Here is a 72,089-nt window from a genome sequence, read left to right on the forward strand (position 1 = left end):
GACCCAGATTCATCAGCCATTTTTCTCATGGAAAATCACTCATTCAATGAGACTATTATTAATCCCTTCTGAGGGCAATCACCCTTTTACCTAATTACCTTCCTTTGGGTTATATGTTAAAGGTTCTGTCACCTCAGTGCCACTAAATTTGAGATCAGATTTCTGGAGATGTCAAACTTTGAGGGAAACACTCCAACAATACCCAAATATTACTGTATATATGTGTATACATATAAGTTTATATACGCATGTAACTGTATATGTGCACAATGTACATATACATACTTAAATGTATTGTATATGCATATAAACAGACTTCATATGTGTTTAAGTGTTTCCCTCAAAGATAGATATACATATGCACACAGAGACACACACACATACACATGCATATATGGAAGGAGAGGGCGGGAGAGAGGGCGAGGGAGAAAGGAGAGATTGGCTCAGATGATCCTAGAAGAGCTAGGCACTGTAATACATCCCTACAATCCTTGTACTTACAAATATTGTGAGTTCCAAATCATTCTGAGCTACACCGAGTGACCTCATTTCAAGCAGACAGATTATGGAGGATGGCAAGTCCCAAATCTTCAGTGTTACCTCCCTGTCACACATGTCCACATAGATACATATGGCTAGTCATGTTCATGCATCTATGATATTAGTTAGCTAAATGTTTTACCATTTAAGGTTTAGTACCCTCTATGTTTGTTAACAGGAAAATTTGGACATAAGCATTCTTGACACTGCCCGGAAGTTCTGTGGCCACTGAAATGACAACCTTCCTCCAATAATATTTGTGTTTATTGAAGTTTTTCCTGAAATAAATGCTGAAGGCATAATATAGTGAAGTGGGGAAAATGGACATGAACTAGATTGGGCTAAAGGAACAGAGAGGAAACTTAATTGAAATGAAAGTTGTCAGAGGAGTCCCGTGTGAGAGGAACAGGGGTTCTGACAGTAACCCAGGCTTTGATGTCACGATGTGGAAGGATCTGGGTGCCTGGTGGTAATATTTTCCAGAAAGAAGGTTTAAATTCATGCTGATGAATAATGCAGGTGAAACTATCAGCATGCTGGAAGCTTATAATTATTCAAATTACACAATGCCATTAAATCTGTGGAAATCAAAACAGAAAGAGCCACTAATTCTGATTCTGTCTTTCAGCCTTCTACGGTTTTACTTCGTTGGGGATGAGGTGACACTTCAACCTTGAAATCAAACAGAGAATATGCCATGGCAGATTAGTCATGCATTGACCATGTAATTGTTTTAAAGGTGATCTAGGCAGACACACAATGCTGATGTGTGCCCATTTTTAACATATGGTACAATTCTATTTGTGTCTTGCATGAGAGATTTAGTATTTCAGATAATTGGACTTAATAGAAAATATCTTAAGATCAGTTCTGTAATTGTGGTTTTGAAGGACTAAATGTATTTCATCAGGGAGACGGCTCAGTGAGCAAAACGCTTGCCACACAAGCATACGGACCTAAGTTTGAATTGTAATATCTCATGTAAATGATACACACATGGGAGTGTATGTTTTTAACCCTAGTGTTCCACAGTGAGAGAGAAGGCAGAGACAGGAAACTCACCGGAAGTTACTGAGCTAGCTAGCGTGCCATACTTAGCAGTGAAGAGCAGAATCTCTTTTGAAAAAAAAAGGTGAGGCAAAAAAAAAAATAAGGCTTTTCTAACCTAAAGCATTCATTTTGCTATGGCTATATTGAAAATGATGCCCCAATACCTCCTTACCACACACACACACACACACACACACACACACACACACACACACATGCACACATGCACGCACACATGCACGCACGCAGTTTAAGCAACACATTTCTATTCTGAAAAGTTAGGGTGACTAAAATGTCACTCTGTTGGTTATGAAACATTTCCTTAACAAATTAACCTTCATGGTCTAAATTTATGCATTTCCTAAATTTGATTCTATTTTCACTTTCATCAAAGAGCTGTCCTAATTCTTTGCTACCTTACTTCTACCTTGCCTACACCCAAGACAACAACAATTTAAGACAGAGGTTGCAGAATCCTGTAGCATCATTAGAGAGGGCCCTGCACTCAAACTCTTCTCAACTGAGAAAGGGAGGTGCTCACAGAAGAAAGGTTTATTATTCTTTCTCCTGAGTTGATTCTTATAAATAATATGGCTACTCCAACTACTTTCTTTGTCTTAATTTTGTTTCCTTTAAAGATTCAAGGACAACGAACCAATGGCAAATTTGTCACAAGAGAGACACTAAGCTAAGGAGGGATATTTGCCAGGGAAGTTCATTGTTATATGCAGGATGCCTGGTCTTCTGAAATCAGTTGTAGATCTTTTTGTGCCCACATTTCTTCATATGTATGCTTCGAGGTTATATTATGTGTCTTCTTAATAATTTACCCCATTAAGTTTCAATACTCTAAGTAGGAATAATTACATACCTATTATTTCCTGTGAGAGCACAAAACTGATACTTGAATATCATTTGCCCAATGTTACACAAGGCTCAAGGGCAGGATTTGAAAGAAAATTCTATAGCAGCTGGCCTCAATGACCACACTTACTATAATTAGTATCCACCTTGTAATATTGCTTCTGAAGTGGATTTATGTAGTGCTTATAAACATGTGGCAATAACACTTGAAAATATTCTAGATTAGCAATTGAATACAGCAACAATAATAGCAAAGGCTTTTAAAGTATTTTTTTTAATGAAATCTTTCCCAAATTTCCCTCACCTTCATTTAGTGATAATGAATCAGGAGTTAGTATAATCTAACAAATACCTTTTCATGAGATCGACACATTCTAATTATCTCCTAATTATTTCCTGGATGAATATGTTGGCTCTGTAGTTTTGATTGGATTAGGTGGTCTGAGTCAATGAGAAGTATGGTCTTGGCTAGAAAGCCAATGTGGATTCTTAGCTTTTTCATTGCACTTTGAGGCAAAAAATCAGATGTTCAGCTTTCTGAAGGAGAAAATAACATGAATTATTCTTTACCATTTTTGACACCAGAAGAAAACTCAAATACAAACAAGAATATAAAAGGTTCTGTAAATATCAAGGTGACCCAGAAAGCGTAAATGTGGTGTTACCCAGGGTGATGCTATCATCCTGTTTCCCTCCTCCTCCTCCTCCTCCTCCTCCTCCTCCTCCTCCTCCTCCTCCTCCTCCTCCTCCTCTTCTTCTTCTTCTTCTTCTTCTTCTTCTTCTTCTTCTTCTTCTTTCTATCAACACAGGACCCAATTAGTTCTTACTTGTGAAATTTATTTTCTAGCCTCTACTGCTGAATGATATATTGAAAGGACAAGGTAGTCATGTATTATTTTTGTGCGAATACTGGTTTTGCAGAAATAACATCTATATGCTTTTCCTTGGTGTTTTGAAGGAAACACTTACTTTTTGTCATCTGAAATACAATGACTGCATATTATGTTACTTGGGAGTGTCTTGACAAGTGGAGGGAGCACTGGATGCTGTAATGTGTGATTAAGCCTAGTTAGCCTGCTTTGGCATTAGGGGAATGTGGTGGTTTGAATATGCTTGACACTCTCCCACCTCTCTTCTTCCCACACCTAATATTCATCCCCGTTCCCTTCCTCATCCCCCTCTAGTTCCTCTCTCTATCCACCTCCCATGTCTATTTTATTTCTCATTCTGAGTGAGATTCAAGCCTCCTCCATCAATAGGACAAAACTGTAGCCTACAAAATGCAACAAACAAATAAACAAAACCCCCCAAAATGAACAAACAAAAAACCAAAACCCCAAACCTTTACCAACCCTACATTCAACAGAGGACTAATATCCAAAATATATAAGGAACTCAAGAAACTATAAACCAATAAACCCAATAGTCCAATTTTAAAAAAAATGGGGCACAGACCTAAACAGAGAATTCTCAGCAAAGGAATTTCTAATGGTCAAAAAACACTTAAAGAAATGTTCAATGTCATTAGTCATGGACACACATAGTATGTACTCACTTATAAGTGGAAATTAGCCACAAAGTACAGGATAACCCATGCCACAATCCACAGACCCAAAGAAACTAAGTAATAAGATGACTGTTTTAAACTCATTTTCCTGCTATAGCCTTGAATTGTGAGACAAAATAGATGTTGTCTTTTCTGAGATGCTTTCTGTCAGGGTAGTTTATGGTCATCATCATAACAGAAGTGAAGGTAGCACATTATTTTCCCCAAATCACCCAGAAGCTTCCTATAGTATGGATATATTTAACTTTATACATATTTAACTGAATACTGCCTCTGCTTTCTCCATGTGATTTCACTAATGTTGGACACTTAATTTGACCTTGTTCCATTAGGGGATCACTTCCTGGCTGGTCTTCTGTACCTGATTAATTTTCTTTTCTTGAGGAATTTTGTTTCTGTACCATCTCCTCCAGGATTGTCATCCCAATAGTGTGCTATTAGGGTTTTATTTTCTTCCATTCATCTTCGCAATAAACAATTCCAGCAGACATTTTTGTTAGTCTCTGATTTGGAAGGAGAAGGAGGTTATGATAATATTTCAGAACAATATGCAAAATCTATTAAACAGGTTGTACCCCCCTGGAAATCTGCCTCAAATTCGAAAGAGGAATATCATTTTTGATAGCGACTTAACTGTCATAGTTCATTCCACATTCAAATTGTGAAGCAAAGCGTCAGATAGTTCCTTTCATAATTAATAATTCTGTAAACTTAAAACTTCTAAGTAAGGCAGATGGACATTTGGCATAAACATCGGTAGAAGTAACATGTAAAGACATAAAAAAAGATAAAATTTGGCAAGAGTTAATATGTTACAATAAGATAAGTACAGGATTGGTTAATTTACTTGGGTCCCAAATAAATATACCATCCTAAATAAATATACTATCCACATCAATCTATTATTTATTTACCCTTTTATCATTGCTCAGCTACTTATCTATCTGTGATGTAACCCCAGAATTAATTTCCACATCTAGATGTCTACTATTTTAGCTCATAAACTGTTCTCAAATGGTCTCAAGAGCTAATGCTGCTTAAAGTCATTGGTGAGTTTTATATACAGATACTCAGCTCTTATTTGAGTAAAGCGTACTTAGCGTTTTAGGATTTCAGTTCCTAAGTCCTTATCCAACTATCAAAGCCTCTGTGCTTTCACTTGACAAGTGAAGTGGAAACCTGAGGGTTCTTTGGAAAGTCAGTCAGATGGTGTTTTGCTGAGACAAACACCCAGGTGAAAGACTAAGACTCATGAAGGAACATTTAGCTGAAGCAGACACTGGAGAGAGGATGTTCTGCTAAACCAAGCATGTGAAAAGTCACATGATGTAGAATTCTTTGCTAATGATGTGCAGTATTGGTCTACAGTCCATAGTTGAGTTAGGACGCCATAGAGAGAAATGCACCAAAAAACTTCTGGTGGTGTTCTGCAGTTTGCTGCTGCTTATAAGAACTTGGGCTGATTGGATGCCCAAGACTTACTGAGCTGGACTGCCAGTGTATCCATAAAGTGTGAGTTGATCAAACTGTCACTGCCTGCTAACCTGTGAACTGAACTGCTGACTTCCAGACAGGAGTTGCTCGAAAGAACCTTTCTAAATAGGTCCACTTGCCCTGTTTCCTTTCTTTTCCATTAGCTCTGGGTGGTGGGTTACAAGGAAGGTTAAAGGATTTAAAAACCATCGTTAAAAATAGGATTTGAAAAGATTAAAGTTACTGACAAGGACAAAAATAACAGTCTTTGCAGAATTTTCTTGTAGGTGTATTGATAAAAGAATATTAATATTTAACAGTGTTTCCTTTTAAAGAACTAGACTCATTTTTATTTATGCTTTCAGTCTCAATTTCTTCAAAAACTATTTTCACTTTTTTTATACATACAATGAAATCATACAATCATATAAATACAAGACACATTTTGGAGACTTGAGAAAAATGTATTTATGTATTTATGAATACACACACACACACACACACACACACACGAACATTAAAGAAAAAACAAAAGGTCACAAAGTATGAGAATAAGAGGCAAGGGGAGTTGTACTTAGAAGGAACTGGAGGAAAGAAAGGAAAAAAGAAAATGATGTAATTATATTTTAATTTCGAAAAATATATTAATTTCAAAGTTGCCATGTATCAGATGCTAAACTCTAAGCTCAGACAGTTAGGACATTCCAAGTGCATCATAAATACTAGTTAAGTGAAGCCCGAACTTCCCACCCTCCAGCAGAATCTGGATTTCACAGCCCAGAGCAATCCAGAGTGAAGTCAAGAGCAACATTTCTGCTCACTGGAAGAAACACACTCTATTTGCCCTAGATCTTGGTGAGTATAGGAGAAAGAAGGAAAAGTGGAGGAGAATTAAATGTTATGTGAGAAACCATAAAATTCCACTCTAAGACATCACCGATGCTGAGAGGGAGAGAATTTCCACTACTACGGAATATATAGAACTTAAAAAAAAATGCTTTTTTGAACAGTCACGAAAACAGCCAAACATCAGTTGTCTGAAGTGTTAGAATTATCTGTAACTCATCAGAATAAGCATAATAGCATTTTGTTGTTGTTGTTGTTTTGTTTTTACAATGACTTGATATTGGCTTTTGATTTTATTATAGACTAAAAGTGGTAAGCATTCATGAGAAACAGTACTACCAATATGGAATATTTGTCTCTTCCTTGACTGTTGACTTCCTATGTAATGTGGCCTCATGATGTTAGGTCACAGTAGCAAGCCTCAGCTCCCTGTAGGACATGAGATCCTGGGGTTTAGCAGCCAACCTCGTACAGTGCTCTGATGGCTTACAGTATGACTTTCTGTAGGCTAAGGGAGAGAAATGTATTTTTGACTTAGGCTCTCTTGAAGCACAATGGGTTTTTCAGGAACACTCCATCATGGAGGAGTATCTGGACAATACTTGAATAAGAATGTCTGCCCCGAAGCAAATACAAGCATCACCCCTCTAGTCTCTCTGCTATAGTGAAGGCTGTGGTGTGAGCTAGGGGAATAGCAGCCAAGAAGCAGGCAGGAAGTCATGCAAAGCTGATATGTAAATAGTGGTGAATAACATTAAAAACCAAGTCCCTTGGGTCTTCTCATCTGCTTTCCCAACAAACAAGATGGTAGTCATGATGTTATGTCTAATCTCTCTCTGAAAGGAATGGTGTTAAAATATTTTGATGGAGGTAAGAGATCGTCTAGTAAAATGCTCACCATTCATTAGTCTTCTGGATGATTCGAGAAGAAATGCTGTGTACAGTGCTGCCTAGCCTCATGCACTGCTATGTGTAATAGATGAGTTTAAGTGTCTATGAAATAAAACATTACTACCCTAGGTGTGAGATTCATATTCATGGCAACAGATGAAGAGTAACCACAGTGCTTTTTAATAAGTATACGGTTTAGAGAGCATGTCTATACATATTATGAGTAATGGTCATGTATAGTAGCATTATTTGGGAGAAAATATAGCAATTTTCCTCCAATTAAAATATTTCTGGTGTGATTCACAATCAAATAATATAATATTCCTTAGTTCTAGGAAACTCTATAAGTCATAATGAGTTAAAAGGGAGTCATTGTAGCTTTATCACAGATCAGCGTATTATACTTTGCATATGCTATGCACTTCCTCTGTACAGCTATGAATTTTGTTTAAAATGACTTAGGCATAAAGCATCCATGGACACATTAGAAGTCATGGTGCCTCCTGGTGTTTGGGCGGTGATACACATCACTTTTTGCTGCTTGTGTAATCTTCATTAGTTTTAGAGTTTCCAGGGTTTAGCATTTCCTCGCTTCTGTCCTGTCAGGATTATACTCAGGGAAGGGAAAGTTAAAAGCATTATTTAAAATGCAGAGTTCCTCATTGGAGAAAAGACAAATCTTTTCATGTGAATTCAGTAAAAATAGCTGCACTGCAGCCTAGTGACCAAACTAGGGCCTCGTCTTTTACCAGGCAGTCACTCTACCCTTGAGCTACATCCTGGGCAGAAGGGTCTTTTAAATATATGTCTTCTTCCTTTCATTTACCAGTATCTTATGTCACTATCTATGTACAGAGCTACTTACAGATTTTGATTTTGTAAAACAAAGAAATAGGTGATTTTGGTGGACTAGAGAGAGAAATAAAGGGGAAGGGATATTTCGGTCTTTTAGGCCCTCTGAATTTTAGATAAGTGTGAGAAAACGATGCTGCTTTGATGACACACACTGGGAGTTTGGAGTGTAGAGACAAAAAAATTAGCCAATAATTGAAGAAAGGATTGAATTGAAGAAAGGATTCATGAGCACTTACATTCAAAATCTTATATCTTTGGCAGCCAAGGAAGGTAGAGCCCTTTGGGTATACTTGTTATCAGAGGGAGAAGCAATGAGCAGACTCTACTGGCAGCATGCTCCTACCACCTTTCAAAGCAGAGCCAGGAAGAAGCAAAGCATGCTGGTACTCCATGCAGGGTCACTACAGCTCGTAGTTGGGCTGCAAACACACCTGACGGGAAAGTCTCCAGGGGTGAGTTCCTGGAAAATACATAGGGATTACAGATACGGTAGTTACAGATACAGATAAACAACTGGAATAGACATGGGTTGTGGCTCTCAGTGTGAGCATGACCTTATCAGGTGTCATGTACCAGTAGTTAAAGTCTACATTAATTTTTATCCCATGGCTCTGGACATAGGTAGGATAAAGTTTGTATTGATTCTCAACCCGTGGGTCATGACCCCTTTGTTGTGGTCAATCGACCCTTTCACAGGGGCTGCCTAAGACCATCAGAAAACACAGATTCATCACTGTAACAGATACAATTATGAAGAAAGCAATGAAAATAACTTTATGGTTGGGGTCACCACTGCATGAGGAACCGTGTTAAAGGGCCCTAGCAATTCTGAAGGCTGGCAACCGCTGCCTTAGATCACAAACATTCTTGGGTTAGGATACTTGGTGTTTGTTTTCTCAGTCACATGACACAGTGGTTCTCTCGAAGGTGAAACATGACATAGTCTGCCTATCCAAATTGTATGATCTATCAATTATGCTTTTTAGTTTTGCTCCTGTTTACTATCCTGCCATCTTTCTGTATTCCTTCTGTAGTTAACTATGTGCCTTAGCTACTCCTGTTTCTCCATTTGCTCAGCAACCCAATTTTTCTTTCTAAAAGTTCAGGGATCTTTAGTAGGGAATACAGAGAAGCACCATCAAGTTTAATTGAAGCCTGAATATTGTGATACAATAGGTGAGTCATTAAAATTCAAGAAGGGAGACCTAAAAAGCTATGAAAATCACCTGCCCCAAAGCTGGAATATCAAATATTCTATTTTTTTGATTATAATAGGCAAATTTGATCTAAAGATTGATCTCAGGTTCTTGGCCAAAGTAAAATAAGCAAACAGAAACTTTGTCAGAGTCCCTGAAGGCTCATCTATTGATTTCCGTTCCCATGTTCCCACGGCCTATTGATCGATCATCTCCTTGGAGACTGTCAGGCTCTTTCACAGTAGAGCAGGCACTGTATGAATTAACGTGAAACTATTGAGTGTTCACTATTCAGGCCATTCAATAAACAGATTGAAAAACCTGTAGACTCTGGTTTCATCTTGTCAATTTGGAAATGCAGATAAGCTTTTTGCCCTTTGCCAAACATGCATTTTGTTAGCAAGAAATACGTTTGAATTATGTGTGCAAAATCTATATTAAATAGAGTTAGTCATCTTCTACCTCCATCCAGAACATGGTGGTTACTGTTTCATGCCTCCTGAAAAAGCCATCAGACTGTAGTAGACAACAAAGAATCAGATCAGGGTTGAAGCCAAAGCTGTCCCACCTGTATTTGCTCCAGACCCAACACTGTGCCACGCCCTGGTTATCTTTAAAACTTTCTTGTTTGTCTTTCATTTTCCAGTTCACCAATGGAATAATAGTGGTGCAATTCAGTTATTCAGAACTACTAAGTTTAGTGAATAGATACAGTTAAGAGGAAATGATTGGAAATTCCTAAAGAAAGGAAGAAGGAAGAATAATTTAAAACTCTATTGATAATATTACCAACAACATATATAGTTTAATAAATAAATAAATAATATGTTAAATAAATATTATATTTATTTAATATATATTTAATTGTTCAGTTTAGCTGTACCAATCATCTTTAAAATTTTGTCTAGATATAAAAGCATTGTTAGTTTTAGTCATTTAAATGAGATAATTAGACTTTATATTTGTCATCATGAGGCAAAAAAATTCCCACCCAAATTGATATTATAGCTTAGCTTTTCTCTATTAATATCTCTTAGTAACAAGGGCTTATGACTTTGATCCCATTAACCTGAAGAGGTTAGGTCATACAAGTTCAAATAAAGGTAGCTAGTGAGAATATTAAGAAGTTATTTGTTTCTAAATTGCTTTACATTATGTTGTTAAGGCAAACACATAATTCACATTGACTATAAATAATTTTGGTATTGTGAAAGCACATAAATAGGAGTCTGGTTGGGATGCATCATTGTACGGTGTTTGGTGTGTACCAAGACTTAAAATTAGTCTAAAGGATGGGAAAAGAAAAGCACAATTATACATTGATGGTGGACATATAAAGTCCTAGCATCTAGTCCAATAAGTATAGAAATCTGTATAGAATATAGAATCAGCATAGAAAGCAGCCCCTCACTAATCTGAATGCAGAATTGCATAACTCCCAATTTTACCACTCCTGGGAATATGCACAATGGTTGCTGCTGCTCCAAACACTATGCAGATGGCTGCACATCTATCTTTATTATAACAATATTCATGATAGTCGAATTATGAGATGCCCATCAATGGGTGAATGGATTGAAAAGTGCATAGTATATGCACATTTTAGTTTTATTCAGTCACAACAAAGAATGAAATTATGTCACTTGGCAGAAAGTGAGTGGAGCTGAGGATCACAATATTATGCAAAATAGATCAAAATCAGAAGGACAAAAAGCATGTCTGCCGTCATATGTGAAACTAGATTATATATGATTATATAAATATTTATGTACATATGAAATTTGAAGACTGACTAAAGACGACAAACAGAAAGGAGGTAAGAAGACAGAGGAAGGTAAGGGAGAGGAGTATGGTCAAAGTATATGATGTAGTACAATGCAAATTTGTCTATATAACAAAAATCTATCATTGTTTTACAATGAACTTGCTCTAATAGAAAATAAAAGGAATGAAATAAGGTTAGTTTAAAATTTGATGTAAATTCTGAATTCCTTTTTTTCTACACAGCTTGTTGTTTACTTTGATTCTCCTCTGTCTTTATTTAGACCTTTCATCTGAAATAATATTGTTGATACCACTATTTTTATAACAACACAAAATTTCCATCAGTATGTATGAGGGTCTGAACAATTCTCCCATACTCTCCTTATTCTGCTTTGATGTTTCTGATTCTTTCTTTAGATGGGATTTCTTGTGTTATTTTCTTTTCCACGATCAAAGAAATGTCACAAAGCCCAGGGATTTCATATCTTAGTTTAAAGGAAACTCAAGGTTACAAGGTCAGAAAGGTTCAAAGGAAACATCATAGCAGAGCACCTTTGTGAAACCTCATGCCTTTTGCAACTTTACATTATCACAGAGAGATGATATGACAGGCTGGGGCTGAAATCACAGCATATTTATTTCTGTGGTATAAGATGAACAAATGCTCCCAACCCTTACATGAATCAGAATGTGATATATTCAGAGCATTCTTCAGGAAGACCCATGTAGTCTAATGGTTATTTTATCAATAATATTATCAGAGTTAAGATTTAAATGTGTGGATTCTGGCAGGGGCAATATGATCAGAAATCATCTAATCTCATATATATCGAACACAACATGTTCAAATTCATAGAGGCAGAAAACGGCAGAAATAGCATCTTTTTTTTCCCTGACCAAAGTTGAATAAGAACTAGAGGACCTAGACACATACATGTTGGGAAAATCCAGAGCAAGCTCAGAAACGGGTAGTGTCGCACATGTTCAGAGTGGCCTGGAAAGAGATGCACAAGAATTCTGGACCACTGTGGAAAGCTAGAGTCACAGTTTGTTGAAGATGTAGTGAGACCACAGGTCATGTTGGCAGAAGGGTCAAGAGTCTGACTCATTCACGATGTCTATCTACATAGAATTCCTGGAATGTGCAAAGAGAACTTGATGAAAGAGATCATTTGGGGGAAGAGAAGATAATTCAGTTGATCAAGTGGCTGTTGCCCAAGCATCAGGATACAAGTTTAAATCCTTAGCCAGACACATAAAAGGGCAAACTTGGTGTTAATCCTCCTTTTCTTATCCAGGGTTCTATTGTTATGAAGACATACCATGGCCACAGCAACTCTTATAAAAGAGATAATTTAATTGGGGCTTGCTTACAGTTTCTGTGGTTTAATCCATTATCATCATGGTGGGGAGCAGGGTGGCAGGCAGACACGATACTGGAGTAGAAGCTGAGAGTTCTACAGATCTTCAGGCAGCAGGAAGAGTGACACACTTCCTCTGGCAAGGCCATACTTCCCAATCCTCAGGTAGTGCCACTCCCTGATGACTAAGCTTTCAAGTATAAGAGCATATGGGGCCATTCTTCTTCAAACTATCACATTTCTGGAATCCCAGATCTCCAGATACAAACAGAGAAGCATCTGTGGGGCACACTGAGCAGCCAGCCTGGTAAAATCAGTGAGTTCCAGGTTCAGTGAAAGAACTTGTCAAAAACAAACAAACAAACAAAATAAAAAACAAAAACAAAACAAAACAACCCACAAACCCCAAAACCAACAAAACAAAATAAAACCACCCAAAATCCAAAACCAAAACCCCAAACCCAAAACAAAGAAGTAAATAAACAAACAAACAGAGAGGCAAAAAAACCCAGAACAGAGTGAACTAATAATAAATATATCCTTGATGTTAACCAAAGGCTGAGCAAACCCAGAGAAGCTAAGCAGCAAGAAAGCCTGAAGGTGAGATACATGAACCTCAGTGGGAACGAGAAATAGCATATCTCCTGGAGTTTCTGGACAAGTAGGAATTGGAACAGGAAGGATATAGTGCAGGGAGAATGGAGAAAGAGAATACAATTGGAATTGGGGTGCATCTTGGAGACTAGTTAGGAACCTAATAGCTAAGACTCCTAATAATGGGGGACACAGAGCCTAAACTGTCCATCTCCTGTAACCAGAAGAGACTTCCAGTGGAATCACAATCTCCAATCACAAAACCTTTGACTGCAAAGAAATTTGTCTCGCCTGCAAGATGTGCTGGGGAAAAAGTCGTGTAAAAATTATGGAATTGGCCAACCAATAATTGGTCTCGCTTGAGACCCAGGCCCTGAGAGGGAGCCCACTCTAACTAGAGAGACAGAAACCAAGACTGGATAGTCAGAGGCCCAGGATAGAACCAAACACAACTGGAAATATCTTTTCTTTAAAAAGAAAGTCATTGAAATGATCCCTAATGATATTCTCTCGACAGGAGCCTAGCATAATCATCATCAGAGAGGCTTCATCCAGCAATTGATGGAAACAGATTCAGAGACCCACAATAGAACATTAGATGGAGCTTGGAGAATACTGCATAAGAAGGGGAATAAATATTGTAGAAGCCAGTAGTGTCAAGGACACCATAACAAAAACCATAGAATCAACCAACTTGAGCTCATAGGGGCTCTCAGAGTCTGAACTGGCAACCAGAGAGCATGGTAGAACTGACCTAGGCCCTCTGCCCGTATGAACCAGTTGTGTACCTTGGTCTTCTTGTGGGACTCCTACCTGTGGGAGTAGGGCCTGTCTCTGACTCTTGTCTGCTTCCAGTACACATTTCCTCCTGCTGAACTCATATTAAGGCTTTGTCCAGCCTTAATATGATGGGTGGTAGCTAGTCTTACTGCAACTTGGTATGCCATGTTTGATATCCATGGCAGGCCTGCCCTTTTCTAAAGAGATATGGAGGAGGAGTGGATGAGAAAGTTAGGGTAGTGGGGACCTGCAGAGGAGGAGGGAGGGGAAAAGTAATTGAGAAAGATGACTAATGCCAATTTGGGTCTTCTATGTCTATGTGTGCATGCATGAAATAGGTCAGTTTCCAATCTCTTTCCTATGTTCGGTGATTTGTTCGAATAGCTCATACAACCCAGGGAGTTGTCTGTTATGAATTTCAGTTTATTTCAGATGGTGACTTAAAAGCTAAGAATAAACAGCCAGATGAAGAAATCCATGAAGCAAAGTCTGGAAATGTCCCAACCACAGGAAGTTAGTCTTCATGAAGTTAGAGCATGTTCTAGATTGCTTTCCCTTGCTGCAATAAACGCCATGGAAATAGAGAACTTGGGATTGGAAAAGTTTTATTTCAGTTTACAGATTATTGACCGTCATTGATGGAAGTTAGGGTAGAGATTAAAACAGAAACCTGGAGGTAGGAATCATGGAGGAATGATCCTTAATAGCGTATTCTCTCACTTGCCCTCTGCTTGCTCCTATACAGTTCATTCTAACTTGCCTAGGAATTGGACTGCCCACAGTAGGCTGGGACCTACCACATCAATCAAAAATTAAGGCAACTCCCCAAAGACATGATCACAGGTCAACCCCTTCATTGAGACTTCTTCCCAGATGACTTCTGGTTGTGTAGAGTTGACAATAAAAGTTAACCTGGATAGAACTTTCCCTTGGCATTTGGATGCACGTTGCTACCCAGATACTCTATAAACCTTATGGTTTGGTCATTTTTTTTAGAAGATTTGTGATGTAGAAAAAGTATTACATCATTGTCTATGGATGATCAATATCACCATCTGCTTTCTCTTCACAGAAATGAAGTGCAGAATGTGTTAAAGTTTCAATCTTCAGTTTACATTGTTGTCTCCCCTGGCAACGGGCATCCTGTTTTAAGGAATGTCCAGAAGATTTTTAGATTAACATAACCTAAGACTGAAAGGAGCTTGTTATAAAAAACTAATGGTGCTCATTTTACCTCTGACTCTAAGGCTATTTCAAGAATGGTAATAACTGATCAAAGATAATGAAGCACACTCGCATTATTCTGTGACAATCACTTGGATAGGATGGGGAATCATAGGAGCTCTGGCTTGGAACCAGATACAAACACCAAAATATATGTGCCTTGTTATTTTGTAGTATCTCAGTGATCTTCCAAGAAACTGGTTATACAGGGGGTGGGGGGGCATCACCATTATACTGTCATATCTGACGCATTTCTTTAAAAGCTCTTAGTTCATTTTCCAATGTATCTTGGACAGTTTATTCTGTGTACACTCTTAGAGGCTGAAAATCCAAGCATGTGTGTGCATTTGGCAAGGGCCTTTCTTTGTGCCTTGACAAGGCAGAGCAGTGGAACAGCAGGTGGGCTTGTGAACAAGGGACAGGAAGGGTAGCTCAGGTCTCTAACAACAGATTTCCCAGTAACTTACTGAGTCTCAAAGGCAGACATTAATCTCTGTCAAGAACTCTTCAACTTGTAAAGGCACTACTTCTCAGTGCCACAATGGCTGCCAGATTTCACCATGAACTTCTGGGGATATATACATACTTATTCTAACTTCTGCAATGTCATTTATGGTTGCCAAACCTATGAGGCATAAGTGCTTTGGTTGAAGAGTGTGGTGTGGGCCTTGAGTACTGCACTGGCCTACTCATGTCCCCTTCAGTGTATCCTGGAGTGCATTTCAGGGTTTCTATGTTCTGCAGAGCATTGCTTGAAAATTCTTGGGTTAGTTGATTTCTTTTCATATGCGAAAAGCCCTTGGAGACCATGTTTATGGATAGAAGCACACTTTTACACTTGATTAATGAGGGTGGACAGGGTCTCTCTGTGTTCTAGTTCATGATGTCTGTTTACCTTCTTTGATATTCCTTTCTTACTGAGGAACAGAATCCACTTCTACCTGGCTATTACTGAACTTTTAAGTTTGGAATAACTGAGAATGATAAAAATCTATGCCCAAGCTATGATTAATTCACTCTTTTCAGTCACATGACTCGTTACCTTCCTGAGTGGTTGTCTACCCTGTTCTCTTGACAGCTCCAGTAACCAAACACTTGTGACATGAACTGCACCTGCCATCACAACAAGCTTCGTTTTCTGGAGGTAGAAAAACTGAGTGAATTGTATGATTCAGCTACATTTGTTTCCCAATGCAGTCATATCCTGAGTGCATCGCATGACATATTGGATGATCTCTAATGATGTCTAAACTCTAGTGATAACTGGAGTCTTAGGGAGCCTAGAATCTGCAGGTCTGCTGCAGTGGTGGCAGAAATGGGTAAGCAGATCCACATTCTCTGGCATATAAATGATATCTGTGCATTAAGGCTACAATTAAGACACTGGAAGCCACAGCACTAAAACAATTTGTTCTCTGTGACTAGTCTTTTCAGAAGCAATTACAATATATAATGATAACAACGATAATGATAATGATAATAAGGCCTTTTCTGAATGTAAGGAATCTTTATTTCTATCAAAGGAGCTTTGGTAACTCCCTAGAATTAAAGCCATGCATTTACTGGGATTTAGTGGGAGGCATTGTTATGCCCAATCTCATGGGGGTCTACATGTGCAGGGAAGGCATGGGATGACATTATAAAATTCTGAGAGATGGATACTCTTTCCTGAGGTGATAGCATTCTTTGATTCTGAATGGATGAATGCTTTCTTTGGTACTCACTTAATGATTGGTTAACATGAGGCTCCAGAAGGCACACATTTTTATGGTACATTAATATTTTCTTGCCTTTGACGTTACAGAGAGGAAATACACAATTGGTCTTTTCTCATTCATGAAGCTGTTCATTTGCAACATTTTTTACTTCAATGATAGGATATTTGATTGATAAGGGGAAGCTAGGTTTTAAAGGAAACTCATCATAGGTCATCCATGATATGGAATCTTCCAGTATTCACTAGCAAAATATGATGTCACCTTCTTAATAAAGCCAATCACAGAAGAAATAGTACTAAATAGTATTAACTATTGCAGTGGAGTTGGGATCCTAAGGTTGATGGGTTATTTGTTTTGTGATGTTCTCAAGGGTTATTTTATTGAGAGTTTTACCATTAAGTGGTCTAATTGTGTCAGTGGATGGGGGCTTTTTCAATTTGCATAATTTCCTCAAGGGACCACAGCTGCTAATTTGGTGATTAATTATCCATATTACACATTGTTTATTTGACCATGCCTAGATTAATTTCTTTTTCTCAGGAAATCACATTTGGAAATGAATTTGCATATCTTAACTACATTTTAATGTTCTGGCTATCATTGTCTCTTCCCTGGACACCTCATGAACTCATATAAGAGTGATCAAGCAGAGAATGATGGAATGGCTAAAATGACATTGCACATCAGTGGATAGAAAATGCACACGACTTATTTTTAATGAAGAATGTTATTTAATAATCAAGTGAATTATAATATCTGACATACAATATATTTTGCCTTTCTAGTATATAAACTTTATTATCCCTAACAAATGTTCAGGTCTTACCTTTTTGCATATTATCATCAATATATTCACACACATATATATGTGCATATATGTACATGTGCATATATATCTTTATACATAAAAATTACATCTTATTTACCTACAGTCTTGCATCCTGCTATCAAATTCTAGCAAGTTTTGCAATCATTTTAAGCTTGAAAAACTCTAAAATTCTGGTTGCTTTTTATTCAAAGCTGCTTAGAGTCATAGAGTGTGTCTTGACTTAATTTTACTTCATTTATCAACAGTGTATCATTGTCATCATTTTACATAGGTAAATAAGTAATATGCCTAGGTATACTTTATGTTGTACTAGCTCAGAGCAGAGAAATTCTTACCTACTCATCTTTATTCATTGTTAAATTGTCTTATGAGAAAAATTCTAGATGGCTTGTTTTAAAATGAGATAAAACACCTTAGGATAGACAAAAAAACTATTTATTCAGGATAAATAAGTTGTGGAGACAAAATTGGGATCCCTATGAGAGAGTCTATGTTGCTTCCCAGTTGTATAAATGTAGACTACCAATGAGAAATGTTCTTAACTAGCAGCAAATGAATGCTCTTGATTCATTAAACAGAAAGAGAAGAAGTGAATTGATACTTTTACTAGCTGTGAATGAATGCTCTTCATCAATTTGATGGCCACGGACGACTGAATGAACACATTTATGCATGAATGAATGAGTGAATGGATGCTCCTGTGTGGTTGTCTTCTATGCTAATGACACAAGGAAAAGAAATTCTAAGCCAACCATCCACCCAAATATCAAGGTGAGAGCAGAGGGTATGTTCAAGGCCTCCTAGATTGGAATTTGGCAGCTTGACATATGAGTAGGCTGCTTTCAGGCTGTCAGGAGAGGACAAAGACATCGTTCCTCCCTTCTTCTGAACTGAGTTCTCCCCACCAAATGGAACTCAGAAAATGAGTATTCAAGGATCCTGAATATAATATTAGGTTCACCTAAACATTTGTTCTTGATACCTACAAGTTAAGGATAGCAACTGCCAAACAACATTGGTCCTAAATGGGGAAGGAAGTGAGACCCTTCTGACCACTGAATTCTATGATTTCTAAAAGTGAAGTCGAGGCTCTAAAGGCTCTCTTCCAGAAGCTGAATAGATCTATGGCTACAGAAGTTGACCTAAGAGCTGGATGCTTACTCGATTTTGCCATCATATCCAAGACATGTTAGGCTATCCACCAGATTACTTCAGTTCCCCAACATAGGAGAAGGATTAATACTATATAGAGAGAGAACCCAGAGTTCATCAATCTGTCAAGAGTAATTGGTCTGGCCACTCATATGTTCTCCTCAGTGCTAGGAGGATGGGTATGCATCGCCATACCTACCCATTTTGTAGGCACTATGAATCTGAATGGGAGCCCTTTTGCCCGCACTGAAAATACTGCATTAACTAAGCTGTCACCCAACCAAGAATGATAGTTAACTGGCCTCAGGTATGCCCTGGTCATACATTATTTCTGGATGCATCTGTGAGGATCTTTCTGGGGTTTGTATATGAACTGGGGAAGGAAGATCTTCTGTTCCCGGTGTGGTCTTGTGTCTATTCCACCTTTTGCCTAGTTATAGGCAGGAGGATTTTCTTCACCTGGTATCCACATGTTCCTAGTGTTGAACACGAGATCCTCTGCATCCTGAGATTGTGGATTCCAGTATGATAGCAATATTTTTTCAGACTTTATGACTAATCCTGGGACGCTGTCCACCATGTTCAGCTTGAGTTCAGTCACACGTCTTCTTGGTATTTCAGCTTATAGGAATGTGGGGCTTTTTGACCTTACAAGCACTAATTCTCCATTCATGGACACTACTAACTGTACATTCACCATTTTCTTTTTTTTTTTTTTTCCTTTTTTTCCCCATCTTTATTAAGTTGGGTGTTTCTTATATACATTTCTTTTTTTTTTTTTTTTTTATTAACTTGAGTATTTCTTATATACATTTCGAGTGTTATTCCCTTTCCCGGTTTCCGGGCAAACATCCCCCTCCCCCCTCCCCTTCCTTATGGGTGTTCCCCTCCCAACCCTCCCCCCATTGCCGCCCTCCCCCCATAGACTAGTTCACTGTGGGTTCAGTCTTAGCAGGACCCAGGGCTTCCCCTTCCACTGGTGCTCTTACTAGGATATTCATTGCTACCTATGGGGTCAGAGTCCAGGGTCAGTCCATGTATAGTCTTTAGGTAGTGGCTTAGTCCCTGGAAGCTCTGGTTGCTTGGCATTGTTGTACTTTTGGGGTCTCGAGCCCCTTCAAGCTCTTCCAGTTCTTTCTCTGATTCCTTCAATAGGGGACCTATTCTCAGTTCAGTGGTTTGCTGCTGGCATTCGCCTCTATATTTGCTGTATTCTGGCTGTGTCTCTCAGGAGCGATCTACATCCGGCTCCTGTCGGTCTGCACTTCTTTGCTTCATCCATCTTGTCTAATTGGGTGGCTGTATATGTATGGGCCACATGTGGGGCAGGCTCTGAATGGGTGTTCCTTCAGTCTCTGTTTTAATCTTTGCCTCTCCCTTCCCTGCCAAGGGTATTCTTTTTCCTCATTTAAAGAAGGAGTGAAGCATTCACATTTTGATCATCCGTCTTGAGTTTCGTTTGTTCTAGGGATCTAGGGTAATTCAAGCATTTGGGCTAATAGCCACTTATCAATGAGTGCATACCATGTATGTCTTTCTGTGATTGGGTTAGCTCACTCAGGATGATATTTTCCAGTTCCAACCATTTGCCTACGAATTTCATAAACTCGTTGTTTTTGATAGCTGAGTAATATTCCATTGTGTAGATGTACCACATTTTCTGTATCCATTCCTCTGTTGAAGGGCATCTGGGTTCTTTCCAGCTTCTGGCTATTATAAATAAGGCTGCGATGAACATAGTGGAGCACGTGTCTCTTTTATATGTTGAGGCATCTTTTGGGTATATGCCCAAGAGAGGTATAGCTGGATCCTCAGGCAGTTCAATGTCCAATTTTCTGAGGAACCTCCAGACTGATTTCCAGAATGGTTTTACCAGTCTGCAATCCCACCAACAATGGAGGAGTGTTCCTCTTTCTCCACATCCTCGCCAGCATCTGCTGTCACCTGAGTTTTTGATCTTAGCCAATCGCACTGGTGTGAGGTGAAATCTCAGGGTTGTTTTGATTTGCATTTCCCTTATGACTAAAGATGTTGAACATTTCTTTAGGTGTTTCTCAGCCATTCGGCATTCCTCAGCTGTGAATTCTTTGTTTAGCTCTGAACCCCATTTTTTAATAGGGTTATTTGTTTCCCTGCGGTCTAACTTCTTGAGTTCTTTGTATATTTTGGAAATAAGGCCTCTATCTGTTGTAGGATTGGTAAAGATCTTTTCCCAATCTGTTGGTTGCCGTTTTGTCCTAACCACAGTGTCCTTTGCCTTACAGAAGCTTTGCAGTTTTATGAGATCCCATTTGTCGATTCTTGATCTTAGAGCATAAGCCATTGGTGTTTTGTTCAGGAAATTTTTTCCAGTGCCCATGTGTTCCAGATGCTTCCCTAGTTTTTCTTCTATTAGTTTGAGTGTGTCTGGTTTGATGTGGAGGTCCTTGATCCACTTGGACTTAAGCTTTGTACAGGGTGATAAGGATGGATCGATCTGCATTCTTCTACATGTTGCCCTCCAGTTGAACCAGCACCATTTGCTGAAAATACTATCTTTTTTCCATTGGATGGTTTTGGCTCCTTTGTCAAAAATCAAGTGACCATAGGTGTGTGGGTTCATTTCTGGGTCTTCAATTCTATTCCATTGGTCTATCTGTCTGTCTCTGTACCAATACCATGCAGTTTTTATCACTATTGCTCTGTAATACTGCTTGAGTTCAGGGATAGTGATTCCCCCTGAAGTCCTTTTATTGTTGAGGATAGCTTTAGCTATCCTAGGTTTTTTGTTATTCCAGATGAATTTGCAAATTGTTCTGTCTAACTCTTTGAAGAATTGGATTGGTATTTTGATGGGGATTGCATTGAATCTGTAGATTGCTTTTGGTAAAATGGCCATTTTTACCATATTAATCCTGCCAATCCATGAGCATGGGAGATCTTTCCATCTTCTGAGGTCTTCTTCAATTTCTTTCCTCAGTGTCTTGAAGTTCTTATTGTACAGATCTTTTACTTGCTTGGTTAAAGTCACACCGAGGTACTTTATATTATTTGGGTCTATTATGAAGGGTGTCGTTTCCCTAATTTCTTTCTCGGCTTGTTTCTCTTTTGTATAGAGGAAGGCAACTGATTTATTTGAGTTAATTTTATACCCAGCCACTTTGCTGAAGTTGTTTATCAGCTTTAGTAGTTCTCTGGTGGAACTTTTGGGATCACTTAAATATACTATCATGTCATCTGCAAATAGTGATATTTTGACCTCTTCTTTTCCGATCTGTATCCCTTTGATCTCCTTTTGTTGTCTGATTGCTCTGGCTAGAACTTCAAGAACTATATTGAATAAGTAGGGAGAGAGTGGGCAGCCTTGTCTAGTCCCTGATTTTAGTGGGATTGCTTCAAGTTTCTCTCCATTTAGTTTAATGTTAGCAACTGGTTTGCTGTATATGGCTTTTACTATGTTTAGGTATGGGCCTTGAATTCCTATTCTTTCCAGGACTTTTATCATGAAGGGGTGTTGAATTTTGTCAAATGCTTTCTCAGCATCTAATGAAATGATCATGTGGTTCTGTTCTTTCAGTTTGTTTATATAATGTATCACGTTGATGGTTTTCCGTATATTAAACCATCCCTGCATGCCTGGGATGAAGCCTACTTGATCATGGTGGATGATTGTTTTGATGTGCTCTTGAATTCGGTTTGCCAGAATTTTATGGAGTATTTTTGCGTCGATATTCATAAGGGAAATTGGTCTGAAGTTCTCTTTCTTTGTTGTGTCTTTGTGTGGTTTAGGTATAAGAGTAATCGTGGCTTCGTAGAAGGAATTCGGTAGGGCTCCATCTGTTTCAATTTTGTGGAATAGTTTGGATAATATTGGTATGAGGTCTTCTATGAAGGTTTGATAGAATTCTGCACTAAACCCGTCTGGACCTGGGCTCTTTTTGGTTGGGAGACCTTTAATGACTGCTTCTATTTCCTTAGGAGTTATGGGGTTGTTTAACTGGTTTATCTGTTCCTGATTTAACTTCGATACCTGGTATCTGTCTAGGAAATTGTCCATTTCCTGAAGATTTTCAAATTTTGTTGAATATAGGTTTTTATAGTAAGATCTGATGATTTTTTGAATTTCCTCCGAATCTGTAGTTATGTCTCCCTTTTCATTTCTGATTTTGTTAATTTGGACACACTCTCTGTGTCCTCTCGTTAGTCTGGCTAAGGGTTTATCTATCTTGTTGATTTTCTCAAAGAACCAACTTTTGGTTCTGTTGATTCTTTCTATGGTCCTTTTTGTTTCTACTTGGTTGATTTCAGCTCTGAGTTTGATTATTTCCTGCCTTCTACTCCTCCTGCGTGTATTTGCTTCTTTTTGTTCTAGAGCTTTTAGGTGTGCTGTCAAGCTGCTGACATATGCTCTTTCCTGTTTCTTTCTGCAGGCACTCAGCGCTATGAGTTTTCCTCTTAGCACAGCTTTCATTGTGTCCCATAAATTTGAGTATGTTGTATCTTCATTTTCATTAAATTCTAAAAAGTTTTTAATTTCTTTCTTTATTTCTTCCTTGACCAGGTTATCATTGAGTAGAGCATTGTTCAATTTCCACGTATATGTGGGCATTCTTCCCTTATTGTTATTGAAGACCAGTTTTAGGCCGTGGTGGTCCGATAGCACGCATGGGATTATTTCTATCTTTCTGTACCTGTTGAGGCCCGTTTTTTGACCAATTATATGGTCAATTTTGGAGAAAGTACCATGAGGAGCTGAGAAGAAGGTATATCCTTTTGCTTTAGGATAGAATGTTCTATAAATATCCGTTAAGTCCATTTGGCTCATGACTTCTCTTAGTCTGTCTACATCACTGTTTAATTTCTGTTTCCATGATCTGTCCATTGATGAGAGTGGGGTGTTGAAATCTCCCACTATTATTGTGTGAGGTGCAATGTGTGTTTTGAGCTTTAGTAAGGTTTCTTTTACATATGTAGGTGCCCTTGTATTTGGGGCATAGATATTTAGGATTGAGAGTTCATCTTGGTTGATTTTTCCTTTGATGAATATGAAGTGTCCTTCCTTATCTTTTTTGATGACTTTTAGTTGGAAATTGATTTTATTTGATATTAGAATGGCTACTCCAGCTTGCTTCTTCTGACCATTTGCTTGGAAAGTTGTTTTCCAGCCTTTCACTCTGAGGTAGTGTCTGTCTTTGTCTCTGAGGTGTGTTTCCTGTAGGCAGCAGAATGCAGGGTCCTCGTTGCGTATCCAGTTTGTTAATCTATGTCTTTTTATTGGGGAGTTGAGGCCATTGATATTGAGAGATATTAAGGAATAGTGATTATTGCTTCCCGTTATATTCATATTTGATGTGAGGTTATGTTTGTGTGCTTTCATTCTCTTTGTTTTGTTGCCAAGACGATTAGTTTCTTGCTTCTTCTAGGGTATAGCTTGCCTCCTTATGTTGGGCTTTACCATTTATTATCCTTTGTAGTGCTGGATTTGTAGAAAGATATTGTGTAAATTTGGTTTTGTCATGGAATATCTTGGTTTCTCCATCAATGTTAATTGAGAGTTTTGCTGGATACAGTAATCTGGGCTGGCATTTGTGTTCTCTTAGGGTCTGTATAACATCAGTCCAGGATCTTCTGGCCTTCATAGTTTCTGGCGAGAAGTCTGGTGTGATTCTGATAGGTCTCCCTTTATATGTTACTTGACCTTTTTCCCTTACTGCTTTTAATATTCTTTCTTTATTTTGTGCGTTTGGTGTTTTGACAATTATGTGACGGGAGGTGTTTCTTTTCTGGTCCAATCTATTTGGAGTTCTGTAGGCTTCCTGTATGTCTATGGGTATCTCTTTTTTTAGGTTAGGGAAGTTTTCTTCTATGATTTTGTTGAAGATATTTACTGGTCCTTTGAGCTGGGAGTCTTCACTCTCTTCTATACCTATTATCCTTAGGTTTGATCTTCTCATTGAGTCCTGGATTTCCTGTATGTTTTGGACCAGTAGCTTTTTCCGCTTTACATTATCTTTGACAGTTGAGTCAATGATTTCTATGGAATCTTCTGCTCCTGAGATTCTCTCTTCCATCTCTTGTATTCTGTTGGTGAAGCTTGTATCTACAGCTCCTTGTCTCTTCTTTTGGTTTTCTATATCCAGGGTTGTTTCCATGTGTTCTTTCTTGATTGCTTCTATTTCCATTTTTAATTCCTTCAACTGTTTGATTGTGTTTTCCTGGAATTCTTTCAGGGATTTTTGCGATTCCTCTCTGTAGGCTTTTACTTGTTTATTAATGTTTTCCTGTGCTTCCCTAAGTGTGTTCAGGTCTTTCCTGAAGTCCTCCAGCATCATGATCAAATATGATTTTGAAACTAGATCTTGCTTTTCTGGTGTGTTTGGATATTCCATGTTTGTTTTGGTGGGAGAATTGGGCTCCGATGATGGCATGTAGTCTTGGTTTCTGTTGCTTGGGTTCCTGCGCTTGCCTCTCGCCATCAGATTATCTCTAGTGTTACTTTGTTCTGCTATTTCTGACACTGGCTAGACTGTCCTATAAGCCTGTGTGTCAGGAGTGCTGTAGACCTGTTTTCCTCTCTTTCAGTCAGTTATGGGGACAGAGTGTTCTGCTTTCGGGCGTGTAGTTTTTCCTCTCTACAGGTCTTCAGCTGTTCCTGTGGGCCTGTGTCTTGAGTTCACCAGGCAGCTTTCTTGCAGCAGAAAATTTGGCCTTACCTGTGGTCCCGAGGCTCAGGTTTGCTCGTGGGGTGCTGTCCAGGGGCTCTCTGCAGTGGCAGCAACCAGGAAGACCTGTGCCGCCCCTTCCGGGAGCTTCAGTGCACCAGGGTTCCAGATGGTCTTTGGCTTTTTCCTCTGGCGTCCGAGATGTGTGTGTAGAGAGCAGTCTCTTCTGGTTTCCCAGGCTTGTCTGCCTCTCTGAAGGTTCAGCTCTCCCTCCCACGGGATTTGGGTGCAGAGAACTGTTTATCCGGTCTGTTTCCTTCTGGTTCTGGTGGTGTCTTAGGCACAGGGGTCCTGCCGCTCCTGGGCCCTCCCCCACGGGAGCCCAGAGGCCTTATACAGTTTCCTCTTGGGCCAGGGATGTGGGCAGGGGTGAGCAGTGTTGGTGGTCTCTTCCGCTCTGCAGCCTCAGGAGTGCCCACCTGACCAGGCGGTTGGGTCTCTCTCTCACCGGGTCTGGGAGCAGAGAGCTGCTGCGGGCCGGGATCCGCGGGTGTGGGACTTCCGGTAAACACAGAACGTGCCCGGTTCTAGAGAAATTCTGCTTCCGTGTGTCCCAAGCTCACCAGGCAGCTTTCTTGCAGCAGAAAATTTGGTCTTACCTGTGGTCTCGAGGCTCAAGTTCGCTCGTGGGGTGCTGCCCAGGGGCTCTCTGCAGCGGCAGCAACCAGGAAGACCTGTCCACCATTTTCATATATTCAATCAACTAACTGAAATATTTTTAAAAGTGTACTATCTCATTTAGCATGTATGAATACATACTACATTATAGATATCTGTGTCCTTTTTCATTTAGATACTTTGAAAAAATGCCGAGTAGTATAATACTCTAAAGGCTGGTAGAAAGGAGTCACAGAGTTCTGTGGAAGCTCAAGAAGAAAACGGTGTTACTTAGAAAACTAAAAAAGAAAATTACCAAAGAAAGCATTATAGACAAAAGATCAAGAGGTGGGTGGACATTACCACATTCACATTGTAGAAGTTTTGGTATTAAACTCCACTGGAGTCTACGTAAATGTCAAAGTTTGTTCTTCTGGAAGATTTCTATGTTCCAGTTTTGCAAAATGGCCCAGATTCTGACTTTGACTCTAAGGTACAGATAATTGAAATAATTCCATGACTGTGGAATCTATGATAGTCTTTTAAGCATCTTGCAAGTAGGAGTCTTCCAGGTTTCTGCTACTGTTCTGTGTTTCCTAGGCACACTGGAGAGTTGTATTGTGTTGAAATAATGGAAGTAACAGATTCTCTCAGAGCCACCTAACAAGTGGGAAAACACGGTTTACAGCTACTCGGTGGATTTATTAATATTCTAAAGGAATTTCTCATTGTTTACTGACGTACTAAATGTATACAAAAAGTGATTATTTGAGAATAAGGCACTTATGTAGAGTCTCTCCCTACCTCTGTTTCTCCTTTTTTCCTTCCTCCTTTTTCTCTTTTCTTCCTGCTCCTCCTCTCTCCTTCCCTACCCTCCCTCCCTCTCTCCTTCCCTTCCTTCCCCCTTCTTCCTTTCTTCATTCCTTTATTTTTTGTCTGTTTGGAGACAAGTTTTACAATGTAGACTAGGGTAGTTTGCTAGGGGCTGGGATTACTGACGTGCGACACCATACAAGTTCAAGGCATGTCCAAATAAAACAGTATTGTTTTTTACATTGGGGAACTTTTCTCCAGCGTCTGTTTCTGAGTGGCTGTACTCACCGTTCTGCATAGACATGAAACATCTGTGTCTAATAGTTTCCTCCCAGAGGATGTTCTATAAAGATGCAAATGTAGGTGAGCCTGGTAGGATACTGGGGTTGGGTGCATGTGCTGTATACTGCATAATGGGTTTTTATCGCATATTGATACATGAAGATATTTTGAGACTTCTAGTCTACATAAAAATAAAAGCAAAACAGGTCATGCACAGACCAACTATGGAATGCATTAGATGTGTGCATGCTGGGAGAAGTTCTGAGTTGACTTGCTCTAGTTGGGTCTTGTCTCTACTTTGCCTAAGGATATTTGGGAGGTGAACTTATCTGCTGTGAGCCCAACATTGCCTTAACGTTCTTAGTTGAATGAGGGGAGTTTTGTGGAAGTTAAACAAAAAATGTTGTGAAATCACTGTGTAAGCTGCATACACAGTGTTCCTACATAGTTTCTTTCCTCCCTTTTTTCCTTCTCTTCTCTCCTTCTTTCTCTTCTTCTCTGCGTCTCCTACTCTTTCCATCCCACTCATCCCTGCTTTACTTTTTTATCCTTACTTTTATCTTTCATCCTCTTTTATCTTTACTCTCATTCTACTCCCTTTAACTTGCTTTTCATAACTCTTTTTTTCTTTTTACAGCAGCTACAGCTATTCATCACATAGGCTCCTACTTAATCTTTGCCCACGGGATTTGTTCTATGACTCTGAGTGAAAGTTTGTGTTTCCTGTTACATCACTAGTCTGAAACTAACTATACCTTGTTAGTTCTCTCTAAGTTTCCAAATATTGACCATAGATTTCATTCACCGTGTGGACTTCAGATAGTTTTAACTTCTCTGGCTCAACTCTCTGGGTCCCTTATCTTGTGACACCCAGGACCAGTCAGCATAGTGGAGGTGGGGGTGGGGTCTGGGTAGGGGGCGGGGCTGGGGTGGGGTCTGGGTAGGGGGCGGGGCTGGGGTGGGGTCTGGGTAGGGGGCGGGGCTGGGGGTGGGGTCTGGGTAGGGCGGGGCTGGGGGTGGGTGGGTTAAAAGAGTATGTTGTTCTATTGGCTACATTTTCATTACTTTGTCACCACTAAACTCTCATAATTACTAAACAATTTCATGCACCCCTCCCCCGCAGCTGCGAAAATCACACACTACTTTCTAATGCTCTTTTGTCTTATTTTGTTACGTGCCCTGTTTGTGTATGCTTTTTGTGTATCCTAGAGATGAGTTACATGTGCTAATGAAGTTTTCTCATTACCTCTGTATTTGTTTACTTAAATGTTTATTACAGCAATTCTATGAATTAGACATATTGTAACCCCCGAGAATTCCACTGAGCCTCCAATCGGCATTCCTCTTGCTTTCCTGGAACTCAATGTTCTCTCAAGGGACTGACAATGGCACAGACATGTAAATAATGAACACAGAAGAGATAGTAACTACATTACTCGCCCCCTCAAGATGGTGTCTTCTAACTTAAAAAAAAAATGGAAGAAGCTACAGCTTTCAGAGCTGTTTTCAGAATGTTAAGTATACATTTGGTATTGGTTGTGTGACCTAGAAGGTTACTACTCTTCGTGAGAGTAAAAGGGAAGCCCTCCTAGTTTGGGTATTAGAGGAGCAGGATTCTACATACACTTAGAGGTGAACTGACCACTCAGTTATGCTTGCTCCATCTCCTTGGATTCATCTAGAAAATGAAGGACTTGATCTGGATGTTTCTCAGGTCTCTTCCCAGCTTAGTATTCGGTAGGTCTTTATGGTCTGTGTGGTGTCAGCTTAATCTCTGAACCCCATCAAAGCAAACAGTTTCTTCTGTTTGAGAAGAAACTGAGGTCATCTTGTGGGAAGGGTTTTCTTTTAATAACTATTAGGACAACAGGAACATTGTGTGTGTGGGGGGGTTATTTTTATTAAATTTGTCTGTTCCCTGGTGCTGATAGCATCATCTAAATATAAATTGCACAATATAATATAATAAGGCACAGTTTAGAATTGTTTTCATAATAGTACATGCCGTGGTATGAGGCCATAAAATAAGAACTGAAGGTACATCTTGTTCTGTAAGCTTACAATTTTCAGCTGTCTGAAAACTGAGTGGAAGAAAGAAAAAAAAAAAGAAATTGTAAGACAAAAGCATTTTGCAGCACAAACACACAGCTTTTAAAATGTCGTGAACTTAGAATTTAATAAACTAAAAATACATGTTTTAATTTTGGTTTTATGAATAATGATTGCATGCTGCCTATTCACTAAATGATTTTTTTAAACTTTCATACTAGATTAGCTGTTACTCTTAACTCTTTATACAGATAAAGAAAGTTATTATAGTTTGGAAAAAAAAAGATAGTTCCAGAAGCTTGGACTATATGAGATACTGCAGTAAGGAGCTGTGACTGGTTAACTCATGTGGCATGCCTTTGTGCTCTGCCAATCTGTAGACTTAGTCTGAAAGCCTTTTGCTCTATTAGTTTTTTTCCAGTAACTTCTAGAAGAACATCAGATTTCAAGACCTAGTGAGAGCTATGAGGACTAAGCTGGATGCACTCATCAACTTTCCTTGTTGTTGAGACAAAAGCCATGGATTTGATTTTTGTAACTATAGGTAATAAAATGAAAACATATGCAATTATTCCATGGGCTTTGTACTTAATCATATAGCCACCATGCCACCATACCAGGGGCATACACAGCAACGCCATCGTCATCTAGTGTAAGTCTGGGAACAATGGCCTTTGCTATCGAGAAGTGGTGATATGAAAGCACAAAGGCAAGATGAGCAGCCTGACCCTGAGGAGTCAAGTGGAAAACTTCATGCACTGTGTATAATGGCTGCCTAAGAGATTTTACAGTAGGTATTTACGCTGTGATATGTAGATAAGAAAATGATAGCGGAAAGAAACAGTGAGGGCGCAAAGACTACATAATAGAAATTTAATACCCACTTCCAAAAGTCATCGCTTTGCTTGCTAAAACAAAGTTCATAGTCCTTGTTCCTTTAGATGTATCCAAGGGTTATGGGGAATGGTCAATGGAGTTATTTTCCCATTACTTTTATATATGGATTACTCTCTGTCCAAAATATACTTGCCCCATTGATGTCTAAAGACACTTCTCACATCTTTCTCTCTCTCTCTTTCTTCCTTTCTTTCTTTCTCTATTTATTTATTTATTTATTTATTTATTTATTTATTTATTTATTTTTGGTTCTTTTTTTCGGAGCTGGGGACCGAACCCAGGGCCTTGTGCTTGCTACCAAGCGCTCTACCACTGAGCTAAATCCCCAACCCATTCTCACATCTTTATTAATGTTCCCTTCTTCATCCCCCTGTATCCTAAAGGATGCAGGTTCCTTACATCGGTTGAGCTGCTTCTCCCCTCTTCTGAATCAGTTTTCACTGCTCTCGTGGCTTCATCTACTCTCACCATTAAGATGAGCTTTCCTGTGGGGTGTGTATGTGTGTGTGTGTGTGTGTGTGTGTGTGTGTGTGTGTGTGTATGTTTATATGTGGATGCAATCATATGTGTGTGCATATTTATGGGTGTATATATACATGTGGAGGGAAGAGACTAACCTTAGATTTAATAATTGCTCCTGACTTTGTTTTGTGAGACCAATCTCACAGTGAATCTTGAGCTCAGTAATTCCCCATTCATTACACATCACTCTTCCCTTCCCTTCCTACCTCTCTGACCGGCAACATTCTAGTTGTTCCCAGATGTGCCAGGTTCACATCTATGGGGACATTTTGCATTTGCAATGTCTTCTCCCTGTGTAGATTCCCTCTAATGGTCCCACCTCTTGTCTGTACCCTTCATGTCATTCTTGTGCTTAGCAGAACTGCACCTTCTATGCATTTCTATGCACCTTCTATTGTATCTTGGGCCCTATTATTAAGAACTACATTCTATCTTTAGTTCCTGTTTACCTTTTCTGCTCTGATTTTTCTTTCAGTTATTAACATCTAACATCTGTGGTATATCGCAAAGTTTCATTATCTTTCAACTATCACTGTTATTTTCTGAAATTAAGTTTGAAGAGTACAAAATACCTTAAAATTGATTTGTCTAGATAAAAATCTCAAAAAATAAATTGTACCATCTCCACTTCTTAAGTGCTCTGGGAATGTTAAAGAGAAGTTGGAATAATTTGAAGGCAAGACTACGTAGGAATCCATGCTCATAAAAATAATTGTCTTAAAACCTTCCCAAGATGCATAGTTTTAAGCACATTGTGACAATAAATGTCTGTGTTTATATGTCAAAGTTAATGAAGTGAAATAGATAGTGTATTTTCTACTTAGAAGTTAATACTGCTGTAAGACAGCACCCACTACACACAGGAAAAACAGAAAGCATCAGGTATTTCCAGACTTAGCTTTAAGAATAATTAAATATGACAGTGACCAGAGTAAGCAGAAACACACTGAGAATTTCTTCCTAGAACTTACCATTTGTCACCTACGTCGTCAGCATCATACTCTATCTTTTGAATGCTTGCTGTGCCATGCTTCTTGATATATGGTAGACTTACAGAGGTGAAAAAGTATAAGGTCAGGGACTTGACTGCCTTTTCCATTCAACAGCAGAATTTCCACCAGTTACCCACATCATAAATTAGATGGGCAATGAGGAGCAAAGAAAAAGTCAGAGTCCTATGTTGCTCCAATATCATGTATCAGTCTGAATATTTCCCTAGGGATCCCCACTTTGAAAGGACTATTTGATGACCTATAAAGATAACCGGATTCAGGATTCATTGTTGGACTAATGAAGTTAATAAGTATTTTTTTTCAGTTTCAGCCATAAGCTTTATATTGTTCTAGAATGTTATATTGAGATGAACAAAAGAACAAAACCCCACTTCCTCATAACAATTTTATATTAGATACAGACAGATACTTACTATGTAAATATGCATCATTGTATACATGTAGGTAAATGTTTCCAATCAGGGGGTAGACTCTAGGGTTTGAAATTGTGGGTCCTCCAAAATTTATATATTGAAACAGATTGCAATGTGGGTAGAGAGGTTTTAGAGAGGTTAGGTCACAGAGGCAGAACCATTTTTGAAATGACTGGTGACCTTGGATTAGATGCCTGGAGGGTCCATCTCAAACCCTTCTTCCATACATATGAGGACCCATAGAAAGCACCATTTATAAAGACACAGCCACTAGCTGACATTAATCATAAACATGCCCTGTACTTCTCAACGCATCTTTATGATTAACATCAGCTACTGACAAAGCAATTCTGGGAAGAGTACATGACTGTGACTTGTCAATCATCCAGTCTCAGGTCTACAGCAGAATTGATTCAGAAAACGGGAGGGAGCTCTTTGTTCTTTAAGTTTTTTTTTAATTTATTTAATACTTAATAATAATTCTTTGGTTTCCAGGCAAACATCCCCCTCCCCCCTCCCCTTCCTTATGGGTGTTCCCCTCCCCACCCTCCCCCCATTGCCGCCCTCCCCCAACCAGTCTAGTTCACTGGGGGTTCAGTCTTAGCAGGACCCAGGGCTTCCCCTTCCACTGGTGCTCTTACTAGGATATTCATTGCTACCTATGAGGTCAGAGTCCAGGGTCAGTCCATGCCTAGTCTTTAGGTAGTGGCTTAGTCCCTGGAAGCTCTGGTTGCTTGGCATTGTTGTACATATGGGGTCTCGAGCCCCTTCAAGCTCTTCCAGTTCTTTCTCTGATTCCTTCAACGGGGGTCCCGCTATCAGTTCAGTGGTTTGCTGCTGGCATTCGCCTCTGTATTTGCTGTATTCTGTCTGTGTCTCTCAGGAGCGATCTACATCCGGCTCCTGTCAGTCCGCACTTCTTTGCTTCATCCATTTTGTCTAATTGGGTGGCTGTATATGTGTGGGTCACATGTGGGGCAGGCTCTGAATGGGTGTTCCTTCAGTCTCTGTTTTAATCTTTGCCTCTCTCTTCCCTGCCAAGGGTATTCTTGTTCCCCTTTTAGAGAAGGAGTGAAGCATTCACATTTTGATCATCCGTCTTGAGTTTCATTTGTTCTAGGCATCTAGGGTAATTCAAGCATTTGGGCTAATAGCCACTCATCAGTGAGTGCATACCATGTATGTCTTTCTGTGATAGGGTTAGCTCACTCAGGATGATATTTTCCAGTTCCAACCATTTGCCTACGAATTTAATAAAGCCGTTGTTTTTGATAGCTGAGTAATATTCCATTGTGTAGATGTACCACATTTTCTGTATCCATTCCTCTGTTGAAGGGCATCTGGGTTCTTTCCAGTTTCTGGCTATTATAAATAAGGCTGCGATGAACATAGTGGAGCACGTGTCTTTTTTATATGTTGGGGCATATTTTGGGTATATGCCCAAGAGAGGTATAGCTGGATCCTCAGGCAGTTCAATGTCCAATTTTCTGAGGAACCTCCAGACTGATTTCCAGAATGGTTGTACCAGTCTGCAATCCCACCAACAATGGAGGAGTGTTCCTCTTTCTCCGCATCCTCACCAGCATCTGCTGTCACCTGAGTTTTTGATCTTAGCCATTCTCACTGGTGTGAGGTGAAATCTCAGGGTTGTTTTGATTTGCATTTCCCTTATGACTAAAGATGTTGAACATTTCTTTAGGTGTTTCTCAGCCATTCGGCATTCCTGAGCTGTGAATTCTTTGTTTAGCTCTGAACCCCATTTTTTAATAGGGTTATTTGTCTCCCTGCGGTCTAACTTCTTGAGTTCTTTGTATATTTTGGATACAAGGCCTCTATCTGTTGTAGCATTGGTAAAGATCTTTTCCCAATCTGTTGGTTGCCGTTTTGTCCTAACCACAGTGTCCTTTGCCTTACAGAAGCTTTGCAGTTTTATGAGATCCCATTTGTCGATTCTTGATCTTAGAGCATAAGCCATTGGTGTTTTGTTCAGGAAATTTTTTTCCAGTGCCCATGTGTTCGAAATGCTTCCCTAGTTTTTCTTCTATTAGTTTGAGTGTTTCAGGTTTGATGTGGAGGTCCTTGATCCACTTGGACTTAAGCTTTGTACAGGGTGATAAGCATGGATCGATCTGCATTCTTCTACATGTTGCCCTCCAGTTGAACCAGCACCATTTGCTGAAAATGCTATCTTTTTTCCATTGGATGGTTTTGGCTCCTTTGTCAAAAATCAAGTGACCATAGGTGTATGGGTTCATTTCTGGGTCTTCAATTCTATTCCATTGGTCTATCTGTCTGTCTCTGTACCAATACCATGCAGTTTTTATCACTATTGCTCTGTAATACTGCTTGAGTTCAGGGATAGTGATTCCCCCTGAAGTCCTTTTATTGTTGAGGATAGCTTTAGCTATCCTGGGTTTTTTGTTATTCCAGATGAATTTGCAAATTGTTCTGTCTAACTCTTTGAAGAATTGGATTGGTATTTTGATGGGGATTGCATTGAATCTGTAGATCGTTTTTGGTAAAATGGCCATTTTTACTATATTAATCCTGCCAATCCATGAGCATGGGAGATCTTTCCATCTTCTGAGGTCTTCTTCAATTTCTTTCTTCAGTGTCTTGAAGTTCTTATTGTACAGATCTTTTACTTGCTTGGTTAAAGTCACACCGAGGTACTTTATATTATTTGGGACTATTATGAAGGGTGTCATTTCCCTAATTTCTTTCTCGGCTTGTTTCTCTTTTGTGTAGAGGAAGGCTACTGATTTATTTGAGTTAATTTTATACCCAGCCACTTTGCTGAAGTTGTTTATCAGCTTTAGTAGTTCTCTGGTGGAACTTTTGGGATCACTTAAATAAACTATCATATCATCTGCAAATAGTGATATTTTGACTTCTTCTTTTCCGATCTGTATCCCCTTGACCTCCTTTTGTTGTCTGATTGCTCTGGCTAGAACTTCAAGAACTATATTGAATAAGTAGGGAGAGAGTGGGCAGCCTTGTCTAGTCCCTGATTTTAGTGGGATTGCTTCAAGTTTCTCTCCATTTAGTTTAATGTTAGCAACTGGTTTGCTGTATATGGCTTTTTCTATGTTCAGGTATGGGCCTTGAATTCCTATTCTTGCCAGGACTTTTATCATGAAGGGGTGTTGAATTTTGTCAAATGCTTTCTCAGCATCTAATGAAATGATCATGTGGTTTTGTTCTTTCAGTTTGTTTATATAATGGATCACGTTGACGGTTTTCCGTATATTAAACCATCCCTGCATGCCTGGGATGAAGCCTACTTGATCATGGTGGATGATTGTTTTGATGTGCTCTTGGATTCGGTTTGCCAGAATTTTATGGAGTATTTTTGCGTCGATATTCATAAGGGAAATTGGTCTGAAGTTCTCTTTCTTTGTTGTGTCTTTGTGTGGTTTAGGTATAAGAGTAATTGTGGCTTCGTAGAAGGAATTCAGTAGGGCTACATCTGTTTCAATTTTGTGGAATAGTTTGGATAATATTGGTATGAGGTCTTCTATGAAGGTTTGATAGAATTCTGCACTAAACCCGTCTGGACCTGGGCTCTTTTTGGTTGGAAGACCTTTAATGACTGCTTCTATTTCCTTAGGAGTTATGGGGTTGTTTAACTGGTTAATCTGTTCCTGATTTAACTTCGGTACCTGGTATTTGTCTAGGAAATTGTCCATTTCCTGTACATTTTCAAGTTTTGTTGAATATAGGCTTTTATAGTAAGATCTGATGATTTTTTGAATTTCCTCTGAATCTGTAGTTATGTCTCCCTTTTCATTTCTGATTTTGTTAATTTGGACACACTCTCTGGGTCCTCTCGTTAGTCTGGCTAAGGGTTTATTTATCTTGTTGATTTTCTCAAAGAACCAACTTTTGGTTCTGTTGATTCTTTCTATGGTCCTTTTTGTTTCTACTTGTTTGATTTCAGCTCTGAATTTGATTATTTCCTGCCTTCTACTCCTCCTGGGTGTATTTGCTTCTTTTTGCTCTAGAGCTCTTAGGTGTGCTGTCAAGCTGCTGACATATGCTCTTTCCTGTTTCTTTCTGCAGGCACACAGCGCTATGAGTTTTCCTCTTAGCACAGCTTTCATTGTGTCCCATAAGTTTGGGTATGTTGTACCTTCATTTTCATTAAATTCTAAAAAGTTTTTAATTTCTTTCTTTATTTCTTCCTTGACTAGTTTATCATTGAGTAGAGCATTGTTCAATTTCCACGTATATGTGGGCATTCTTCCCTTATTGTTATTGAAGACCAGTTTTAGGCCGTGGTGGTCCGATAGCACGCATGGGATTATTTCTATCTTTCTGTACCTGTTGAGGCCCGTTTTTTGACCAACTATATGGTCAGTTTTGGAGAAAGTACCAGGAGGAGCTGAGAAGAAGGTATATCCTTTTGCTTTAGGATAGAATGTTCTATAAATATCTGTTAAGTCCATTTGGCTCATGACTTCTCTTAGTCTGTCTACGTCTCTGTGTAATTTCTGTTTCCATGATCTGTCCATTGATGAGAGTGGGGTGTTGAAATCTCCCACTATTATTGTGTGAGGTGCAATGTGTGTTTTGAGCTTTAGTAAGGTTTCTTTTATGTATGTAGGTGCCCTTGTATTTGGGGCATAGATATTTAGGATTGAGAGTTCATCTTAGTGGATTTTTCCTTTGATGAATATGAAGTGTCCTTCCTTATCTTTTTGATGACTTTTAATTGAAAATTTATTTTATTTGATATTAGAATGGCTACTCCAGCTTGCTTCTTCCGACCATTTGCTTGGAAAGTTGTTTTCCAGGCTTTCACTCTGAGGTAGTGTCTGTCTTTGTCTCTGAGGTGTGTTTCCTGTAGGCAGCAGAATGCAGGGTCCTCATTGCGTATCCGGTTTGTTAATCTATGTCTTTTTATAGGGGAGTTGAGGCCATTGATGTTGAGAGATATTAAGGAATAGTGATTATTGCTTCCTGTTATATTCATATTTGGATGTGAGGTTATGTTTGTGTGCTTTCATTCTCTTTGTTTTGTTGCCAAGATGATTAGTTTCTTGCTTCTTCTAGGGTATAGCTTGCCTCCTTATGTTGGGCTTTACCCTTTATAATCCTTTGTAGTGCTGGATTTGTAGAAAGATATTGTGTAAATTTGGTTTTGTCATGGAATATCTTGGTTTCTCCATTTATGTTAATTGAGAGTTTTGCAGGATACAGTAACCTGGGCTGGCACTTGAGTTCTCTTAGGGTCTGTATGACATCTGTCCAGGATCTTCTGGCCTTCATAGTTTCTGGCGAAAAGTCTGGTGTGATTCTGATAGGGCTGCCTTTATATGTTACTTGACCTTTTTCCCTTACTGCTTTTAATATTCTTTCTTTATTTTGTGCGTTTGGTGTTTTGACTATTATGTGACGGGAGGTGTTTCTTTTCTGGTCCAATCTATTTGGAGTTCTGTAGGCTTCTTGTATGCCTATGGGTATCTCTTTTTTTAGGTTAGGGAAGTTTTCTTCTATGATTTTGTTGAAGATATTTACTGGTCCTTTGAGCTGGGAGTCTTCACTCTCTTCTATACCTATTATCCTTAGGTTTGATCTTCTCACTGAGTCCTGGATTTCCTGTATGTTTTGGACCAGTAGCTTTTTCTGTTTTACATTATCTTTGACAGTTGAGTCAATGATTTCTATGGAATCTTCTGCTCCTGAGATTCTCTCTTCCATCTCTTGTATTCTGTTGGTGAAGCTTGTATCTACAGCTCCTTGTCTCTTCTTTTGATTTTCTATATCCAGGGTTGTTTCCATGTGTTCTTTCTTGATTGCTTCTATTTCCATTTTTAATTCCTTCAACTGTTTGATTGTGTTTTCCTGGAATTCTTCAGGGATTTTTGTGTCTCCTCTCTATGGGTTTCTACTTGTTTATTTATGTTTTCCTGGAATTCTTTCAGGCATTTTTGCAATTCCTCTCTGTAGGCTTCTACTTGTTCTCTAATGGAGTTCTTCACGTCTTTCTTGAAGTCCTCCCGCATCATGATCAAATATGATTTTGAAACTAGATCTTGCTTTTCTGGTGTGTTTGGATATTCCATGTTTATATTGGTGGGAGAATTGGGCTCCGATGATGCCATGTAGTCTTGGTTTCTGTTGCTTGGGTTCCTGCGCTTGCCTCTCGCCATCAGATTATCTCTAGTGTTAATTTGTTCTGCTATTTCTGACAGTGGCTAGACTGTCCTATAAGCCTGTGTGTCAGGAGTGCTGTAGACCTGTTTTCCTGTTTTCTTTCAGCCAGCTTTGGGGACAGAGTGTTCTGCTTTCGGGTGTGTAGTTTTTCCTCTGTACAGGTCTTCAGCTGTTCCTGTGGGCCTGTGTCTTGAGTTCACCAGGCAGGTCACCCGCAGCAGAAAAGTTGGTCCTACCTGTGGTCCTGAGGCCCAAGTTTGCTCACGGGGGGCTGCCCACGAGCTCTCCGCGGAGGCAGCGACCAGGAAGATATGCGCTGCCCTTTCCGGGAGCCTTCGTGCACTAGGGTTCCAGATGGGGTTTGGTGTTCTCCTCTGGCGTCAGAGATGTGTGCAGAGTGCAGTCTCTTCTGGTTTCCCAGGCGTGTCTGCCTCTCCGTAGGTCTAGCTCTCCCTCCCACGGGATTTGGGTGCAGAGAACTGTCTATCCGGTCTGTTTCCTTCAGGTTCCGGCAGTGTCTCAGGCGCAGGGGTCCTGCCGCTCCTGGGCCCTCCCCTACGGGAACCCAGAGGCCTTATACAGTTTCCTCTTGGGCCAGGGATGTGGGCAGGGGTGGGTAGTGTTGGTGGTCTCCTCCGCTCTGCAGCCTCGGGAGTGCCCACCTGACCAGGCGGTGAGGTCTCTCTCCCACGGGGCTTGGGAGCAGAGAGCTGCTGCGGGCCGGGATCCGCGGGTGTGGGACTTCCGGTAAACACAGGAAGTGCCCGGTCCCAGAAGAATTTTGCCTCTGTGTGTCCTGAGTTCACCAGGCAGGCCTCTTGCAGGGGAAAAGTTGGTCCTACCTGAGGTTCTGAGGCTCAAGTGTGCTCGTCCAAGGAGAGGACTGCCCAAGTCCTCTTTGCGGCGGCAGCAACCGAGAAGATCTGCACCGCTCTTTCCGGGAGCCTCCGTGCACCAGGGTTCCAGATGGCATTTGGTGCTTTCCTCTGGCGTCTGGATGTACGCAGAGTGCAGTCTCCTCTGGTTTCCCAGGCGTGTCTGCCTCTCTGTAGGTTCAGCTCTCCCTCCCATGGGATTTGGGTGCAGAGAACTGTTTATCCGGTCTGCCTCCTTCAGGTTCCGGCGGTGTCTCAGGCGCAGGGGTCCTGCCGCTCCTGGGCCCTCCCCTACGGGAACCCAGAGGCCCTACACAGTTTCCTCTTGGGCCAGGGATGTGGGCAGGGGTGGGTTGTGTTGGTGGTCTCCTCCGCTCCGCAGCCTCAGGAGTGCCCACCTGACCAGGCGGTGAGGTCTCTTTTCTTTAAGTTTTTATTGAGTGGGGAAAAATATTCTCTGGAGAGAAGATTGTGAAAATGATCTGGCAGGATGAGCTGTGATACAAAAATGAGAAAAAAATTCTTAGCCAAAGAAGCTATGAAGAGTTTTTGGGAGTGCAAAGGAAGAGAGAATGTTGGGTATTCTTTAAGTATATAAAACAACTGGCATTAATCATGCTGTGAAAGGGTATATTGGTTTCCAAAGCTGTGATCAAGCTTTTGGACAATAAGAAACAGGAATAGGAGACTATAGTTAGCAATATTTTCTGTATATGACTCATGTATATGGCAAATGTCCTATCTGCTGTACTGCAAAGTAGAGCTGGGAAGTGATCAGGAAACTCTCTGAGTGTTGAAAGGGATCCATGATCTTGACTTTGAGGTTTAATGTTGGCAGCAGGCCCTTAATATTTGAAAATGTTAGTTCAATATAGAAGACCTTGAACTCATACTTACATGCGATTTAAACAGTGGCTGCAAATTCAGGTTTGGCAAGTGCAAACTCTCCTCCAGATCCTTGGCAGCTTGTCATAATCTCTTCTCATACGCCAATCCAGTTCCTTCTTCAAACAATAAGTAATCTTTGTTGTAAAAAATATTTCTTTTGATACTTTTCGGCTCCTCTTCTTCAATTTAAAATAATGCCTAAATGGACTCAGACCCACATGGATTCAGTGTGGGGTTTTAGATGACAGGTGAGCAGCACTTCATGTGATCATTATTTCCAGTTTTCAGCAATCTTCTTCCCCAGATTATAAATTTTATTTATTTAACTTGAATGCATGTTTTTCTGTGTGTGTGTGTGTGTGTGTGTGAGAGAGAGAGAGAGAGACAGACAGACAGACAGACAGACACAGAGACACAGAGACAGAGAGACAGAGGCAGAGACAAAGACAGACACAGAGAAGGGGATGATCATGGATGTATGTGACAATAAAAAGGTATGTGCAGAAGTTAGAGCACAATTTTGGATATCATTTTCAGTTAGAGTCACATTTTTTTTGTTGTTTACCACTGCATTTGTCCAGGAGTTTGAATGGTTTCTAAGGATTTGAACTGAGATCTTTATGCTTGTGTGGCAATACTTAGTATGCTAAGCATCTCCCCAGCTCCTGAACCAGTTTTATTAAGGCATAATTTCACAGTGGGAAAAAAAAAACATATCTTCAACCAAAGATGCTGGTCAAATTAGATGGCTACATGTAGAAAATTGCAAGTAGATCCATACCTGTCCTCCTGTATAAAACTCAATTCTAGGTGGAGCAAAGACCTTAACATAAGGCCAGATACAGAGAACCTGGTAGAAGAGAAAAATCTTGAAGTCATTGGCACAGGAAATGATATTTGGAAAAGAACATCTTTTTCATTAGCACAGGACTAAGGTCAACAATTAATAATGGGACGTCATAAAACTGAAAGGTTTCTGCCTGACAAAGAACAGTCATTTAGACTATAGGACAGCTACAAAAGACTTTTAGCAGCTATGCATTTAATAGGAGGTTAATATATAAAATATATTTTCAAAAAAACCATCACAGTTTATAAATGGAGTTCAGATCTGAACAGAGAATTCTCATGACAAAACTAAAATGAGAAACACTTTAAAAATGTTAAAATGCTCAAAATCCTTAGCCATCAGGGAAATGCCAATCAAGACTTTTGAGATTCCATGTTATACCCATCAGAATGACCAAGATTAATAGAACAAATGACAGCTTATGCTGGTGAGGTTGTGAAGTAAGGGGAATATTCATCCACTGCTGATGGGAGAGGGAATTTGTACAACCAATATGAAAATCAGTTTGGTGGTTTATCCGAAAACATGGGTATTGATGTAACTCAAGATCCAGCTATACCACTTGGGCATATACCTGAAAAGATGGTTCATCCTACTGCAGGGACATTTGCTCAAGCATGTTCTTTGCTGCTTTATTCATAATACCCAGAAATAGGAAATGGCTTAGATGTTCACCAACAGATATGAAGGGATAAATAAAGAAAATATATGGTTACACAGTGACATATTACTCAACCATTAAAAAATGAAATCAAGAAAGTCATAGGTAACAGGATGGAACTAGAAAAAAATCGCCCTGGATGAGGTAACTCAGATCCAGAAAGACAAATGTGATATGTGAATGTTAACTGTTAAGTCATTGAAAAATAAGCATATATATATATATATATATATATATATATATATATATATATATATATATATATGTCCACAAAGCTTAGATAGAAAATTGAGGACTAGGGAGAAAGGAATGGATCTATCTAAAAAAACAAAATAGAATATATACTTGTGGATGGACGGATGGATGGGTGATAGGGTACTAGAAGGATAAGATCAAATAGAGAGCAGGAAGGAAGGACAGGCAAGGGAGGAAATATAGGAAGGGACAACTAGAACTAAGGGCTCTTTGAGGGGTCTTATGGAAACCTAAAGCAGTAGAAAGGTAGCCTTAGTGAAATCACCAAATAACAGGAAGTTAGAGCCCCAACTGACCACCTCTTGTTACCAATGAAGCTTTTAGTACTGAAAATGGGTTACATCTAATTGAGTTGTCAGCCAAAGGGGTCCCATGGCCCTCCAAACAACCGAAGGCTATCGATGGGCCTTCACAAACTGGCTGTAGGGACTTACTGCTGAAGGCATCACTTACACATCTCATTGAATGTGGAGAAGTTGATCTGGTGCCTACCTAGAGCTTTCATCCCTGTGGACCAGTATTCATGGTACTGGAAAGTCCTTTGCATGCTACCAAAGGTAAGAAAGGTAGACATCAGCCCAGCTCTAAAACCTTTGATCTATATGAGTGACTGGCCTGCAAGATACACTGGAGCAATAATGGCACCAAACTTGTGGGAGTAACCAACCACTATCTTATTTGAATGAAATCCTGTTTGAGTGGTCAAGAATCAGAGACTAGAAAGTCCAGGGACCTAGTATTAAACTGTATACTACTGTTCTGCAGAAGGAACATAGCTCTTAACAACATTCTGTGTACTCATTGATCTGCACATTGCTCAGCTATCATCAGAGAAACTTCTTACTTCAGGAGATGGGATCAGAGATATGCAGACAATATACAGAGAGTGGGAGAGAACTCTTGGGTCACTCAGTCCTAAATGAGATGTCTCCATGAAATCTCTCCCCTCAGGGCTCATGGAACTGGGCAGAAGAGGAGACCAAAAAGTTCTAAGAGTCAGAGGGAATGAACAACACCAGAGAATCAAGGCCTTCTAGACATGGCAGGGCTGTCAAGCATGGGAACTGACAGAGACTGTGGCAGCACACACAAGGCTCTGCATCAGATTGGGCCCTAGTATTGGAAGCCAAAGTGAACAGACACAACCTGATCTGTAACACAGAAGCTAGTTTCAGTGATAGGAACTTGAAAATGAAAGGGAGTTTTCTCCAATGGAGTCTCACTGAAAGAACAAACTCTTAGGAGACAGACCCAAGCCCAGGAGTATATGACCACCACAAAATTAACTCAATGGCATTGGGAGGTTCTTTGTCTCATGATGTTAAGTCAGGGTTTCTTTCAGGGTGTGTATTTTGTTTTGCTTTGTTTTACCTTATAGGTCTTCTTTTGCATGTATCTTTCAGTTTCAGTCTTTATGGGAGGAATTTCTGAGTGTATGAATGCATGTGTCTCTGTATCTATGTGCATCTCCAATGACTTTTCTTTGGTTCTTTTTTCTTGTTCAGTTGTTTTGTCATATTCAAGTTCATTGGTTTCCTTTTTTAATTTAAAAGTTTATCTTTATTATTATTCCTTAGATGCCTACTTGTTTTCTGATGAGAGACAGAAAGGGGATAGATAGATCTGGATGAAAGGGCATGCTGGGAGGAAATGTGATGAGTAAGAGGACAGAAAACCATACTCTTAGAATATATTTGTCTAAGTTAGGGTTTCTATTCCTGCATAAAACATCATGATCAAGAAGCAAACTGGGGCCCTGTATGCAGGGACCCAGAAGTAGGGGCAGGCCGTTCTGGTTGCTGCCCTCTCAGAGAGCTGAAACCGAGCCCTGAGGAGCGACTTCAGGCCCGAGACTAGAGGTAAGACCAACTTTTCTGCTCCAAGTGACCTGCCTGGTGGACTCAGGACACATGCCCACAGGAGCATCTGAGAGCCAGTGTACAGGAATGACTACATGCCTGAAAGCAGAACACTCTGTTCCCATAACTGGCTGAAAGAAAACAGGAAAAGATGTCTACAGCACTCCTGATACACAGGCCTATAGGATGGTCAAGCCACTGTCAGAAATAGCAGAACAAGGTAACACCAGAGACACCCTGATGGTGAGAGGCCAGCACAGAAACCCAAGCAACAGAAACCAAGACTACATGGCATCATCGGAGCCCAATTCTCCCACCAAAGCAAACACTGAATATCCAAACATATCAGAAAAGCAAGACCTAGATTTAAAATCACATTTGATCATGAGGATGGAGGACTTTAAGAAAGACATAAGGAACTCCCTTAGAGAAATGCAGGAAAACACAAGTAAACAAATAGAAGTCCTTAGAGAGGAAACAAAAAAATCCGTGAAAGAAGTAAAGGAAAACACAATCAAACAGGTAAAGGAATTAAAAATGGAAATAGAAACAATAAAGAAAGCTCAAAGGGAGACAACCTTGGATATAGAAAACCAAAGGAAGAGACAAGGAGCCATAGATACAAGCATACAAGAGATAGAAGAGAGAATCTCATGAGCAGAAGATTCCATAGAAATCATCAACACAACTGTCAAAGATAATGTAAAACAGAAAAAGATACTGGCTCGACACATATAGGAAATCCAGGACACAATGAGAATATCAAACCTAAGGATAATAGGTATAGAAGACAGTGAAGACTCCCAAATCAAAGGACCAGTAAATATCTTCAACAAAATCATAAAAGAAATCTTCCCTAACCTAAAGAAAGAGAGGCCCATAAACATACAAGAGGCCCAAAGAACTCCAAATAGATTGGACCAGAAAAGAAACTCTTCCTGTCACATAATAGTCAAAACACCAAATGCACAAAATAAAGAAAGAATATTAAAAGAAGTAACGGAAAAAGGTCAAGTAGCATATAAAGGCAGACCTATCCGAATTACACCACACTTCTCACCAGAGACTATGAAAGCCAGAAGATCCTGGACAGATGTCATACAGACCGTAAGAGAACACAAATACCAGCCCAGGTTACTGTATCCAGCAAAACTCTCAATTAACATAGACAGAGAAACCAAGATATTCCATGACAAAAGCAAATTTACACAATATCTTTCTACAAATCCAGCCCTACCAAGGATAATAAATGGTAAAGTCCAACACAAGGAGGCAAGCTACACTCTAGAAACAGCAAGAAAATAATCATTTTTCAACAAAACAAAGAGAAGACAAGCACAAAAACATAACCTCACTTCCAAATACGAAGATAACAGGAAGCAACAATCACTGTTCCTTAATATCTCTCAACATCAATACACTCAATTCTCCAATAAAAAGACACAGATTAACAAACTGTATATGTAATGAGGACCCAGCATTTTGCTGCCAACAGGAAACACAGCTCAGAGACAAAGACAAACACTACCTCAGAGTAAAAGGCTGGAAAACAACTTTCCAAGCAAATGGTCTGAACAAGCAAGTTGGAGTAGCATTTCTAATATCAAATAAAATCGATTTTCAACCAAAAGTCATCAAAAAAGATGAGGAAAGACACTTCATATTCATCAAAGGAAAAATCCAACAAGATGAACTCTCAATCCTAAATATCTATGCTCCAAATACAAGGGCACCTACATACGTAAAAGAAACCTTACTAAAGCTCAGAGCACACATTGCACCTCACACAATAATAGTAGGAGACTTCAACACCCTACTCTCATCAATGGACACATCATGGAAACAGAAATTAAACAGAGACATAGACAGACTCAAAGAAGTTATGAACCAAATGGACTTAACAGATATTTATAGAAAGTTCTATCTTAAAACAAAAGGGTATACCTTCTTCTCACCACCTCATGGTACTTTCTCCAAAATTGACCATATAATCAGGCACAAAACAGGCCTCAACAGATACAGAAAGATAGAAATAATCCCACGCATCCTATCAGACCACCACAAGCCAAAGCTGGTCTTCAATAAAAATAAGGAAAGAATTCCCACATATACATGGAAGTTGAACAATGCTGTATTCAATGATAATCTGGTCAAGGAAGAAATGAAAAAGGAAATTAAAGACTTCTTAGAACTTAATGAAAATGAAGGTACAACATACCCAAACTTATGGGACACAATGAAAGTTGTGCTAAGAGGAAAACTCATAGCTGTGAGTGCTTGCAGAAAGAAACAGGAGAAAGCATATCTTAGCAACTTGACAGTACACCTAAAAGTTCTAGAACAAAAAGAAGCAAATACACCCAGAAGGAGTAGAAGGCAGGAAATCATCAAACTCAGAGTTGAAATCAACCAAGTAGAAACAAAAAGGACTATACAAAGAATCAACAGAACCAAAAGCTGGTTCTTTGAGAAAAACAACAAGATAGATAAACCCTTAGCCAGACTAACCAGAGGACACAGAGAGTGTTTCCAAATTAACAAAATCAGAAATGAAAAGGGGGACATAAAGACAGAATCAGAGGAAATTCAAAAAATCATCAGATCTTACTATAAAAGCCTATATTCAACAAAACTTGAAAATATGGAGGAAATGGACAATTTCCTAGACAGATACCAGGTACCGAACTTAAATCAGGAACAGATAAACCATTGAAACAACCCCATAACTCCTAAGGAAATAGAAGCAGTCATTAAAGGTCTCCCAACCAAAAAGAGCCCAGGTCCAGACGGGTTCAGTGCAGAATTCTATCAGACTTTCATAGAAGACCTCATACCAATACTATCCAAACTATTCCACAAAATTGAAACAGATGGAGTGCTTCCGAATTCCTTCTATGAAGCCCCAATTACTCTTATACCTAAACCACACAAAGACACAACAAAGAAAGAGAACTTCAGACCAATTTCCCCTATGAATATCGACACAAAAATACTCAATACAATTCTTACAAACCGAATCCAAGAACACATCAAAACAGTCATCCATCATGATCAAGTACGCTTCAACCCAGGGATTCAGAGATGGTTTAATATATGGAAAACCATCAAAGTAATCCATTATATACACAAACTGAAAGATAAAAGCCTCATGATCATTCCATTAGATGCTGAGAAAGCATTTCACAAAATTCAACACTCTTTCATGCTAAAAGTCCTGGAAAGAACAGGAATTCAAGGCCCATACCTAAACATAGTAAAAGCCATATACAGCAAACCAATCGCTAACACTAAACTAAATGGAGAGAAACTTGAAGCAATCCCACTAAAATCAGGGACTAGACAAAGCTGCCCACTCTCTCCCTACTTATTCAATAGAGTTCTCAAAGTCCTAGCCAAAGCAATCAGACAACAAAAGGAGATCAAGTGGATACAGATTGGAAAGGAAGAAGTCAAAATATCACTATTTGCAGATGATATTATAGTATATTTAAGTGATCACAAAAGTTCCACCAGAGAACTACTAAACCTGATAAACACTTACAGCAAAGTTACTGGGTATGAAATTAACTCAAATAAATCAGTAGCTTTCCTTTACACAGAGAGAAACAAGCTGAGAAAGAAATTTGAGAAACTACACCCTTCATAATAGTCCCAAATAATATAAAATATCATGGTGTGACTTTAACCAAGCAAGTAAAATATCTGTATGATAAGAACCTCAAGCTTCTGAAGAAAGAAATTGAAGATCTCAGAAGATGGAAAGATCTCCCATGCTCATGGATTGGCAGGATTAATATAGCAAAAAATGGCCATTTTACCAAAAGCGATCTATAGATTCAATGCAGTCCCCATCAAAATTCCAATCCAATTCTTCAGAGAGTTAGACAGAACAAAGTGCAAATTTATCTGGAATAATAAAAAAGCCAGGATAGCTTAAACTATCCTCAACAATAAAAGGATTTCCAGGGAATCACTATCCCTGAACTCAAGCAGTATTACAGAGCAATAGTGATAAAAACTGCATGGTATTGGTACAGAGACAGACAGGTAGACCAATGGAATAGAATTGAAGACCCAGAAATGAACCCACACACCTATGGTCACTTGATTTTTGACAAAGGAGCCAAAACCATCCAATGGAAAAAAGATAGCATTTTCAGCAAATGGTGCTGGTTCAACTGGAGCTCAACATGTAGAAGAATGCAGATCGATCCATGCTTATCACCCTGTACAAAGCTTAAGTCCAAGTGGATCAAAGACCTCCACATCAAACCAAATATACTCAAACTAATAGAAGAAAAAGTGGGGAAGCATCTTGAACACATGGGCACTGGAGAAAATTTCCTGAACAAAACACCAATGGTTTATGCTCTAAGATCAGGAATCGACAAAAGGGATCTCATAAAACTGCAAAGCTTCTGTAAGGCAAAGGACACTGTTGTTTGGACAAAACAACAACCAACAGATGGGGAAGAGATCTTTACCATTCCTACAACTGATGGAGGGCTTATATCTAAAATATACAAAGAACTCATGAAGTTAGACTCAGGGAGACCAATAACCCAATTTAAAAATGGGGTTCAGAGCTAAACAAAGAATTCAAAGCTGAGGAATGCCTAATGGCTGAGAAACACCTAAAGAAATGTTCAACATCTTTAGTCATAAGGGAAATGCAAATCAAAACAACCATGAGATTTCACCTCACACCAGTGAGAATGGCTAAGATCAAAAACTCAGGGGACAGCAAATGCAGGCAAGGATGTGAAGAAAGAGGAACACTCCTCCATTGTTGGTGGGATTGCAGACTGGTACAACCATTCTGGAAATCAGTCTGGAGGTTCCTCAGAAAATTGGACATTGAACTACCTGAAGACCCAGCTATACCTCTCTTGGGTATATACCCAAAAGATGGTCCAACATATAACAAAGACATGTGCTTCACTATGTTCATAGCAGCCTTATTTATAATAGCCAGAAGCTGGAAAGAACCCAAATACCCTTCAACAGAGGAATGGATACAGAAAATGTGGTACATCTACACAATCGAATATTACTCAGCTATCAAAAACAATGACTTTATGAAATTCATAGGCAAATGGTTGGAACTGGAAAATATCATCCTGAGTGAGGTAACCCAATCACAGAAAAACACACATGGTATGCACTCATTGATAAGTGGCTATTAGCCCAAATGCTTGAATTACCCTAGATGCCTAGAACAAATGAAACTCAAGACGGATGATCAAAATGTGAATGCTTCACTCCTTCTTTAAAAGGGGAACAAGAATACCCTTGGCAGGGAATAGAGAGGCAAAGATTAAAACAGAGACAGAAGGAACACCCATTCAGAGCCTGCCTCACACGTAGCCCATACATACACAGCCACCAAACTAGATAAGATGGATGAAGCAAAGAAGTGCAGGCCGACAGGAACCGGATGTAGATCTCTCCAGAGAGACACAGCCAAAATACAGCAAATACATAGGCGAATGCCAGCAGCAAACCACTGAACTGAGAATGGGATCCTCATTGAAGGAATCAGAGAAAGGACTGAAAATGCTGAAGGGGCTTGAGACCCCATATGAACAACAATGCCAACCAACTAGAGCTTCCACTACCCAAAGACTATACATGGACTGACCCTGGGCTCCAACTTCATAGGTAGCAAAGAATAGCCTCATAAGAGCATCATCTTATACTTCCAAACTGCTGTTCATCACCCAAGGAAGTCAGTACAGGGATTCACACAGGGCAGGCACTTGGAGGTAGGACCTGATGCAGAGCCATAGGGGGCGTGCTGCTTACTGGCTTGTTTCCCAGGGCTTGCTCAGCCTGCTTTCTTGTAGAACCCAAGACAAGCAGCCCAGGGATGGCACCACCCACAATGGGCTGGTTCCTCCCCCCTTGATCATTAATTGAGAAAATGCCTTACAGCTGGATCTCGTGGAGGCATTTCCTCAAGGGAGGCTCCTTTCTCTGTGATAACTCCAGCTTGTGTCAAGCTGACACACAAAACCAGCCAGTACAATATTGTATGAAAAGATATATTTTAAGAAAAGAAAAATTGTGCATATTTATGGCAAATATTATGGTGCTTTTCTGTATATGAGCAGTATGAAGGGATGATTGTGCCTAATGACTCAACATCTCTGCCACTACAGATGTTAGAATAATGTTGACACATTAAAAATGTTGAGCTTCTTCCCTATAGACTCTATTTACATTCCAGCAACAGTGTATGTGTTTGTTTTCTTATACAGTGAGTACTGCAGATAGCAAAATTGTTTCTCATCCTTGTGAGCTTCTTATCATAATGTTGTCAGGCATAACTATATGTTTTTCTGCAATGATGTTTTCTTTTTCTTTTCCTCTATCCATGGTAACCAATACTTCTTGTCACTTGACCTTTTGTCCTCAAAGTAAAAAAAAAAGTAAACTTTAAAAAAAAACTTCGTATGTTTAATCAAATAAGTTGATGTGATATACAAACATCCCATGGTTCTAATAACATATTTCTTAAAGTGTCATGGTTGTTTAAAGACAGATTACTTGGACTATATCTGTATTCTACTATTGTGAGATTGTAATTTATATGTATATATAATATATGACATTGTTTTATTTTGAGACAGAGTCTAATTTTGTAGCCTAGGCTGGTCTAGAACTTACTGTATGGCACAAGTTGGCTCAAATCACAGCAATCCTGTGCCTCAGTCTCTTGAGTACTGTACGTGTGCAGCACAACTCCAAGCCCTGAAAATATCTTGCTATTTTAATGTGTTGCCAGGCTTCCCTTCTAGTATTAACAAAATAAATTTTATTAGAATATTTGCCAACCATAAGCTAAATCTATAGACAACATATGTGCTTTATAGTAAGCAACTTCAAAGCCTGTGTTAATAGAATCACTGAGGCTCTGGAGAACTGGTAGACCGTACTTGTAAATGGTTAGCTTGTCCTTTTATCTTTCAAGTCCTTCTTATGTGGAGAGTGGATACAGTTTCGGAAGCATTTTTAAAGGCTCATTTAAAACTTGGTTTTTGCAGATGTAGATGCTATTTACGTTTCTTCCATTCAAATGTTCTTTTGATTAGATTAGTGCAAACCTCGTCTTCCTTGTGCTCATATTTGCATCAATGCGTTCTGATGCTCGGCAAACATGGAGCCTTTAATGAAGTTGTTTTCCTTCTCAACTCAGTGGGACAATTGAGAAGAGGTGAGTAAAGGGAAATCAGCTGTTTTCCATCTCCTAAGCGTCGTCGACTGGAGATTCCTCAAAGAAGAATGACAGACTTCATCCTGACACAGCTTAAGACATACAGTAACAGTGGGTAGACCTCCTGCTATTTTACTTGTGGCCTATTTTATCTTATACATCCCACTTTTCAGATCAGAAAACTGAGTCATAGGTGTCCTAAAAACCATGACAAATACCAAGGGCAATTGTACCAAAATGGTTGGTTTGCCATTGTTAACTATTATAGGATAGAAAGAAAGATGTTTGTTTTAAATAAAGTGGGTCTTTTATGATGTCTTCAAGAGATTAATGTAAATTAGTGGCATCAGTATTAGCTGGCCTACCCTATATCGATCTGAAACTCTTCTACTTATGTCTTTTAAGAACTACTTATGTCTCTGTTGGCTTTGGTAAGCTGAAAAAGCCCCTGCCATCAAATCTGATTACAAGATGGTAGCAAATATTTTCTTTGCAAAATTAGCCATCATCAAACAATATTAAATAAAAATCTCCTACTTTGATGAATGAACAGAGAGAGGATGTATTCTCAAGACTTCAATCAGAGTCTCATAGACTCCAGCACCTACAGGCAAAAGAGGCCATCACTCATCTGGGTAATGAGAAGGTTAATGGCAAGGTGTGTTGGATCTGCAAACATCCCCAAAGGTTAATTTAACAAGAACTTGATTGTCAATGATGGGCTTTTGAGAGGTGACTAGATCACTGGAGTTCCAACTTCAATAATTAGTCCATTGATTCATTCATGACTGGAATGGACACATAGATTTTTGGGTCACTGGGAACATGCTCTTATATCCCTCCACCCTTCATTCTTTCTCTTCTCTGGTTGGTAGCCAAAATGGGATACAGAATTCTGATCCAGCTACTGCCTCTTTGACTTTTCATCACCACAAGCCTAGAAAAGTGGAGCCAATTCACCATAGAGCAGGGCCTCCAAAATTGTAAACCCAAATGCATTTTTCTCTGTTACCTTGTTCTTCCAAGTATTTTGTTACAGCAACAAAAGTCAATGACTACAGAAGGTCAATCAGAAGGTTAGTGAGAACACCAGAGTAATGTGTAAACATTAAGTTCACAATTTCCCCCGTGTTTATATCAGACGTCGCAAAATTGTATATCTTAAAACTGAGACTCTAATTAATGTGTAGGAGGGTGAGGTGACCATGTGCTATGTAAGGAAATTGATTCCTTCAATCACCAAAGCAAAGACATGTGAGTGAGTGGGTGCTAAGCAAGTATGAGTCAGAAAAGGGTTTACACATCCCTTACACAGACAATGAGCACATTCTGGCCATTACTCAATTGTTTTCAAGTTATTTGTAAATTTTAAAATTTATAAAAAACATTGTAGTATCATAACGTGTTATTAAAATCTAAAGTACAATGAATATTACAAAAATGTACTTACTAGGCAATATAATTTTTGTCAGTTTTAGTCACATTGGAAGTAAATATTTCATAATGCTGCTTCTTCTCTGACTAGCTACATAGTTGGGTATCCAGTGTTATCTTTGTGGATATCAAATATTATGTGTATCTGAAATGAAGAAATTGCACAAATATTTCAAGGGTTAACTGTAACCTTAATATGTTCCAAGTCCTCATTTGCTCCTTCAGTGCTACCTGAAACTGAGCGGGTCAGTTGGTTAATAGCTAAGACTCCAAATTTCAGCCAGAAGAAGCTGGATGAGTTTTCCTTGATTAACTCATCTTGTTACAATTTAAAAAAAAAAGTTCCATAATTATTCTCGGCAAGCATCCAGAAATATGCCTCTCTCCCCAGTTCCAATTAATAATGTGTGACTTGTTAAAGACAGATTTTGTTCACTTGAAGGTTTTAATAGCACCTGCTTTCAACTTGGTTCTCTTGGGAAAATATTTAGTGTGAGTGTAACTAGCTTGACACATTCAACTAATTAATTTATCTGAAGGAAAATATTATATGAATCATAAACAAAGAACTGAAAATTGAAAAACTGCCAGAATGCAAGCGTATAGCCTATTCTTAATTAGCCTTTGTTGTTTTCTTGCTGGTGTTTGCTGTTTTGGTCCTTATTTCTTTTCTGTATGATACTCAGAATAGTAGTGTACCACCTCTAGAAAGAAAGCTGAAAATGAATGTGCATGTATGTAGATGTACAAAGACATGCATATGCACATGTGTATGGATTGACTCTCTATGTAGTTTCAGATATTGATAGAACTTCCTGAAATCTGAATTTTAAAAATAGAGTTGAAGCTATACAGATCAAATCTGGCCAAGTGGCAAACAAGAACAACACATTGCTTTTGCTATTCCAAGCCTGGAAAGACACAGAAGTAGAAGAAAAGTTGATTTAGCTACAATTGAATGTATGCACTGGAAAACATTAATCAGTAAATGAATTTGACATTTGGTATGGAGATAAACTAAATATTTGTTTGACATACTTCAACCTTTGGTGTGGCTATGTATTTAGCATTACAGACCTCTGGGGAATAGAAGTTGGTTATGTGAAGGGATAAGACTTCCTCAAAGCTCCAGAGGACCAGGCATGATGCCTGAAGATAGGTTTTTTTTTTTAATTAAAATACTCCCCTTCTCTATATCTTCCATTAATCTTGCCATGTGTGTGTTGGGAGTAGGGGTGGGGGTGATCATTGACCAGTAAGTAATTAATGCAGGACAGAAAAGAGAATTCTCATTTCAATCCAAATCTAAGGTGGGGAATACCGTAGTTTATCACAGATACGTCCATGTTTGCTCTGTATCCTGGCCTTATTGCAAAGTCTTTTACTACTGTGGACCCAATTAATGCCTAACAGCAGTATGACTTAGACTTCTTTTTTAGTGGTAGGATATACATGTCCTCTTTGTTAGGAATATTGGAGTGTCCTGTAAAACAGCATTAAAGACTTCACTCAATGAGGATGCTCACATCTATGCATATGGAAGAAACACTGCCACCCATTGCTATTTCTGGCTTATCTACTGTGACCAAGATGTAGTCATTGAGGCGATGTACCACCGTTGAAAATTGGTAAACTACTCATGTGGTTTCCAGTCCCTGCCATCTCTGTTGTGGAAGATTATATGGAACTGCCCTACACAATATTGTATATACTATGAGAAGACAATCTCTGTAAATAGGTGGCTGTTCACTTCCGACAGAGACTTTTACTTCTTCCACAAGACTTCCTGAAAGATTTCATAGCAGTTTTAGCCCCAGATCTCTGGAAGAGATGAAAATTGTGAATTAAAGGAAGATACAGCAAGAATTACTACCTTAGTGTTATTTATTAAGAATGGCATCTGTTCTGCTCTGCCCCTAGACACTATTTTGTTTTTATTAATCTTTTGGTCCAGGTTGGGGGTTTGGGGTTCTCATAATCTATTCTGACAGCACTTAAAAAATATACTGTAGACAAAGAAACTGATATAGTAAAGCTGCCATTGAGTAAGTCTCTTTGTTTCTAAGTATCTCTTTAGCCCAGCGGATGACTACCAAACTCAAGAGGCCCAGTGTAAGCTGAATCTACTGAAACAATACTAGTCAATCCCATATTTCCTCAATCCAACAGTAACTTTTTGGTAAGTGCATTGTTAGCACTTAGATCTGGTGCCCATTGTACTTTGCAACGTCTGAGTATTACCTCCTCCCCATCATACTGTAAATTTCACCGGTGCTTGTGATTTTCATTGAGAAATGGCTGATGTAATAAAGCTACAACGTAGCATGTTAGAGATTTTCCTGAGGCTCTCACTTCCCCTTTAGCCTATCTCTTTGGAATCCAAACTATAAAGTGGATCTGAAAACTGGGAAGGGGTTATGGTTTCTATCATGAGGGCTGTCATCAACTTTTAATTATCCAGCCTGGGATTATTTTTATTGTATGGAGTGAGTACTAACTCTGGTGGGTTCCCATCTATCTTACCTAGAGGCTACTATATGTTATATAACTGTCCCATTCCTCAGCACTGTCCCCATTTCTTGGCTGCCATTCAGACCTTGCTTACTTCTTTGACTGCCACTATCTGCTCTCCTATAATTAAACATTACCAGCTGGTTTCTATTTATTTTAAGGTCTTATTATGTCCCAATGGCAGCTCTGTAACCTTATTTTCTATTACAGATGGCTACTTGGTGATGTTGGTGACTTCGATGATATTTCTTATGGATTCGGAAAATGAAATATCCCTGGGTTTTCTCACAAAACACCACAGAATGATATTCCTAGCTGTTGTAGTTCTCATTGGAAGAAACTGTGAACCAGTTACATGGATGTAGAGAAGAAGGTAGATGGAATTACTAGGGTCTGAAAGGACAAGCTGAACAAAATGACCTTAGCCGTATCTGTTGGAAGACAATTAACTTTATTCTCAATAAACAAGTCCTTTCTCATAGTTAATTTATATGAAACTAGCTTTAACCCCGTAGTGATATTGAATTGGAAAAACTTAGAAAACCTCACAGCGGACTTATAAACACTGGACACAAATATTTCCAATGATTTATTTCTAGGGGTAGTCTTAAAATATTTGTTTACTCTATTAAAAATAAAAGTTGTTCCTCACTAAAAAGAATGCACCATGAGTACTTAGATATATGCCTTCTACTTCATGTCAAATCACAAAAGCTTTCTCATCTATTTTCTTGTAGGTGATTTACAACATTCAGTTTCACATATAAGCCTTGATCTGTTTAGAAATAATTTTCAGGGGTTGGGGATTTAGCTCAGTGGTAGAGCGCTTGCCTAGCATGCGCAAGGCCCTGGGTTCGGTCCCCAGCTCCGAAAAAAAGAAAAAAAAGAAAAAAAATAAATAGAAATAATTTTCAGTTTTCATTTATGATATGAAGTGTATATGCAATTCATTTTATGTTATATGGAAACCCAACCACTTTATGCTTTTAAAACATGTTAATAAACTAACTTTTACTAGACTCTCTTCTCTTAAGAAATTAATTGTTTATGTATATGTGTGTGTATTTATGTATTCATATATATCTATTACATGTAAATAAAAGACATACAGCTATCTACAGTAGTTAATTTTCTCACCTCTATGTTCAGATTTCAAACAGGAATCATCACGAGGGAGGAAGGCTTTTATTTATCTCATGGTGGGAGGGCATCCTCTATCGTGCCAGGGAAAGCATGATTGCTGTGGTCGATGTGGCTGTCGTGGTGAATGGATTGAGCTGCAGGTCCTTACTCTGGTAGATGAGGATGCAGAAGGAGACAGGTGCAGGCGCACTACTCACGTCCTCTTGCTTCTTATTACATCTAAATCCTCACTCCAAACGATGGTGATACTCACGTTCAGGCTAAGTTTTCCCTTATCAATTACTGCTCTTAGGCAACGTCCTTACTGACGTGTCTCCTTCACGATTCTGAGTCTAGCTAGATTGATAGTAAACATTATAATCAGCCCAATGCAGAGGTCTCTTACTGGTCTTTTTTCCCCACTGCATTAACTTATTAATGTCACACTGACATTATTGTGGTGGTTGAATAAGAACGCGGCCCGTCCCCCGTAGGCTCACATATTGGAATACTTTGTTAGCAGGGAGTGCCACTACTTGAGAAGGATTAGGAGGTGAGTGACTCCAGCCTTCATAGTTGGGAATGTTAGCTCTGTTCAATTACAGGCCTCTTTTTTTTCCTTTTCTTTTCTTTTCTTTTTTTTTTTTTTGGAGCTGGGGACCGAACCCAGGGCCTTGTGTTCGCTAGGCAAGTGCTCTACCACTGAGCTAAATCCCCAACCCCACAGGCCTCTTTTTTTTTTACTGTGTTGGAAAAATAGATTTTATTTCTAGACTGGTAGAATTATATATATATTTTTTTTAAAAAATAAGGAATAGTTTTGGACCTCTTTCTCGGCTTAATGAGATGTTTTAAACAATTGCCCATCTACTTGACACAATGATTCCGGTTAACTTCTTTCAGGTTTTAGGCTACGTCCTCCCACTGATACTAACTCTCCTTGACCGAGGCGTGTTACCTATTCATTAACATTTTGGTGAGGTCGATTTCCTGACATTTTGCTAAGAGCTTGTCTCAGCATCACTATTTCTGGGATAGCCATGATGACCACAAGCAAATTCAAGGAGGAAAGATTTTATTTCATCCCAGGGTGCATGGTGCTGGAGGAGCCAAGTTCTGTCTCTTGATCCCAGGCAGCAGAAGGAGACTTTATGCCACACTTGGAATAGCTTGAACATATTAGACTTTAGAGCCCACCTCCACGGTGAGACACTCCCTCCAACAAAGCCATACCTACTCCAATAAACTGACACCTCCTACTCGTGTCACTCCCTATGGGATAAGCATTCAAACCTAGGAGTCTGTGGGGGCCATGCCTATTCAAATCACCACAGCAATGTAGAACTTCATACACTTGTCAGCCTTATGCCTTCGCTCATGAGAGGTGTCATTTTTTTGCTTTTTAAAGCGTTACATTTGCTTAAAGTCAATATTAGGCTAATAATCACTTCATCAGAACTGTGAAGTTTCCTTCCAAAATATTCTAGTATAATTTGTAGAAAACATGTTACTTATTTATTGCATATCAAATATGGACACGGATTGTTCCTTTCTTAACAAATATATGACCACTCTTATCCACTGAAAATATTTAAATTCTGCTATAATACTCACTAAAGGAAACACTGACTTGTGAGGGCGACTGGCTGAAGAAACTCTGTAACACTAAAGACATTTTGTAGAGGAAGGAGAAAGGCAGGATGAAGAGAACAAACTTAATACAATCAGAATGTCTTATTTACTCATGAATTATGGCAGCGGAAGCAGGATGCTCAGGAGTTTTCTTGATTTTCTTACAACATAGGTTTTTAATCAAACTATTAATTATAGTTGCTATATAAAAGCTGGAAAGGTGGGGAGGTCAAGGCCAATAAAACAAACATTTCATATTAGTACTGACATAATCAAGGCAGAATGCATTTCCAGAAATTAAAATCTTTCATGCATTCATTCACAAACCTATTTATAAATTCATGGAATTGGTTTTTTTTCTGTGTTCAAGGACTTATTTATTCTTAAAGACCCCTCTGCTGAAAGAGCTACTAAAAGCCTTGGAAATTAAGCGCTTCAAAACAAAGACCTTAGTAAGAAGCAGGTAGGTGAGTAGGAAATAGCACAGAATCACTGTCATCTTCTAATGTAAGAAACAGGTGATACGCAGACTAATCTTGGGACGCTTTATGCTAGGAGCTCAGAGACGGGCTAGCATGGGATTGAAGTTGAAACAGTAGTGATGAAAAAGGAACTTTACACGGGCAGATTTCCAGGGAAAATAGTTAATGGGAAGGAAACAGCTCATGAATAAAGTAGCCTGATGGAATAAACTGGGCCCCAGGAGCTCTGAAGCCATGGTAGCTGGAGCATACAGAGGGAGATTCAGGCTGGAGAAAACAGAAGCAGAATGATCAACCCAGAGGGCATGCTGTGCTGGTGACCTCACAGGATGTGCTCCCTGGAGAGAACGGTCAGATGCAGAATCGAGCTTGACTGGAAGGAGGCAATCGGAACCATCATGCTGTGTTTTGTGTGAGGATCGCAGTAACAGAGAGGAAGAAAGGCAGTTGAATATGTGACATGCTCTGGACACAGGCAGACACAACGTTGAGTTTAACACACACAAGGGAAGCTTCTCTCTCTGGGTACCTGCCCAGTGTTCGTTAAAAACCTATCAAGAAGGGCTTATTTGTAAGCTCTTTTGACGTTCGTTTTTTCTTATAAATATGTAAGAAGATGTGGAGTTTGGGCAATTTGTAGTAAAGGTAGCAAATATTGAACTTTCTGAATTGCCTGAAACAAAGCTTTGTCACCCTAACAGCCAGCTGGTTCATCTCGAGGCCAGCACCTCCCATCTAGAGACAAGTGTGCCAAGACCATAGCTGATTGCCCCGGTTCCTGAAAGCACACTGGAGCCCGGTCTAGGTGAAGCAGTTTATGGCAGATGACTGTCTCACTGTCACGAGCCCTGACGGACGCTGGATGATCTTGAAACTTGAACAGGGAAGGCAATTCCACCTCTGTGGAGAGAGACTTCTATGACTCGTGCTAAGAGGCAAAGCTTTGATTGCTTCAAACAAGTGGCTGTGGTTGGTCCAAATACGACTCCCGGGCTTTCAAAGCAGTACGTTTGGGCTGACTCAGGCATGGGTCTGCTGCCAGTCCCTCCCTCTCCCCCTCCCAGTCCCCCTCCCCCTCCCCCTCCTTCTCCCCTCTCCCTATCCCAGTGGCTCTTGCCCATCTGCCAATTCCATATGCTAGACTTCTGAACAGTGCGCTCGTGTCTGGGGCTCTTTCCCAACTCTGTTCCTGGCTTCCAAGCATAAAGCCTGATCAAATGGCAAGTTCTGGTGGTGGACTGTGTGCAACGATACTGTCTACATGCTAAGTTCCCATCCTTAGCAAATGCCTTGAATCATCCTGGCTAAGCTTAGTCCCCAGTTTCCAAAGATCCATTGGAGCCTCAGGCTTTCAAGGGTGGTGATTTTCTTGTCTCACAGCCAAACTCGTTTGTTGCAGGAGTATCGCGAGTCATCCCAGCAGCTGCCAGGGAATTGCCGAAAGGGCTAAGCAGCCAGCAACCTGACAACAGAAGAAGCAGCTAGCGGAGCAGTTCCGGGATAGCCACGGAGACGAACAGGTGAAGTAAAGAGGTAGCAAGAACATGGTGAGCTGATAAAAGACTGCGAGCGAGGATCTGAAGAGGACAGCCAGCGCGGCCTGTTCACAAGGATTGTTCCAGACAGCATTCAAGAGGGCCGCGGTTCTCTGATCCCAGGCTGAGAGCTATTGCCAAGGGCTACAGGTCCTGATACCCGAGCCTTGCTGAGGATCACTAGAGAGAGCTACTTGAGGTTGCTTCTGATAGCTCACCGTTGTCAAATGAGAGCTGTTATATTCCAGCATTTGAGGAACTTCTTTTCTACCCATGATTTTTTTTTCAAGCATGGGAGAAGAATCTTCAGCGAGCCGAGTGGTTATGGGACTACGAACAGTTCCCTGTAGGAGAGTTGAACGGTTTTGGCACCAACAAACCTGTGTGATCATGTGTTCGTTTCCTAAGAATAAAAGGAAAAGATTAAATCAAAAAGATTTGAGGGAAAGACAAAACAGTTTGTGTAGATTGTAGATTGGGATACCTAATGGATATTCCAGTAGAAATATTAAATGCGCATCAGTATGCGGAATCCCAGAATGTGGGAGTCAGTCATTATCTCATTCATTCATTATAAACCCTACAAAAATTATTACATGTTAGGCAACAGTGTTACCAATGAGAATACAAATGTAAAGAAAATCTAAGATCATCTCTTAGTTAAAAATTGTTTTCATACATGCCTGTAAACATAGCTTGATCAAATACCCTCAATGCCCTCCCTTGATTCTGTCTCCCTTGGCCGTGGCAGTGGTGGCTTCTCCTCCTTTTCCTCCTTCCCTCTTTTCTTTCTTCTCTTTCTGAATAATTATGCATATCTTTCACGTCTTTTCCTTCTTTAAGTCTAGATTCTCTCTAGAGTATGTGACAGAAAGCTAGAGCTATTTACTTTTGTGAGTCTGGCTTATCTCACTTAACACAGTGATCTCCATTTCCATCCATTTTCCTGCAAATGACTGAGGTTCATCCCTACCCCAGAGTGATGAAATTCTATTACTTTAACATTAAATATGTTTTCTTCTGGGAGGATATAGAGATATAAAAGCAAGTTGCTATACTGCACAGGAAGTAGTAACAGCAGAAAAAGGAAGAAAGCATTTTTGAATATCAGGTGGTGGTATGCTCTTTCTCTGAAGCTCGTTGGACAAAAGAGAAAGAGTGACATTTTCAGAGTTGCTAAAAAGTTTACAGTTGGTAGTATTTTATCTTTAGTATGAATATGCTGCCAAGTTACTGGAATAAAATTATTGAATGGAATCCTGTAAGTGTGCATGAGACCCGTGAATGCTAAGCTTCTGATCTTCAGAAGTCACTACAGAGAATGCTTTCCCAGCACAGGCAGAGACAACTAGAAGATCTGAGGGGTTGCTGAGAGTAGACTTATCTCTTACATTGTGTTTTGATCGATTCGTTTTACCACCTTTTGGGGAATAACATCCAATGAGAAAGTCAATGGACATCAGTTTCATCTCCATGTCTTTTAATATTGTCTGGGCAAGTTCAGATTTTTTTCCAAGGTATGTTTTAAAATAGCGAGAGGCAGTTTCTTGGCAACAAAATACATATCAAATCTGATTCTCAAATGTTTGCTGCTGTTATTATCTACTCTACTTAATTAAGGACTTTGTCGACATCCTGTCCTAACTCTCTCTGTATTTGCTTCACAAAGAGCCGTGAAAACAGCAGGAAAACAGGCTTGAAATCAGTGGTTTTATTGTTTCTTGTGACCTCCCGGACAGTATGAAATGGGGTGGCAGGGGGGTGGGGAGGAGCAACTGGCTAGATAATCTCTCGGTTGCCTGGGTTATTTGCTGTCAGTACAGAATCAAGAATGAGACTATTGAACAAGCGGGAGTGGAGTGTAGTCAGATCCCCCTTCTCTCTGTCTCTGTTCTCTCTCTGTCTCTCTATCTCTCTGTCTCGGTTTGTTTCTCTGTCTCTGTCTCCCTTTGTGTGTGTGTGTGTGTGTGTGTGTGTTTATAAGTTTCTGTTTGTGAATGTGTGTATGTGTGTGCCACGAAGTACATGTGGATGTCACAGGACAACCTTAGGTGTTGTTTCTTCCCTTTCTCCTTGTTTAATACATGGTCTCTTGTTCCCTGCCCAGGTTAGCTGGCCTAAAACCTCTCAAAAATTCTCTTGTCTCTACCACCCATCTCACAGTAACAGCACTAGGATTAGATACGCGCTACTATGTCTGCCTTTATGTATGTTCAAGTCATCCAAACTTGGATTCTCCCACTTGTATAGCATTTTTGTCTGATTTATCTGTACCAGCCTTCACTCTCTTAGGACATGCCTCTGTGGGTACATGTATAGATACATGTATGTGCGTGCACAAGGCCTGTATTTGTGGGGGTGCCATTCTGTGAGATGAGGATGTGTCTGTATGTGTCTATGTGTGAACATGTGAGTGTGGGTGTGTATGAGTATGTGTGTGTGTGTGTGTGTGTGTGTGTGTCAGTGTGTATGAGTGTGTCTCTGTGTGTATGTGTATGAGTGTATGTGAGTGTGTGTGTGTGTGTGTGTGTGTGTGTGTGTGTGAATGTGTATGTGTAGTATGTAGGCTAAAGGTAAACTCTGGGTGTTGTTCTCCAGTAGCTCTTCATGTTGTACATTAAGACAGGGTCTCTCCTTGAACCTATACACACCAATTCAGCTAAAGTGGCTGGCCAGTGAAGCCAAAAGATTCACTTGTCTCTGCCTCCCTGTGCAGAGAGGAAAGTTCAGGTTTCAGTACAGAGCCTTTTTACATCTGTTCTGATGATTGAACTTAGCCCCCCCCCCCTCCCCGCCTTGTATGGCAAAGCACAGGACTGACTGAGCTATCTACCCAGCCCTCAGTTCTCACTGTCTTCCTTTGTGACTGGGATGTTGTTCTTGTGAACACATTCGCCCTTCCCGCACTAAGATGAGAGCCTTCAGGAGCAGGATGCTTTCCAGTCCTTCCTGCTCTTGGCTTCTGCAGCTGTGATCTTTTAGGTTTTGTTGGGAGCCTTCTCTTTAGGCATCAGATCCTACCAAGTTCATTCAGGACGGTGCTGACATACGGCTCCATTCTTTTGTTTGGAATAGTATGTCATTTGAGATTTCCAGGCTACTGTCCTTCTAAAGAGATATGATTTCAATACAAATTAAAACAGAATTGATAGATGCTGGTTACCTTTCTGCCCCTTGGACTAGCAGGATGAATCAAAAGCTGGCTGACATTTAGTACAAGTATGAATGCGCTTGGGAAGATTTGCAAAATAAGCTGTGATCCAGTGGTATTTTGTGTCACCCTCCAACATGTGGGATTTCTTTTGTGGGAAGGTGTGTGTGTGTGTGTGTGTGTGTGTGTGTGTGTGTGTATTCACAAAGCGGCCAGAGGTTGAGGTTGATATTAGGTGTCACCTTCGATCACTTTAACTATTCCCACCTTATTTGGTGAGACAACATCTCTCACTGACCTAAAACTCACTGGTTTGGCTATATGGATGGACATTAAGACATGATGGGGTCTGATGTCTCTGCCTCTCCAGCACTGAAATCACACACATGTGCCTGTCTTTTTATTTTTATTTTTATTATTATTATTATTTTTTTTTGTGGTTTCTGGAGACCAGACTCAGGTCCTCATGCTTCCCAGTGAGAATTTTACAAACTGAGCCTCCAGATGCATGGATTTCAGAGATCCCTGTAGCTAACGCTGTGCTGTTTCTATCACATGGGTCACTGCTCTGTAGTATTGTGAGCACATGAAACTACATGTATGTACACCTGCTTGTATGCTTACACATATTCCACTTTTACAGGCACAGTGGATTTCTCTGTTGCTCTTTGTCTCTGCCTTTCATTGCAGAGAGACTGGATTTCTATTTGCCTGTGATGGAAATGTGCTACCCTGTGTGCGGGGAAGCACCTCATCTGATAAGCAGGAAGAGCATTAGCGACAGCACATTCGGAGTTGTCAGGGAGAGGGCATTGGCTTCCGCAAATGGAATCATGGAAAGCGAAGCGATGCCTTCAAGAGCATTTTCTCCTCCTGCTTGACACTGATCCTTCCCCCACAAGCCAGCTCATTATCTTGTGGGCAGAGGAGAATTGTGCCGATATGATTTGTGGTAGTTTTACAAGAGGGAGTGGGAAGACTATTCAGTATCATGCTTTGAGTGGCAGAGGTCTGTAACTAGTAACGGTGTGAGATATACTCACAGAAAAAGAAAAAGGATTTGTGGGACAAAAGTACATCTAAATGTCATGGAGATTATCCTAAAAGAACATGCAAAGAAGCCTCACCGGGTGCAATTCTAGGCCAGGCTAGCATTTAAAAGAATAGGCAGGGAAAACATGTCATTTTTCTGCCTCCTTCTTTAGTCTACCCTACAGTGTGAAAATAATTTGATTCCCTTTCGGGTCTTTGTAGCTTTTTGGTGCATTTCCAAGGGCAAATTAAAGACAATTGTTGGGCTAAGGAATGCATTGCAGTTATTCAAGTCAAGGACTCATAATTGGTACAAATGAAGGAATGTATTTGCTCCAGGATGGTCCTGAGATCAAACGGGTCTGATGCAATTGTCTTTAAAGGATTCTTCCCGTCACGTTTAAAGTGTCTGTAACCCTGTCAACTTACACTGAAAGTTCCTTTCGGCTTTCTGGAGAGGGCAGTGTTAGACACTTATTTTTGTTTAAACCAAGTGACTTCTGCCCTCTTCCACACAGGCTTACATGTGTCCAAATGTGTTCTTGGTGGCTGTTCCTCTCAGACATTGTGCATTAATGCTGGGGTTACTATAGGAAAAATGGATCAAGAACCTAGGTAGCATCTGGAACAAAGAATTTTCTCTTTTAAGGAGACTATACTAAATAAAGCTTACTGGATTCCCGCACGTTCTAAATCTACTCTTAAAGTTTATTCTTTTTCTTTTTTTTTTTTTCAGAGCTGGGGACCGAACCCAGGGCCTTGCGCTTGCTAGGCAAGTGCTCTACCACTGAGCTAAATCCCCAACCCCTTAAAGTTTATTCTTAAAGCAATAAATAGAGTCTGCTGGAGCCATTACATCTGTCATTTTCTCTCCAGTTCCCTCCATTCTCTGATTTGGATTCCCCAGGCCCGTGATCTTGCTCTCAACCAATAACATTTCTGTTCATTCTCTTAATGGACCCTTTTGAAGAATGATGCTATACTCCACTTCCTCATGCCCTCCAAGTTCTCCACCTAGCCTCTGGCCACATTCCAGCAAAAGATATTCTCAATGAAATCAGCTATTTCAAATTTGTTCGTTTGTTTGTTTGTTTGTTTGTTTTGAAAGACAGGCTACATGGGGAAGACTTCCTTAGACTCTTGATTCTCTTTAGTCTACTCCCCAACTGCTGAGGTTTTGACACCACGATGACTTTATGAGAGGCTAGATATTCAACCAAGGATTTTATGCACATTAAGTAAGCATTCTGCCAACTGCACTTTGCCCCTGGGCCAACCAACATTCCCTGACTCATTATACTGGATTTCAAAAGCATAAGATATTAAACCTCGCTCTTCCTTTCTCTTCTAGATCATTTGAATTGAATTTTCTGTTATTTAAACATTTAATTTTCATCTTAATATTCAGGTCGTTTTATTTCTGTTTACTCCAGGGACTTCACTGCTCATTTGGGGCATAAGTGAAGTGGGGCATTTTCTTGTCTGTAAGTGTTCTTGGATGTTTGGAGTTAAGCAGCACACAAACATTTGAATATCCTCTCCTCTCCCCTCTCTTGTTGAAGCCCCAGGTTGCCACTCCCTCCAGAATTAAAATTCCAATTCTAAAGTAGCATATGACAGTGTTACTAATATTGTAGTTATGGTTTAAAAATGATAAGCAGGCTGGGGGTCATCAGACTACATTTCTAATAGTTTGTTTTCCTCTTAGTTTTAGGACATTTTCTTTAAAATGACAATGTTTGTCAACCATATATAAAAACATTATCAAAATTAAGACATTTAAAAAAATGGCTAAATAAATATTGCTGTGAAAATCTTAGCAGTGAATAGTTCCAGAAAGATTGGCAATTGTAGCTGTGGTGAGATTTCAACTTTAAATGATTATTTTTTAATATTAGTTCTTTGGAAGCTTTTTACAGTGTTTGGGTCAGAGTGAGACCTTTCCCAGATCCAGCCCTCATCCACTCACCCTCATATTCAGTCACCCTCGTGTCCTTTTAAAAGACTCCAATCCATGCATCTGTGCTGCCCCAGTATTCTTAGATGTGTGTCTTTCTATCAGAACATGATTGACTCACCAGGGACAACAATTTTAGAGAGAACTTACAATCCACTTTTTAATCCTTAACAATTCCCAACAGGTCTAAAGATAGGGAAGACATTTTGTACCCAACTTTCTTCTCCATGCTGCAAATTGGCCTGTCTTGGGCTTGAGTGTGCATGCTGTCATAACGGATGTAAGTTCACATGTGCAATTGTCTCGCCATATCCTGAAGATACTGTTTCTTTGAGTCATCCCTGCCTCTTGTTTTTACATCCTTTTTAAATGCTCTTTTGCAATGATCCCTGATCCTTGGTAGGTCCCAGTACAGAATACTTGTTCAATTTACACCTGCACATTCTGTAGTCTATTTTTTTTCACTTTGGCAAGTTATGGGTCTCTATATTAGTCATCATCTACTGCAAATGGAAGCTTCACTGAGGGGCACTGAGAGATGTATTTATCTATGAATATAATTATAAGTCATTAGGAGTTTGTTTAATATTTGCAAAATAATAGTAGTAGGGTCTTCCCTAGGGCTTATTACTTGTTGAGCCATAGATACTTGGCCCAAATGATGATGTCAAGGTGTAGATTTCATCCTATGAAGAAACACTTAAATCCAATCAGAAAGCCATGATGTTCATGCCACTATTGCACTATTGGTCAAGTCTTACTATAATTTGAAGGGCACACAACAGGATGAGGCTGATGATTACATTTCTCCTTCAGTAACAAGTTTGTCATTATTAGAATGACATGGAATTAGAACAAAGTTAGAACATTTTCCCATGTTCTGCTGTCCAATTTTGTGGTGTCTTCAGGTATAAGCTCTTACTTTCAAGTGCAGGGAAGCACTGACAATAGCCTATGATGTTAACTAAGAGCATTGGCAATAACCTAGAATATTTGAAGGTCTAAGGGACACCAGTAGCCAATAATGGCAAAGGGAGTAATCCATTCTCAGCACTGTGGCTTTTGTCTATTCGTCTATGTGTCCAGTAGGGCCATTTTTGCTGAATTATAGAGTAACACATTATACATATATTACATATTAATTAAGATACATAGAATGTATATTAGTTTTAAAACATATATAATATTTTTGTTTAGGAAGTGTTAACAGCAGAAGGGTTCCCCACGATTTTTAAAAAATAGGTCTTTAGGTAGAGCAGGCAATATGTGGAAGGATAAATGACTTTAAATTCTTTTTTTTTTTGCCATTTTGATAATTTTTGATTGCACAGTTCAATCATGTTTAAAAATATTCACACTGCTGTTTAACCAATCTCAGAAATCTCTTTGCAAAACTAAAATTCAATACAAATGAAATTAACAGGACTTATACAGCAACATAATGTAACTAATACACCATGACATGACTTGACCCAACCTGTCCATTTCCCAGTTCGTCTTTGCACCTGGGAGGCAACCATTTTATCACTGTGCTCTGACTCTGCCACAGGAGAATAGCCAATTACCACAGCATACCCAATTTCATAGCTAAAAGCTTTCTTCAGTGGTTTTGAAGTTCTATGTAGCATTTCAATAATTTATACTTATTAAGGTATTTATTACTTGATGGGATGTAGTCTGTAGGTAATTTCTTCTGATTAATATAATTGGCAGAGGTGCACACACTTGCATTCTATTTTCTTCTTTACATAATCAAGACAAGGGAGACAGGGATCTTAAACACATTCAGTGGATATGGTAGTGAATCTCTGTTGGAATTTGTATGACTTTAGGGCATCAAGCACACCACTTTACAACTCCGTTTCCTCATCTGTCACATGAAGGTGACTTTAGCCAGGCTAACAAGCACAACTGTGCGATTCACATCAAGGATTCAGAATATTCTTTAAACACTATTATTTTTAAAATTTCACTATACTTGCTGGTAATCAGGCATGCACACATGGCCTCGTTTTTTATGAAAGCATAGTTTTGTATTTTAAAACTTAATTAACCATTGTATTGCATTATTACTCTACATCGTTTGATGAACTCATCCCTTGGATCTTTGGGCGATTTGTTTATCCCCAGACTACTATGATGTTGAATTCTTCTGTGCCCCTCTCTCTACTCAATGAACAAATCAGTATTGATTCTTTGTTAGTGTTGAAATAACAGCCCAGAACCTCTCTATCTTCCTTCGCAGTTTTGTTTCATTGAATAACTAGACGGTGAAAAGGTGTTCTCAATTAGTGAATGTTTAGACAGTCATTGCTTACGAGTGGGTTTTTCTTTAGTTAGTACCAGTTGCTTACTGTGTTGACATTCACATCAGCCTTCAGTCCAGACGGAGAAGTAATTCCTTTAAAACAGCTTCAAAACATGATAGTCACTTATCATTGGCTAGGGATAGTCCTTTGCCCTTATAAACTCTGCCCCTGACTGATTAAGAGTGGTTTATTTTGAAAGGCTCCTTCATAGAAGCAATGAAGTCTTTTGAAACGAAGCTCGCAGGGCCTGTTTACCAGTAATGCCACCACATACATTTAACTAGCAACTGTTTGTGAATTCAGAGCCAGAAGGCTCTCTGCAGGTACGGCTTTCAGTAGGTTGTAAAATACTTAAACAGATGGGACATTGTTATTAACATGGGCAATATATTTTCATTGTATTAGGGTTGAAAGTGATTTTCCAGATAATGGCTTAGACAAATGTTTGTGGAGTCTGTCCAGTTAATCTGCCAAAATGTGGCCTGACTTTCAGGAGCAATTCTACTCTTACTGAATGTTTTTGATTAAATATTTAAGTCTTGTGAACTTCTTGCCACATTATTGAAGAACCTCTGTTAATTCTCAGACCGCCTGCTATCACGTTACTTAGCTCAATAGTGACCACCAAAAATCCATTTGAAACAAAATAGCCACATGTTTTGTTACATACTAGGTGACTCATTAAAACCATAGTCATAACAAGGTCCTTTTATATTTCCATAGACCTCATGAAGTGAAGGTCGAAGAATTATTTGATAATTACTAGATCACATACTGTACGCAGGATCCCAACCACCAGATTTGTTTACCCCTCAAAGAAAGAATTAAATACAAACTAGTAATGTCATCTATTTATTCCACCAGAAAATTGTCTCTTATATAACAATTGTGTCAGAGAGAGAGAGAGAGAGAGAGAGAGAGAGAGAGAGAGAGAGAAAAGGGAGGAAGGAATTCACAAAGACAAGAAAATAACTGAAATTTCAAAAGTGCAATTTAAATTGCTCTAGTTAGGGCTATTGTGGGGCTATAATATCTAACAGCTGTTTGACCCAGTTAAGTCAGTTTTTCCACCTCAGCTACAATTGCCTTACTAAGAGGGAGGGTATTAATGATGCACACCTCCAGAGCTGCTGCAAGAATTAAGTGAGATATGGGTGCCACATTTAAATAGAAGTTCTGGCTAGTAAAAAGCAAAAACAACCAATGAATCTTAGAAACAAGGAAAATATAATTTTGAAAAATTGGGAGTTCACAGGCTCTGGGGTACCACTTTACCCTTTCCAATTTCCTTAGCTAATAAATGTCTTAGGTACTATTTTTGCACTGTTTTTTTTTTAATTTTCTATGTTTATGGAGTCCTTAAAGTAGTGACCTTCCACTCTATTGCTAATAGCTCTGAGAACTGGACAAGTCATAATAGGAGCTTGTGATTTGGTTGATTTTCTATTGCATCATTTTATTTTTACCTGTGATTTCTTGGCTCCACTTACAAATCAATGCTGCTAGGCCAACATCTGTCAGTCAACAAACCAAAACAAAAGAAGAAGAAGGAGGAGGAGGAGAAGGAGGAGGAGGAGGAGGAGAAAGAGGAGGAGGAGGAGAAAGAGGAGGGGGAGAAAAAAAGAAAGAAAGAAAGAAAACGAAAAAGTAAACTTTAAATTTTATATTCCTTCCAGATGTTGCTGTACCAAATCATCCCAAACACAGTAGCAAAGCCAAGCCACTACACATTGTTCTGGAGGTCCACAGGAGTCATAGATCAGCCGGGATATATTTCTGCATGTTCTCTAGGACAATCTATTCTCTAGCTTCTAGAGGCTTTTCTTTCTCTGTGGTTCTTAACTCTGTACCACTTCAATTCTGATTATGCACCATCTCTGACTCTTGATTCTCCTGACTTCCAGTAATGTTTATGACTACAAACAGGTAGAGACAACTGAAGGTATGCTTGCAATTCACTATGTTTAATCTCTCCACATGCTAGCATGTCCGTTGGTTACAGAAATGAGGACATGGATGTCTTCACAAAGCCAAGGTCATGGGTACAGTGATAGTACAACAGGAGAAAAAGAAATTTGACACATTCTATTTTAATTGGTAGTTAATTGAACAAGCACAGGCATTGCAGGAACAAACACTTTTTCTTAATAAACACCATCAGGTTCCAGTAGGACAAACTGGGGAAAACTGTCCAAAGAAAGTTTGATCTCTCTGGAAAGGGCCTCTACAACATTGTTGATGAATTTGTTTCAGGGAACAAGGATTCTCTGAAATTCACATAAGCTTCACATTGAAAGAATGACAATTAACAAGGACATTCACTCAGGACACCCTTGTAGACGGGAATGTACTTTGAACTCTGTGTTACTAGTGAAGCATGGACCCTTACAGATATTAAATATCTAGCTTAAGGTCACAAGCTACAATATAGTACACAGTACGAGCAACAAAGGTCAAGACTATTGATGCTAATGTCTGAAGGCACCTGAAATCTGGTCCCTTGTATTGCTGAGAAATTCCCTTTAAGGCCTTGTTTACACTGTAGAATGTCCTTAATATTTCAGATGCCTGTCTTAAGAATATAGGGGAGCCTCTCAACCCACAGGTAGCATTTTTTGTCTTACCTTCTTATTCCTTCAAAAATGCTAAGCCAGTAATCTTTAATCTCCTTTGACTGATTAGAAAAAAAAATATATATATATAAATAATATACATTCAAATGCATAAATGAATATGTATACCTACATATAAACATATAGAGGCTATTTACATTACCTTATTTAATTGATTACATTATGGAGGAGAGTTACTATTACATTCAAGTAAAATCTGGGATAGCACAAGCAAGATGTTACATCCATTTGAAATAAATATTAATATATTCAATCCATTTAATATATTTCTTATTGTTATGTCATTGAGCAATAAAGCCAATGGTTGAACATAAAAAGAATCCAATAAAACAAAGCATTTAAAAAGGTACCTCACTATTCTACAGATTCCATAAGCTTTTTCTAATAGAGTTGGTACATTTTGTACCAAGCTTTGTTATCTGGATTCGTGTTTACATTATGAACCAGTATTTTACAGATTGAATTTGCTTGTATCCTCTTTCTACTCTAGGTAACAATTCCCTGAAAACCAAGGTCACACTGCTTTTTACTGTCATCATGTAGTGTCTGGTGGCTAGTCAGAAGTCTGAGGTGGAAAGAGTACAAGTTAAAACTTGCCTCTAGGCCACAGATGATGCAAAGTCAGTCTCTCTTAAAAGGGGAAGTTTAAAACTAAATAAATGGATGGATAGATAGATAAATAATAGAAAAAAGATAAAGATATAGATAGATAGATAGATGATAGATAAAAAGAAAGAAAGAAAGAAAGAAAGAAAGAAAGAAAGAAAGATAGATAGATAGACAGACAGACAGACAGACAGACAGATAGATAGATGGGGGGGACTGAGGAAATAGTTCAGTTGTAGAATATTTGCCTAACATACATGAGGTCTTAGGGTTGATCCCTGGTGCAGAAACAACAACAACAGAAAGGAAAGGAAAGGAAAGGAAAGGAAAGGAAAGGAAAGGAAAGGAAGGAAGGAAGGAAGGAAGGAAGGAAGGAAGAAAAACTCTGTGTCTCGTCTTTTAGTTTATTGTGCATTAGAATTAATAAAATACTCTATGGGAAGCTGGAGAGATAGCTCAGTTGGAAGGTGTATGTCAGGAAGCATGTGAATGAACCACCTTCAAACATGCACATGGACACACACAAACACACACACAAATAAATAAAATAAAAATAACGTATATTGAAATGTCTTGTTGTAACGAATCTCTTCTTTCCTTGTGGTGCTTGAGACTTAAGGATAAACTTAGAGTTTTAAGTCTTTATGAAAGAATGTGCCTAATCCTGTAGAGACTCGATGCCTCAGTGAAGGGGAAATACTGACTGGGGTGGGGGTGGGGGTGGGGGTGGGGGTGGGGGTGGGGGTGGGGGTGGGGGGTAGCACCCTCTCAGAGGTGAAGGGAGAGGGTAGGGGGTAAAGAACTTTGGCAGGCAGGACTGGGAGTGGGGCAACATTTAGCATGTAAATAAATAAAATAATTAATTAAAAAGTACAGATAGATTCGGCCATAAAGGATGCAATTGTGTCCTTGGCAAAGGAATGAGTGAAAC

The 72,089-nt window shown here is 39.4% G+C and overlaps 1 long non-coding RNA gene across 2 annotated transcripts; it reads left to right on the forward strand.

Moving 5' to 3' along the window:
- Positions 1–27,047: 27,047 nt before the first annotated feature.
- Positions 27,048–55,821, forward strand: LOC148004640 (uncharacterized). 2 transcript variants are annotated; one of them, XR_015624585.1, is made up of 4 exons: positions 27,060–27,174; positions 50,633–50,754; positions 54,255–54,367; positions 54,910–55,812. It is a non-coding gene; the product is annotated as an uncharacterized LOC148004640 (long non-coding RNA). The 2 variants fall into 2 exon arrangements; XR_015624584.1 differs by lacking the exon at positions 50,633–50,754 and having other exon boundaries at positions 27,048–27,174; positions 54,910–55,821.
- The last annotated feature ends 16,268 nt before the right edge of the window (positions 55,822–72,089 follow it).

Source organism: Rattus norvegicus, chromosome 7 (assembly GCF_021556685.1).
Source record: "Rattus norvegicus strain SHRSP/BbbUtx chromosome 7, alternate assembly SHRSP_T2T, whole genome shotgun sequence".
Lineage (NCBI taxonomy): Eukaryota > Metazoa > Chordata > Mammalia > Rodentia > Muridae > Rattus > Rattus norvegicus.